The following is a 72,089-nucleotide window of genomic DNA, read 5'->3' as shown; positions in this document are numbered from 1 at the left end:
AGTAGGAAAGGTAAGTGTTAATATAGGGAATGAAGATTAATCCTATACTGCGCTTATAGTTAAGTTGTAACTCCTTGGAGGTTGGTGCTATTAATAGAAGTCACGTGATGGGATTTTTTCCATCACATGAGGGAGATATTACCATGTTTTTGTGTGCATTGTTAGGAGGTAACTTGTTAGAGAAGTGGCGCTATGACAAAAGGCACATGACGGGATGTCCTCCTGGTAAATGCCAAAGTGTAATTTCTGACATGCTACACCTATTTTGAGCCTATACCTCCTTCGCATATTAGAGTGGTGGAGTGATGGCATGATGACATGGAGGCTTTGTAGAAGGAAAAGAATAGATATTCCCTAGAAATATTTATAATGTGAATTCATGTATATATGTGGAGGATTGAGACCTGGTGGGACACCGACTTATTCTGAGGTGGAAAATGCCATGTATACCAGATTGACTATGTGGATGACATAAGGGTTGATGATGTGGATAGAATGTTGACTTTGCACCTACATGGCATGACTCATGGCAGATGGATTTAGCCTTGTTGGATAGTCAAGTGACTAGTTTTTGGGTGACACATGGCACTTTCAAAGGATGGCATGTGCCATGGTGACATCATTATGATGTCAGCAAGACAAGGTGAGCAAACTTGACCAAAACGTGTAACAAAGATCCTTTTGTTAGTTGATAAAGGTCGCACCCTCCATCTAATGCCCAACCTATTGTGCCCCTCCCTAATTTGGATGTGATGGTGTTGGTATGTTAACAAGGAAGATGGGTGTGCTATGATGTGGCATACAAAATGGTAGTGCCACGTATGCCACTTAGCGAGCCACGTGGATAGTTGGCTAATGTGCCAAGAGAGTTAAAAGGTGAATATTTAATCAACCATAACTTTTGTTCTAGGCATTAGATCATAATAAAAGTTATATTGTTGAAAATTTCTTAATGAATCAGTCGTGATGGTGGAATTTTTTATATGATTCAAGGAAGTAGGAAAATGACGATTTTTGTGACCCCATATTCATAATAGACCTTGGAGACTGGGTAAATTTAGATGTAACACCTTCCACTATCCATGAATAACCCAAGTGGTGGGAGGGTGTGTTATATTCATGCCATATCAAGAAGTGATAGACTTACAACCCAGTACCATAAACCATCTCAAACCAACTTCAACCCATAGTAGGGAACAATTTCAACTTTTGGATATCTAAGTTGTAGTCATAACTCTAGGATACGATGCCAAACTTGAAAAGAAAAGTATTCATATCTTCTTTACTCATGCCATGAAAATTTGGGAGGGTTGACAAAGGAATTTTATTCATTGGAGCTTGTCTTCAAAGGTTATCGATAAAGAATTTAAAACTGGTAATTGTATCATCTATCATCTGGTTTTTCCACAAAATTTGGGGGTTTTGCAAATCCACTTCAAGAACTTGTTGTATACCAACAAGTCTTCCTAGTTTCAAAGGGTCCCTTGATGGGTGTTTAGACTACTTTACAACACTCCTTGAGTCTGGAATAAAAATATCAAGGAGATTCTTATTTTTCAGACTTGGGTCTCAGTGTTCAAATTTTTGTTCATTTATATCCCCTTATCCTTCTAACAAATCCTAGTTTTAACCTTCTCTTGATGCACATGATTCAGAGATCCTTAGACTGGCCCATGGAATTTTGTCTCCCAAATGTTTGCTCCCAAGATAAATAAATAATGCTTGAAATTTTGTCCTCTCAAAGATTGTTTCAAAAGTGGATGCTTTATGAGCTCTTATTATCCATGAGTTTACTCTTGTGTTCAATAATTCTGCTTCTAATTTCGAAATTATTTCGTAGATAAATGTTAGTCATCCTAAGTCTTGATTTCTACTTCCTCCTTGTCCCCTTCTTCCTACATCATTGGTATTTGAGAGGTGTTATGTTCCTATACCAATAGGAGTCATAATTTTTGAATGGCTGAGGTAAAATCTGTAATATGTACATACCTTTGCTTTTTGCAAATGTTTTCCATATTCAAAAATCAAAAAAAAAAAAATTATTAAAAAATGTAAAGAGAGTATGTCCTAAAAGAAAAAAACAAAGGACAAAAAGAATGAAAAAGGTCAAAAAAGATGAAAAATGAACCCCAAGAAACAAAAAGACCATGAAAGTGTGCAAGTACAAATGCCACTACTATTTAATTTTCTGCATAAAATGATTGTGTGCAACTTGTTCTTCATGCCACAATCCATGGTAATCAAATAGTTTAATATTGGTTATTCCATGTTTTGAATTTCATGCTTAGAGATAGAGAATAAAATCAGACTAAACTGTTTAATCTTGGCAGATAAGTAGATAGGTAGAGTAAATAAAATGAGCTCAATAGTTTAATCTGATCCCTTGGATGTAATAAGGATAGACTTAGATAGATTTCTATTGTAAAAGAAAAGGAAAATGTTTTGATAAGGGTTTGCCAGCTTAAGTGCACCCTAATAAATAGTAGAAAAAATGGTAGGATGAGTAGATGGGTAAGTAGTTGCATAGTTGCAGAATTGTGATGATTGATTAGTAAAATCATATCATTTACTTTCATCATCAAGTTGCTAAAGTATGGATGATAATTGAGCATTTACACAAAGTCAAGTGATTACTTTCCCCATTCATTTTACCCTTAATTTTACTAATTTCACATAAGCAAAGTCAAAAGTACCTAAAAACCTTAAGTTAAAGGGGCTCAGAGCATTTCTCTAACTTCTGGAGGGACCAGACCCTTGACCCAATAACTTATAGGTCCTAAGTACTAAAATCCCCTCATAAAAATTCACCCCCCTTCAATTCATTCATTTTTCCTAAAAAATCCCTTTTCCTAAGGTAAAATCACCATTTTCTTAGGGAAAGTAATCACCCTCAAGCAAACCCCTTTTCACTCAAACAACTCGTAAAAACGATCTTACCCTAAGTATTTTGTGTATATGAATAAAGTGCCCCAATCATGTGTTATACATTAAACTTATGGTAAAAATCCTTTGCGCCCTTTTCATATTAATTTATTAACCTTATTATCTAAGTCCCTATAATACCCCTTTTCCCGTATATTTTATTAAACCCATATGTTAATATCCCGCCCCGAAGTTTGAAATATAAACTTTATTAATAAACTGATTAAAGGGTTAATTAAGTCGATCAGCGACTAATTAATAACCATGACCCACCGCCAAATAAAAGAGGTTAATTAATCAATCAGTGATTAATTAATAATCTGTCCCCGCCAATGAAATCATTCCTGACGTCATTAAACCTTCATAATCCGCAATTAATTAATCCCTCCAAGCATAAAACCCCGTTGGGCCCCTCTGTTAAACTTCGTATCAAATCATCACCCCGATCACCGTGCGATTTGACCCCTTTTGATCCAACGGTCGACGCTCATATAGGTTGGCCTCCGAAGGCCGATCTTTACCCACCCGATATGGGCAGTTTCACTATTCACCCACCACTATGTGGCGCCCGATGAATGGCATCGGGCGGCCTCACCCCAAAACCAATTTATCCCAAAAGCAGTGCGATATGATCCCGCTTACCGCCTCCCGCTAAATGACAAAATGTCACATCCCCCACTTAACGCCAAGTGTACTTTTCCCAGTGTACCACCAAAATCATTGACTTCGCGAATAAAACTAAAAACCCATTGTTTTTTGTTTTATCATGAAAAAGACCACTCAGACCTCCATACAAGCACCAGAGTACATGCAACCATCAACCCACGTCTAACTGCCAACCTACTGAAGTTGTTGAAACTCCAGACCACCTTTCAGTCATGTGTGCTTCCTGCAAATAGTACACAGTCGCCATTACTCTGTTCAAAAGCCGAAACCAGGTATTTACCCAAATTCACTGAGAAACCTTGTTTTATTCCCAAACCTGGACTCAATTGCTTCAAATTTAAGTAATTCAGTAAGAAAGTTGCCATGTGAACTCCAAAATACTCTGAATTAAACCATTTTTCCCAATTCATTGAAAACCCTTCGCCCCCGTCCTTGAATCCACAAGAATCAAGGATGTCTACCCCAATTGCATTGAATGTCATGCCCATTTATACTCCTCACATGGATTTAGACCATCTTCCACTAGCAGATAAAGATTTTCAAATTAAAGATACCTCTGTCCAAGAATCCCCTTTGAAACTATATTGCAGGTACAGAGACCAGTACCTGAACCATGCAGACTACATAGGACTTTGGGAATCAGGTTTACCCAAATACCAGTTCCCTAGAGTTCATATCTTCCTAGAGATTATCCACTACTGCCACATGAACTATAGCCCTAGTCAGAGAGCAGTGATGACCCCTGACCACTCTGTATTGTTTACCATCACTGCTAAGTCCATAAATGAAATGCTACAGTTACAACCAAGCCAAAACCTGACCCCTCTTTCTGTTGGATATTTACTTAATAGATTCCATACACTCACCTCAATCAAACTTGCTAGGTTTTTCCAGACCTTCATTAGGGAAGAACAATACATTCCGAAGGATCCTCCCCCTTACATGTGGACTATATTCTCTGATCTTGGCCGAGACATCATAGAAATGATATCTAGTGTGTTAGGCCAAACCACAAGTGAATTTGTTGATGAAATTATTGTAGCCTTTATGTCTATCTACTCTCCTGGGTAGCCCCCAGCCATCATGTTTGACTATGCTAAGTTCATTGTTGATAAGATGCATGATCAATTCATGAGGATGGATAATGAAAGAGTGTTTAAATATTCCTCAATTTTATATCATCTTTTCCTATATTATCAAGTTGAAAATTTCCCAATCACACTCCAGAAGCTTGATACCAAAGGTAACCCCAGATCAGTGGTCTTCTAGACTTCATTAATCCACCTATATGACTCAATATTCTTATACTGATTTCATAGATCTCTTTGTGCACCCAGTGGAAACTATGTTACTAGGAAGCCCTCCCCCCAGAATCAGTGCAAACATTAGGAGGGTCCTACAATTGTCCAAACAATATAGAGTGGTGGATTGGTACTTGTACCAAAAGCACACTGAAATCAGGATATATGGATGTGAGCTAGCTCCCTACAAACTACCCAGATACCTCCCTATGAGAATGTTTGCTCTGGAGGAGTACAAGAAAATAATCAACTCAGATGAGGTGCATTTTGTGAAGGCCAAGAAGAAAGCTCAAATTAGGATAAAAGATCAGCTTGGTCCCTTCATATGTAACAATAGGGAAGCAAGAAAGGTAGCAGAGGAAATCCTCCAAAGACTGATACTGAAACAAAGTTTTATTTGGAGATATGACCCTTTAGACTTCATTTGCCATAAGAGACAAAAGAAAAAATTATCTCCTTACATCCACCACAAAATTCCTAAAATTGAACAGTATGCTAATCAACTTGAATGGGTGGAAAACACTTTGGTAGACCGAGATAGCACAGAAGTTGTTGTCGATAATGTATTGATTGATTTAGAAAGAAAGCTTGATGAAGATTCATTTGTACAGGTGCCAGGAGAGTCCCAATCTCAAAGGGAATCACAGGGACACAGTGGGAAAATAGCAGAAGAAAGACCATCAGAGCATCCAGAAGCATTAGAGCAGCCAGAGGAATCAGAACAGCCAAAGATTTCAGAAGGACTTGCTCAGCCATAACATATCATGAGCAATCCTCCTATTTTACAGACTCCTCTAAATGAGAAGAGGAATCCTAAAAGAGATAGAGAGGAGGCCACTCCTTCTAGTAGACCTTTTGCCTAAACTTATATCAAGAGGCAAAGGTTGACTCCATTTTCAGAACAGGAGTTTACTGAAGAAACAGCAGGAACTACAGGTGCAGAAAGCAGGCATACCACTCCCTCAGGAGGTACACAAGAACCTTCCACCTCACATGCTCAGATGTTAGAGAGACAACAGAGCATGGAAGTTTCCTCCTTCAGAGCTCTAAGTGGCCAGAGCCAAGACATTAGAGAGAAATATAAGGAAATAAAGGCCAGGAATGAAAAATTGAAGGCCCAAAGCTATGCACATTACCTAAAGATGGCTCCTACTAATCAAACAAGGCTAATGTTAGCCTTTGATGTGAAAGAGGGAAAAATGAAAATGACTTTTATGAAGCCCACTATATAGCAACCCAGGTCAATTACAGATTATTTGAAAACAGACTTTGAAGTATTGGCAAAAGATATCCATCCTATTGACCAATTAGAATTACATACGCAGACTAGGGAAATGGTCTACTCCACCTTGACCAGTAAGGCAATTGCAGCTCACCAACTTCAAAATTCGTTGAATAATATATCATCGCAATTCCAATTAAAGAAGGCCTCTTCACGGGCCAAAGATACTAGAATAAAGTCCCTAGAGGACTTAGTCATAGAACTGGGCCATGATCCCAAAGATGTGAAAGCTATAGAAAAGCGTATTAAAAAGAAAAATGATGATATAGCTACACTGAAAAAGCAGCTCAGGATTCCTCTTTTGCATCATCCTCAGGCAGCTGAAGTATTGGAAACCCAGAAGGAGGAAGAGCTTATGGACTTAGTCCTTAAGCTAAATGAACAACTAAAAGAAACAGAGAAAGAACTAGATAATTTGATACAGTCTAAACAGAGTGAGTTGGCTAGCACTCCTCAAACTATAATTCCTACAGTTTCTATAGAAGTACCCTCCACTTTGGTTGTTGCATTAGCACCTACAGTTCCACCAGCTATTACTCTGCTAGTTACAGGTACATCAACAAGCGCAGGGACATCAACAGAAAAGATAGCTGAATTGGTAAAAGCCATGGAGGAGATGACCATCCAAGCTACTAAGCTCAAGAAACTTAGAGAACAAGTGTCAAGTTTGGAAACTAATTGCAAACTTGCACAAATTCAACAAAAAGAAGAAGCTCAAAAGAATCAAAGAATGGGAGAAAGAATAAAAGTCCTTGAAAAGGACTTGACATTGCAACAACCGCATGGAGACATGAAGGAAATTCTTTGGTCCAACATCATTGATTCCATCAATGATGTTTGGCCATCTATTCAAGTTATTTTTGAACAAACTGAACTAGTAAAAGTTGCTAAAGAAGCAATCCACAAGACAATGGAAGAATTGGGAGATAAACCTGAAGAAGCCAACCAATTGATAACATTCCTAAACAGCAGAAACAGGTATCAGCTTGATGAACTGGAAATAGAAGACAAAACAGGAACAATCATAGAAATAAAGAAGGTTCTCACCAAGAGAAACCTTGTGCTAAATCTTGAGAAAAAATGCTAGAGTATCCAAATAGACATTGATATATTGGTATTTTAAGAGAAAAAGGACTTCCCAGTCCTATGGTAATACATGACAAGCTGATGACTCAAGATGATTATATTAAAAGACTAAACAAGTTGGCCAGAAGCCAAGCTACTACTTCAGGGGTAAAATCTTTGCCCACTGGAAAGGTATTATATGATAGTCTTGAAAATCTTTTTTTCATAGAGCATGAGGTAAAGCACTTGTTTACCAGCGGGCCAAATTTTTCTAAGTATACAGAAGCTGATGAGATATACAGAAAAATGATAAGGATGAAATTACCTGACAGTGAATAGTGGATAAACTGACAAATTTACTATGAAGTTACTGCAGTAAATCTATATGATAAGACATGGCTGCCAAGTAAAACAGGTAAGACATAGTCAAAGCAGAACAGGTGAAGAGTATTAGTAGGTAGAAGACATAAAGTGAATCTAGCACATAAGTATCTAGCAACTAAAGGAGCCAAATCCAAATTACAACAGCTAGCACAGTCACAATAAAAGGGACAACAAGAAGACAATTCTCCATTTGTCTCTATCTTTGTGCTTGAAGATATTTTTGGTTTCCTAGAATAATTCTCATATTGTTATGAGGTATTTTGTAAAAAAATTTGTATAAATACTTCACAAAATTAAGTAATTAGGGTGGATTAAAATACATTTCTGTAGACATTTTATATTGAGCCAAGAAGCTTTTGTATTCAAGATTGGACTGGTTTTGCTGGATATGAAATAAAGCTAAGGACATTTCACTAGATTCTTGTGCATAGTTGGAACAAATAAGTATTATCTCTTCATGTTTAAATATTGTTTTCTCTTCATGTTATAAATATTCATATGTGTCTGTTATAAAATCTGAAAAGTAAACAAGGAATGATATCTCAGAATTAGCTTAAGGGCTCTCTATTTTAACTGTTTACTTTCTATATGTTTTCTACTAAAATATCTTGGTTTGGGAATTCTTAATTGCTCCCTTACTTCCGTAGTTTACCCCCCCTTGGTCCATAGTAAAGGATTCTTCATTTCCCTTTGCTACTGATCATCCTTCCTTTCTTCATCTTAATCCTGGTTAAGGATTATTCATTGCCCTTTGCCTTGGTTAGGACTATTTCATCCATTTGAACCTGCAGATTTGCTTTTGTTATGCTAGCCTGCCCTGTGGACTCCCATCTTAGTGATTGATCAGATCCAGTTAAGCCACTCTTGATTGACTCCATAGCCCAATGGCCTGAATACTTTCTCTGCCCATCTATTTTCTTAATTCCACCACCCAATCAAAACAAAACATCATGAGCACTAATAACTAGCCTAAAATCCTACCCAAAACAAAGTTAAATTATAAAGAGAGAGCCCTCTGTACTTAGGTTGGCTAGAACCTGAGTCTAAAAGATTAGGTTTGTGGTTACCTTAGACTATTCCTTCTTTGATAACTTCTAGGGAAAACATCTGAGTGATAACATAGTGGCAACCATACTGGGGACTCAAACCCCCAGTCTTAATAAACCTTTGAGAAATTCAAATTTTTATTTTTAAGAATCTTAAATGGTTTATTAGAAGTTATTTCAAAAATTCATAAAAAATAAAATAATTAGAAAAATCTCGAAATCTGGCTTCAGGGAGAACTCACTACACCAGGGCCAACCTTGATCCAAATCCTCCCCATGTATTTGACAATCCCAACCTTATTCTGAGAATAATCAGAAAACAAGAAAGTTCAGTAAGCCCAATACCTTTATTCAGATCCAATTCATGCCCTGTTGAGTGGTTGTTCCTAGAAGACCTCCCTTTTGATGAGTATTTTGACAATTCTCTATTTAGAACCAAGTCTAAGAGTGAACTTGAGGACACAGTTCTTGATCCAGACTTCACAGCTAAACTTGAAGTCCAAAGAGCAAACTTGTCAATTGATCAGTACCTTCTGAATTCCCCTTATTCATCCCTTACTTCTGATAGAATACGTAAACTTTTTGAAACTACCTCAACTTCTTTTAGCTCACCATCATTTACCCACACCTCTGAAGATCATCCCTCATCTCCATTTATACCTTCACTCCACCATCAGCCTATCACTACCCTTAAAATACCCATTACCCCTGCTACCCCAACTTCCCCTGTTGTCCCAAATCCCCCTATTACCCCAACTCCCCATGTTGTCCCAAATCCCCCTGTTACCCCAACTCCTGTTCTCAATCCTATCCAACTTAGAGATATGGAACTCAGATATGCCACCCTTTTGATGCCTGCTCCTCAAGGTGCCTTACCAGTAGATTATCATAGTAAAATTACCTTATTCGATGGCACTGGAACTTACACTACACAGCAGCACACAAAGAAAATGACAGATTATTTTGAACTGCATGAAATTGACATTGGAGATGTCCAAATGAAAATTTTTGCCCAAACTCTAACTAGAGATGTGAGAACATGGTTTAGATCTTTGCCTCCTAATAGTATAGATATTTTAGATGTTTTTTACCAGGAATTTTTAAATAGGTGGGAGAAGAAAAAGAACCCTCTTCAAATTCTTTCTGAATATGAAAACCTTAAGAGGGGACTAAACGAAATTGTTCAATACTACTAGACTAGATTCAACAATGTATATAACGCCATACCACTTGACCTTAGGCCTCCACCTGGCTTAGCCCTAATAAAGTTTCCAGATGGATTTGACACTGACATGGCTTTTCAACTTAGATAAAGGAATCCCCCTATGCTAGAAGATAAGCAAAGTGTAGCAGTTATTGTAGAAGCTAATTCGCTATCCAAAAGAGCTAGGGTTAGAAATGAAAGGAGAACACCCCTGAAAGATGAAACTTCACCCTTTGATCAAAAAATGGATGCTTCAGCTAAAGGAATGGAAAAATTGATGGACAGGATAGAAATCATTGAAATGAAACCTCACTGGGATAACCAACAGGCACCACTCGTAAGGAATCCGAACTTTAGGAAGAACTAGAACCAAAACACTGGTAAAAATGGGCTTGATCAGAACATTAGACCTCCTTTCCAAGAGAATTATGCTGAAACTTCCCACCAAGAAGATCCTGAGCTAGACACCCAAATCAACTTAATGGGGTTAGATGAAGAAGAAACTATTTTTCTGACTCAGGATGATCAGGAATTATATATGCTTCAACAGTTACAGACCCAAACTGGAGAATCTTTCGACTACAAGCAAGGGTATGATTCTGCTATCTTCGAAGTGCATAAATAGTACAATTTGAGGAGCAAAAAGAACACTGATGTTCCAAACAAAAATAATAACGCAGTACCTAATCAGCCTAAGAAAGTAAAAGCTGCAAATCAAAATCCTCCAGTTACAAAAACTCTGCAAATCCTTTCTAGACCAAATCAAAATCCTCCCGATCCTATCATTGAAGATGTAACCAACGACCAACCTTCTAATGAGAAACCTTCCACTTCAGTTCCCCTCAATTAAACAGTGGAACAATCTCCAGAAATTGTATTAGAAAATCTAATTAAAATTACTCCAAACAATGAAAAAGAAGAACAAACTACTTAGAACCCTGTTGCTAAGACTTCAAATGTTCAAACAGAAAAATCCCCTCTGCCTTTCAATTTGGGAGTAGAGGTAGCCAAACTTAAAATATCAGTTCCTTTAACAGAACTGGTTAAACATGAAACTTACAGATCTCAAATAAGCAAATCTTTAAACTTCGTAGAAAATGAAGACTCTGTTAACCTATTTGATGATCGACCTGAGTTAATTTTCGGACCTGATGTTAATGGAAAACCAGTGGAAGGAGGGATACCACCCTTCTACATTAGCCTTAACATCCATGATAAAATCCTACATAATGCCATGCTAGACTCTGGGGTTTCACACAACCTTATGCCTAAATCCGTTATGGAGAAGCTAAACTTGGATATCACTAGACCCTACAAAGACCTATTTTCCTTCGATTCAAGCCAAGTTAAGTTCTTAGAACTTATAAAAGACTTGTGTGTTTCCCTAGTGCAATACCCTGCTAAGACCATTCTAATGGACATAGTTGTTGCTAATATACCACCTAAGTATGGTATGTTGTTGTCTAGATCTTGGGGTGCCAAACTCCAGGGATCTCTACAACTTGACATGTCGTATGCTGCCATTTCAGTTTTTGGACGTCCTAAGAAACTGTATAGAGAGACTCTGATGAAGTATGTAGTGAGTACACAAGAGAGGCCTCAAAACTTTCCTATATATTCAATGCATTCTGATATTGATTCTTTCATTCTTTACAATGTTGAATCTATCTAAGAAAATACTATAGACAGCATCATGGCAGAACCAAAAGAAATTACAGTGACAGAAGAAAATCAAAGTGTCCAAATTTATGAGATTTTAGACAATAAAGATGACTTAGATACTTTAGTCAAAAAAGATTTTATTCCCCGAGATAGTGAGAATTATGAACATGAAATTATTTGGCATCTTGAATTCGATGGGTCAATAAACAAACTAGGTGCAAGAGCAGGAGCATGGATTTACAACTTAGAAAATGATCATTCAGAGGGTCATGCCTACAGATTGAACTTTAAATGTACAAACAATATGGCAGAATATGAAGCGCTTTTGTTAGGTCTGAAATTGGTCAAAAGGTTAGGAGCCATAAGAGTCTCTATTATGGGAGATTCTGAGTTGGTAATAAAACAAATTAACATTGTTTATATGACTAGGGATCATAGGTTAGGATTTTATAGAGGAACAATTGTAGAAATACTAAATACTTTTTTAGAAACCAAGCTTGTTCTTATTCCAAGAAAACACAATATGCAAGCTCACAGTTTAGAGATGTTTGCTAGTACTTGCAAGTTGCCATTTCAGCCCAACCATCAGTACACTGCTAAGGTTAGGCATAGACCTGCTATTCTTGACAACTTAAAGAACTGGCAAGTGTTCGATAATGATCAACAAATTAAAAATTTTCTAACTTTAGATGATGAATTTGTAAATAGTAACATAGACACAGACATAACATTAGATTTTGATTACACTGATGAAGTAGAAATTAACAAAGTAGAAGATGAAAAGATAGATAATTTCTATCCCACAAAGTTTACAAAATCTGATATTCAAAACCTAAAACAAATGGAAATTGATGAAGCAATTGATGAAGAGTCTGAAGTCATCAATCTTAAAGACAATTTTTTGCCCAAAGGATTAACTCATTTGGAGGACTTATTTGATTCAAACGATGTTCCTAAAAACCCTAAAATGCAACCCTTGAAATCAGACATTGAAGAATGTAACATAGGCTCTGAAGAAGATCCAAAAATGATAAAACTTTCAAAGTCCTTACCTCCCAATGAAAAAGTGAAATACATAGAACTGCTAAAGGAATTCCAACATGTTTTTTCCTGGAATTATGAGGACCTTAAATCCTATGATACCATCATAATACAACACACCATTCCATTAAAAGAAAACCAGAAGCATTTTAGACAGAAGCTTAGAAGGATTAACCTGTTCTGTTACCTTCTATCGAAAAGGAGATCAAAAGGATGTATGAAGATAAGATTATTGCACCAATTAAATTCTCAGACTGGGTTTCTAATTTGGTACCTATAAAAAGGAAAACTGGCGAAATTAGACTGTGTGTTGACCTTAGGAATTTAAATAAAGTTTCACTCAAGGATAACTACCCTCTTCCTAAAATGGACCACATATTACAAAGGGTAGTAGGTTCAACCAGAATCTCACTGCTAGATGGGTTTTCTGGTTATAATCAGATCCTAATCCACCCAGATGATCAGGCAAAAATTGCATTCACCACTCCATGGGGCACTTTCATGTATGTGAAAATGCCTTTTGGGTTAAAAAAAGCAGGGGCCACCTTTCAAAGAGCAATGGAAATAGCCTTTGCTAAGGAAATCAGTGATTTCCTGGTAATATACCTAGATGATATCACAGTATTCTCTAAATCAGATCAGCAACACTTGGATTATCTCAGGCAAGTCTTCACTAAGTGTAGGAAGTATGGAATTTCTCTGAATCCTAAAAAATCTTTATTTGGGCTGGAAGAGGGAAAATTACTAGGCCACATAATCTCCAAAGATGGTATCCGGATCGACCCAACCAGAATTGAAGCCATTTTGCAGATACCACATCTTAGGAACATCAAAGAACTACAAGCATTTTTAGGTCAAATAAACTTTTTGAGAAGATTTATATCTAACTTAGTTGAACTAATTAGCTTACTAAACAACATGTTAAAGAAAGATTCGACTATTAGATGGACTCTAGAGGCTAAAAGGTAATTTTAAGATATAAAGCTAGCCTTAACACAAACACCAGCCCTCATCAGTCCAATGTTTGATAGGGATTTCATCACTTTTTCTTTCGCCTCATAACATACAATTGTTGTAGTCCTACTGCAAAAGAATGATCAAGGTTTTAAACAACCAATAGCCTTCTTCAGTAAAGCCCTGAGAGATGCACCTTTAAAGTATAATATAATGGAAAAGCAAGCTTTTTCTCTAGTTAAAGCTATTAAAGATTTCAAAGTTTATATCTTGTACTCTCATATAGTAGCTTATGTTCCCAATGCTGTAGTCAAAGACATTCTAACACAGGATGGACCAGATGGAAAGAGAGGGAAGTGGATAGCTACCATATTAGAGTATGATTTAGAAATTAAACCTACAAAATTGATCAAAGGCCAAGGTTTAGCCAAGCTCATGGCTGAATCAAACTGTCAGGCCCTAGACATAAATTTCATTGCAGAATTGGATAATGAAGAGGAGATGGCGACTCCACAGATCATCCAGGCCTTTATAGACTCACCATGGTATGCTGACATTATATACGTTTTACAAAATCTTCAAGCTCCTCGTGAGTTGTCTAGAACTAAAAGTAGGTTCTTAAAAATGAAGTCTTTGAAGTTTTACATAATTGAAAATGCTTTATTTTGGAAAAATCATGAAGGCATCCTTCTTAATTGTTTGTTAAAGGAAGAATCTGACAAAATATTGCAAGAATTTCATGCAGGTGACTATGGGGGACATCTTTACTGGAAGACCATAGCTGATAAAATATTAAGAGCTGGTTTTTACTGGCCCACTCTGTTTTATGATGTGAAGAAATTTGTAACCTCATGCCACAAATGTCATATTTTTGAAGGAAAAAGAAAACTATTGCCATTACCTTTGAAACCTATATCTACTGAAACATCATTTCAACAGTGGGGTCTTGACTTCATTGGTGAAATTCACCCCCCTTCCTCTGCCCAACATAGATGGATCTTGATTGCCACATATTATTTTACAAAATGGATAGAGGCTATACCCTCAAGACAAGCCACTCATACTGTCATAATAGGTTTCCTTGAGGCCAACATTCTGTCCAGATTTGGTTGCCCCACTAAAATCATCACAGACAATGCAGCAGACTTTAAATCAAAGAGGATGATTGATTTCTGCAACAAATATCATATAAACCTGGGTCACTCCACTGCCTACTATCCCCAAGGAAATGGACTAGCAGAGTCTTCCAACAAAAGCTTAGTGAATATCATCAGTAAATTGTTGGAAGATAACAAGAAAAAATGGAATAAGAAGCTAGTAAATGCCTTGTGGATAGATAGGATGACCACTAAGAAATCCATTGGTACCAGTCCTTACCAGCTAGTCTATGGAATGGAGGCTGTTTTCCCATCTTCCTTGGGAATACCAGTAACGAAATTGCTCCAAGAAGCACAGGCTAAGCCAAATGACATTGAAAGGAGGATCAACCAGACAATTCACTTGTAGCAGACCAGGGAAGAAGTGTATATCAGATCCCAAATTGTGCAGGAGAGAATAAAAAAGGCTTTTGACAAAAGAACCAAGGCAGAAGATTTCTATCTAGGAGATAAAGTTTTGAAATGGGACTCAAGAAGGGAGGAAAAAGGTAAACATTGGAAGTTTGAATTCCTATGGAAAGGCCCTTACATTATTTATGCTTTCAGAGGTAATAATGCTTATTTTCTCAAAGAATTGGATGGTGCAGAAGTAGAAGGAGGACCAGTTAATGGTCGAATGCTAAAGCACTACATAGATCCCAGTCAATGATTTCACTAATCACTTGTACATATTATATCCTTCACAAAGTTTAGTGTTGATTGGATGGTAAATTTTGGAGTTGAAGCCCGAAGAGAAGGCCCTAAGCTTCAAAAGTTTCACTGTCATAAATATCAATAAAGCAGCAAAGTAAAAGGGAAAGTTGCAGAGTAAAATCACAGTAATTCAGAAGGCCATTGATCTACTAGTTCTTGACATTTCACCAAGAAATGCCATCCCCAAGTGGAGCCACTATTATGTTCCTATACCAATAGGAGTCATAATTTTTGAATGGTTGAGGTCAAATCTGTAATATGTACATACCTTTGCTTTCTGCAAATGTTTTCCATATTCAAAAAATCAAAAAAGAAAATTATTAAAAAATGAAAGAGGGTATGTCCTAAAAGAAAAATCAAAGGACAAAAAGAATGAAAAGGGTCAAAAAAGATGAAAGATGAACCCCAAGAAACAAAAAGACCATGAAAGTGTGCAAGTACAAATGCCACTACTATTTACTTTTCTGCATAAAAATGATTGTGTGCAACTCGTTATTCATGCCACAATCCATGGTAATCAAACAATTTAATCTTGGTTATTCCATGTTTTGAATTTCATGCTTAGAGATAGAAAATAAAATCTGACCAAACTGTTTAATCTTGGCAGATAAGTAGATAGGTAGAGTAAATAAAAGGAGCTCAACAGTTTAATCTAAGCCCTTGGATGTAATAAGGATAGACTTAGATAGATTTCTATTGTAAAAGAAAAGGAAAATGTTTTGAAAAGGGTTTTCCAACTTAAGTGCACCCTAATAAAGAGTAGAAACAATGGTAGGATGAGTAGATGGGTAAGTAGTTGCATAGTTGCAGAATTGTGATGATTGATTAGATAAAATCATATCATTTACTTTCATTATCAAGTTGCTAAAGTATGGATGATAATTGAGCATTTACACAAATTCAAGTGATTAATTTCCCCATTCATTTTATCCTTAATTTTACTAATTTCCCATAAGAAAAGTCAAAAGTACATAAAAACCTTAAGTTAAAGGGGCTCAGAGCATTTCTCTGACTTCTGGAGGGACCAGACCCTTGGCCCAATAACTTATAGGTCCTAAGTACTAAAATCCCCTCATGAAAATTCACCCCCCTTCAATTCATTCATTTTCCCCTAAAAAATCCCTTTTCCTAAGGTAAAATCACCATTTTCTTAGGGAAAGTAATCACCCCCAAGCAAACCCCTTTTCACTCAAACAACTCATAAAAACCATCTTACCCTAAGTATTTTGTGTATATGAATAAAGTGTGCCAATCATGTTTTATACATTAAACTTATGGTAAAAATCATTTCCACCCTTTTCATATTAATTTATTAACCTTATTATCTAAGTCCCTATAATACCCCTTTTCCCGTATATTTTATTAAACCCATATGTTAATATCCCGCCCCGAAGTTTGAAATATAAACTTTATTAATAAACTGATTAAAGGGTTAATTAAGTTGATTAGTGACTAATTAATAACCATGACCCACAGCCAAATAAAAGAGGTTAATTAATCAATCAGTGATTAATTATTAATCTGTCCCCACCAATGAAATCATTCTTGACGTCATTAAACCTTCATAATCCATAATTAATTAATCCCTCCACGCATTAAAGCCTCGTTGGGCCCCTCTGTTAAACTTCATATCAAATCATCACCCCGATCACCGTGTGATATGACCCCTTTTGATCGAACAGTCGACGCTCATATCGGGCGGCCTCCGAAGGCCAATCTTTACCCGCCCGATATGGGTGGTTTCACTATTCACCCCGCCGCTACATAGTGCCCGATGAATGGCATCGGGCAGCCTCACCCCAAAACCACTTTATCCCAAAAGTGGTACGATACGATCCTGCTTACCGCCTCCTGCTAAACGACAAAATGTCACATCCCCTGCTTAATGCCAAGTGTCATTTTCCTAGTGTACTTGCCATAATCATTGACTTCATGAATAAAACTAAAAACTCATTATTTTTTGTTTTATCGTGAAGAAGACCCCTCAAACCTCCATGCAAGCACCAGAGTACGTGCAACCGTCAAACCACGTCCAATTTCCAACTTACTAAAGTTGCTGAAACTCCAGACCACCTTTCAGTCACGTGCGCTTCCTGCAAATAGTGCACATTCGATATTACTGTGTTCAAAAGCCGAAACCAGGTATTTACCCAAATTCGTTGAGAAACCCTGTTTTATTCCCAAACCTAGACCCAATTGCTTCAAATTTAAGTAATTCAATAAGAAAGTTTCCTAGTGAACTCCAAAATACTCTGAGTTAGACCAGTTTTTCCCAATTTTCACTAAAAACCCTTCGCCCCCGTCCTTGAATCCACAAGAACCAAGGATGTCTACCCCAATTGCATAGAATGTCATGCCCATTTCTACTCCAGGGATTTAGACCATCTTCCACTAGTAGATAAAGATTTTTAGATTAAAGATACCTCTGTCCAAGAATCCCCTTTGAAACTATACTGCAGGTACAGAGACTAGTACCTGAACCATGCAGACTACATAGGACTTTGGGAATCAGGTTTACCCAAATACTAGTTCCCCAAAGCTCATATCTTCCTGGAAATTATCCACTACTGCCACATGAACTACAGCCCTAGTCAGAGAGCAGTGATGACCCCTGACCACTCTGTATTGTTTACCATCACTGCTGAGTCCATAAATGAAATGTTGCAGTTACAACCAAGCCAAAACCTGACCCCTCTTTCTGTTGGAGATTTACTTAATAGATTCCCTACACTCACCTCAATCAAACTTGCTAGGTTTTTCCAGACCTTCATTAGGGAAGAACAATACATTCCAAAGGATCCTCCCCCTTACATGTGGACTATATTCTTTGATCTTGGCCGAGACATCATAGAAATGATATCCAGTGTGTTAGGCCAAACCACAAGTGAATTTGTTGATGAAATTATTGTAGCCTTTATGTCTATCTACTCTCCTAGGCAGCCCCCAACCATCATGTTTGATTATGCTAAGTTCATTGCTGATAAGATGCATGATCAATTCATGAGGATGGATAATGAAAGAGTGTTTAAATATTCCTCAGTTTTATATCATCTTTTCTTGTATTATCAAGCTGACAAATTCCCAATCACACTCCAGAAGCTTGATACCAGAGGTAACCCTAGATCAGTGGTCTTCTGGACTTCATTAATCCACCTATATGACTCTCAATATTATTATACTGATTTCATAGATTTCTTTGTGCACCTAGTGGAAACTATGTTACTAGGAAGCCCTCCCCCCAGAATCAGTGCAAACATCAGGAGGGTCCAACAGTTGTCCAAACAATATAGAGTGGGGGATTGGTACTTGTACCAAAAGCACACTGAAATCAGGATATATGGATGTAAGCTAGCTCCCTACAAACTTCCCAGATACCTCCCTATGAGATTGTTTGCCCTGGAGTACTACAGGCAAATGATAAACTCAGATGAGGTGCATTTTGTGAAGGCCAAGAAGAAATCTTAACTTAGGATAAAAGATCAGCTTGGTCCCTTCATTTCTAACAGTAGGGAAGTAGGAAAGATAATAGAGAAAATCCTCCAAAGACTGAGACTGAAACAAATTTTTATCTGGAGATATGACCCTTTAGAATTCATTTGCAATATGAGACAAAAGAACAAATTATCTCCTTACATCCACCACAGAATTCCTGAAATTGAACAATATGATAATCAACTTGAATGGGTGGAAAACACTTTGGTAGACCGAGATAGCACAGAGGATGTTGTCGATAATGTATTGATTGATTTAGAAAGAAGGCTTGATGAAGATTCATTTGTACAGGTGCCAGGAGAGTCCCAATCTCAAAGGGAATCACAGGGATACAGTGGGAAAACAACAGAAGAAAGACCATCAGAGCAACCAAAAGCTTCAAAGTAGCCAAAAGAATTAGAGCAGCCAAAGGAATCAGAACAGCTAAGGATTTCAGAAGAACTTGCTCAGCCAGAACATATCATGAGCAATCCTCCTATTTTACAGACTCCTCTAAATGAGGAGAGGAATCCTAAAAGAGATAGAGAGGAGGCCACTACTTCTAGCAAACCTGTTGCCCAAACTTATGTCAAGAGGCAAAGGTTGAATCCATTTTTAGAGTAGGAGTTTACTGAAGAAACAGCAGGAACTACAGGTGCAGAAAGCTGGCATACCACTCCCTCAGGAGGTACACAAGAACCATCCACCTCACATGCTCAGATGTTAGAGAAACAACAAAGCATGGAAGTATCCTCCTTCAGAGCTCCAAGTGGCCAGAGCCAATACATTAGAGAGAAATATAAAGAAATAAAGTCCAGGAATGAAAGATTTAAGGCCCAAAGCTATGCACATTACCTAAACATGGCTCCTACTAATCAGGCGAGGCTAATGTCAGACTTTGATGTGAAAGAGGGCAAAAGGGAAAAATGCAGATGAATTTTATGAAGCCCACTACACAGCAGCCCAGGTCAATTGCAGATTATTTGAAAACAGACTTTGAAGTATTGGCAAAAGATATCCATCCTATTGACCAACTAGAATTACATAAGAAGACTAGGGAAATGGTCTACTCCACCTTGACCAGTAAGACAATTGCAGCTCACCAACTTCAAAATTCGCTAAATAATATATCATCACAATTCCAGTTAGAGAAGGCCTCTTCACTGGCCAAAGGTACCAGAATAAAGTCCTTAGAGGACGTAGCTATAAAATTGGGCCATGATCCCAAAGATGTGAAAGCTGCAGAAAAGCTTATTAAAAAGAAAAATGATGATATAGCTGCACTGAAAAGGCATCAAAAGATTCCTCTTTCGCATCATCCTCAAACAGCTGAAGTATTGGAAACCCAGAAGGAGGAAGAGCTTATGGACTTAGTCCTTAAGCTAAATGAACAACTAAAAGAAACAGAGAAAGAACTAGATAATTTGATACAGTCTAAACAGAGTGAGTTGGCTAGCACTCCTCAGACTGTAATTCCTACAGTTTCTACAGCAGTACCCTCCACTTTGGCTGCTTCATTAGCACCTACAGTTCCACCAGCTACTGCTCTACCAGTTACAGGTACATCAACAAGCGCAGGGACATCAACAGAAAAGACAGCTGAATTGGTAAAAGCCATGGAGGAGATGACCATCCAGGCTACTAAGCTCAAAAAACTTAGAGAACAAGTGTCAAGTTTGGAAACTAATTGCAAACTTGCACAAATTCACCAAAAAGAAGAAGCTCAAAAGAATCAAAGAATGGGAGAAAGAATAAAAGTACTTGAAAAGGACTTGACATTGCAACAACCACATGGAGACATGAAGGAAATTCTTCGGTCCAACATCATTGATTCCATCAATGATGTTTGGCCATCTATTCAAGTTATTTTTGAACAGATTGAACTAGTAAAAGTTGCTACAGAAGAAATCCACAAGACAATGGAAGAATTGGGAGATAAACCTGAAGAAGCCAACCAATTGATAACATTCCTGAACAGCAGAAACATGTATCAGCTTGATGAACTGGAAATAGAAGACAGAACAGGAACAATCATAGAAATAAAGAAGGTTCTCACCAAGAGAAACCTTATGCTAAATCTTGAGAAAAAATGCCAAAGTATCCAAACAGACATTGATATATTTATGAAAAAGTATGGTATTTTAAGAGAAAAAGGACTTCCCAGTCCTATGGTAATACATGACAAGCTAATGACTCAAGATGATTATATTGAAAGACTAAACAAGCTAGCCAGAAGCCAAGCTAGTACTTCAGGGGTAAAATCTTTGCCCACTGAAAAGGTATTATATGATAGTCTTGAAAATGTGTTTTTCATAGAGCATGAGGTAAAGCACTTGTTTACCAGCAGGCCAAATTTTGCTAAGTATACAGAAGCTGACGAGATATACAGAAAATTGATAAGGATGAAATTACCTGGCAGTGAATGGTGGAGAAAACTGACAGATTTACCATGAAGTTACTGCAGTGAATCTATATGGTAAAACATGGTTGCCTGGTAAAACAGGTAAGACGGAGTCAAAGTAGAATAGGTAAAGAGTATCAGTAGGTAGAAGACATAAAGTGAATCCAGCACATAAGTATCCAGCAACTAAAGAAGCCAAATCTGAATTACAACAACCAGCACAGTCACAATAAAAGGGACAGCAAGAAGACAATTCTCCATCTCTCTCTATCTTCGTGCTTGAAGATATTTTTGGTTTCCTAGAATAATTCTCATATTGTTATGAGATATTTTGTAACAATTTTTGTATAAATACTTCACAAAATGAAGTAATTAGGGTGGATTAAAATACATTTCTGTAGACATTTTATATTGAGCCAAGGAGCTTTTGTATTCGAGACTGGACTGGTTTTGCTAGATATGAAATAAAGCTAAGGACATTTCACTAGATTCTTGTGCATAGTTGGAACAAATAAGTATTATCTCTTCATGTTTAAATATTGTTTTCTCTTCATGTTACAAATATTCATATGTGTCTCTTATAAAATCTTAAAAGTAAACAAGGAATGATATCTCAGAATTAGCTTAAGGGATCTTTGCTTTAACTGTTTACTTTCTATATGTTTTCTACTAAACTATCTTGGTCTAGGAATTCTTAATTTCTCCCTTACTTCCATAGTTTACCCCCCCCCCCCCCCTTTGGTCCATAGTAAAGGATTCTTCATTGCCCTTTGCTACTGATCATCCTTCCTTTCTTCATCTTAATCCCAGTTAAGGATTCTTCATTTCCCTTTGCCCTGGTTAGGACTACCTCATCCATTTGAACCTGCAAATTTGCTTTTGTTGTGCTAGCCTGCCCTGTGGACTCCTACCTTAGTGATTGATCAGATCCAGTTAAGCCACTCTTGATTGACTCCATAGCCCAATGGCCTAAATACTTGCTCTGCCCATCTATTTTCTTAATTCCACCACCCAATCAAAACAAAACATCATGAGCACTAGTAACTAGCATGAAATCCTACCCAAAACAAAGTTAAATTATAAAGAGAGAGCCCTCTTTGGGCTTAGGTTGGCTAGAACCTGAGTTTAAAAGATTAGGTTTGTGGTTACCTTGAACTATTCCTTCTTTGATAACTTCTAGGGAAAACATCTGAGTGATAACAAGAGGGAGATACATTTCTCTTCTTTTTTATTCATGCATTCTACATATCTTAATTTGCATAAGAAAACGATGTTGGTTGCGTTTTTCTCCTTTAATAACCTCCTTGAAAACCAAAATGTTGGGGACTTTTATTTTCTTGTTAAAAATAATAAATCCACTTAACATGAATTATCGACTAGGGAAGGTATTTTTATTTCAAGACTATTTTGCGCAATATGTGTAGGAAATAATCATTAACTACCGTTAACTACTTCCTAATATACTATCTCCTATTATACTACAAGAACATAACCCTCAATCAAAGCCCATAAATTCTTTCACGCATGCAAGAATTAAAAGCACACTTCACTCAATTATGGAATTAAAACCTCATGGTTGAAAACTTCACTTGCATAAAAATGAAAGCATTCTACACTTTATTATGGAAATGCAAATCACTCTTTGAAGGAATGAAACAACATTTAATCACTCTTTACAAAAAATAAATAATACTTATTCATTCAACACAACCAAATATTCACTTGCATAAATAAAATATTTCAACACGTCAATCAATCATAAATCATTCACTAATTCCACTTAACCAATCTGAAGAATGAAAGGTTAAACTGTAACTGCATCAATAACATCAAGATGGAAAGAATAAAGGTCAACATTACTAAACTATATCAGCTACTAGTAACAACACTACATAATAGTAACCTATAATAGTAATTGGTAACAAGAATCAAGTAAAATTAAGAAATACTCATCAATTTGTAAGAAAACCCAATTAACACTCTATAAAGTAATAGACCATAACAATCTGTAACAACAAGAAGTAATAACAGAAACAATAGAAAGCAATAAAGACTTATAATGGATACAATTAAGTGACAGATACTTGGATTCAAGAACTCCTGAAAGTACCATGAGTAACAATTGTATGCTAAGCACACAAAGAATCAATAACACCAATTGGTTTCAATCCAAAAAATCTAACTCACAACCAACAATCTAATGAAACAAACAACTATGCTACTTTATACAATCACAACAATCCTTGTTAAAGAGGAGGTCCCTTTCTCCTTAGTAAGGACTTGGAGGAAAACTAATAGCCTACAAATTACACACTAATTCATAAAAATGAGCCATGAACTTTCTAAACCTTGCATTAATACTGATAAGTATTGATGCACAGTGTAAGAGAAAATAATGCCAACCCCCTTCTTGGGGTAGGGAGATCCCTTTTTATAGGTTTTCCCTTACATCAAATCCTGGCAATAAATTAAAACAAGAACAACCTTGAGAACATTTTGATTCTCAAGATGTCCAAGTAGAGTTAACTGAGACTTCTTTAGTGACCAATTACAACAAAGTAATTATAGATAAAGTGATTTCAAAAATAGTCACTCGATCATAAAATGACTAAAAAATCAGGGGATCATAACCACTATGGAAAATTGGACACATCATTTAGAAGAATCAGATATCCGCTGACACAACAAACCATATTTACTATGTTAGCTAACAATGTACATAACAACTACCCAAAATAAAATTAAGCCTTTGGCAGTGATGACAAGGTAGAATAACAGTGTCTAGATAGGTTGGAGTAACAATAAAGTGGAATCTTAGATTAACAACATCGTGTCAACCTGGAGTAACAACATCCTAAAGAAAGTGGAGTAACAACATCATGGACTAGCTTTAGATTAACAATATCGTGTCAACCTGGAGTAACAACATCCTAAAGAAAGTGGAGTAACAACATCATGGACTAGCTAGATCATCCTATAAACATTTCCCTCAGCATGTTATTAGTAATAACATGCAAAATAGTTATTCTCATTTCAAATGCAAGAAACAATCAGTGGATTGGAGTTACATAAAGATTTGGCATACCTAAATCAAAAGACAAGATATTAGGTATAAAAGAGGTGGCTATTTAAAGATGAAATAGGCAAAAGGATGAGGAAAAAGGTGATAAGCATAAGCCAACTCTTGAACTCAAAAATACCATAACAATATTTCCCTATAATTTAAAAGTCAATATTACCTCCAATTATTTTATTTAAGGCAAAAGGATGAGGAAAATGGTGATAAGCATAAGCCAATTCCTGAACTCAAAAATACCATAACAATATTTCCCTATAATTTAAAAGTCAATATTACCTCCAATTATTTTATTTACTTGTTAATAAAAAATAAATACCAGTTTCATTAGATTCAACATAAATTATTTCATAAGAAATATTGTCACAATATTTATAGTACAATTGTATAAACTAAGAAGCTGTATTAATGTATCCATTGTCAAACCATATAAACAAAGAAACATAAAAATCACATTAACAACATGGAAGATGATATGTAAGTTCGAAAACTCCTTTATAGTTACCATCAAGACATCACAATGATAAGATATATTTAACATGTTTGAGACAATTATTAAGATCTACACGGATGTTAAGATGCATTCAAAATTTGCACTATCTGAAGATGAATGATTTGAAGAGTATATATGTGGCCCATATTTCTCTCTATTATCAATAAATGAACTGCTTGAGTATTTGTATACACCCAATATTCCATATGTTAAAAGCCTTCTATATCTATAAAATTGTTGCATGAAACTTCCATCTTTCAACTATTACCTAAGCCATCAACCTCTTGATAATTTGTATAGCCCAAGAGTGAAGATTTTCTCCCTTTGTAAAATAGAATCATATCATGATGATATGCAGGTAGAGTTAATGATGAAATATAATGACGAAATGCAGGGCATATTGAAGGTTATAAACAAATATGTCAACATCTTATGCTTTAATATGTTAATGTAGTGTTCATTAATATTTTGATCCTCTTCTTTCCCTTTTTGTTGATCTATTTCTTGACTAGCATCTTAGCTTGTACATTCTACTAAATGGGTGTGTAGTCATTGCATACTAATGCACTTAAATTGCTATAATTTCTACTTTTTATTTATTGATCTTCATATCTTTTTCAATCTACAATGGATACAAACATTTCTTTAGTCAATAAAGCAACAATCATACAATCCTAAATATCTTACATTGAGCCCCTGTACAGGTATTTTGTGGCTTCACACTTTGCATATGATATGTTAGGCCTAATATACATTTATTTTTATTTTTGAAGGTTTTAAAAAATGACTTCCAACCAACAAAATTGAAAAAATAGAATTATTCATATATATATATATATATATAAAATGTCTTTGTGTATTGTGGATTTAAATGATTGATTTAAATAAAACTTTAACATATACATTTAATGACGAAGGATGAACTTCAAAATTCCAAACTTGATTAAGACCCCATTTGAGGCTAGTTGGCACCATATAAATGTTTTCCCATCAATATTTTGATACAAGATTGAATGGTTCACTAACCTTTTCAATATTGTCAACCTTTTATTTGGTGAGATCTTCCTCTTGAATTTCACCTTACTCAATCCACCTCTACATCTTGAATTGTTCCAAAGTCTTTAATCAATGCTCCCCAAGGTTGAATGAATAGTGAAGAATATGAAAGAAGAACGTGTTAATATAAAAACATTATGGATATTGTTATGTTAAGCTAATGTAAAATGGACAAAAACTTACAGAAGAATTATTAATCTCATGTATAAGAAACAAAAATAGTAAAGCACTATTTACTGAAAACATTTTAAAATTTTAGTCTACAAGTTATAAGATTATTTATGAGAGGTTGGATAGTCGTATCATCATTTATATATAGTTGGAGAAACCATGGGTATTATATATATAAGTTTTCATTTAAGAAGCACCAACATATCGTTCATCAAAATCTTATTTTACTACTAGTGAATGTTATGGAAATACCTCCAATGACAATAAATAGGTATGTTTCTTACTTAGTGAGTGGTTTGTTCACCTCACAAATAATGATATTGGGAATGCTAATGAGGAACTTTCTAGTTTTGAGGGCTTTCAAGGCACATGAACGGAAATATTATGATGATAATCCTTCTTCTCATTAGTTTAATAATAACATTAATTATTTGGACAATGACATCGAGGATATTTTAAATGTTGGGATGGAAACTTTCCTCTTAATGATTAAGGATGTTGACTTAAAGTAAATATTTTCAGAGGGAATATTGAAAGGTTTAAACTACAATTAGGCTGTGGAGAAATGGAAAACATATTTGTCGATGAATATAAATATACAAAATGCATATTTAGTGGGGTGCATGATCTAGTCTTCATTTATCAAGAATACAAACACAATTAGAAAAAAATCCTACATTTTATTTAGAAGTAATTCATTGAAGATAATGATCATTGATAAACATTGCAATTTCATGGATGCATGGATTCCTTTCCCTCCATGGAAAGTGCATGCAAGATAGAGACATGATGCATATTCTAAATAAATTCGCAAGGTGAAAAATCCACAACTTATATAAAGAATATTATGTTTAAGCTACTACAGGAAGGAAAGGAAGGAAATTTATTGCATATGGATATTTTATAAGATTATGGAAAAATAACTCCAACAATGTTCATCTTCCTATCTTCCTAAGAAGTTAAGTATGGGGATTTGTAGTATATATTCTTATGTAAAGGAAAGAAGGGATAAAACATAGGGCCTAAATAGAGTTATGTATTTACACAACTAATTTTAAAAATTGGATGGTTATAAATTATAAAAGCTTATTATCAATATTTATATTTTGTTTCTCCACAAATTCCATTATTAAATCATTTTAAAAACACCACAATAAATAATCAAATGAGTGATAGAAGTTGTACAAACATTGAAGAAGCATTATGATGCTCCAACTAAATATCTAGGATTCATAATTATTGATATGGATTGGAAAAAAACAGTTTTTCACATATTGTTCTTCCATTAAATATTTAGAAGAGAAAAATTATATTTAGCTTCACTTGGTTAGTTGTATGATTTTTAATGGTTAAATGTCTCCAAACATTTAATTCATGTCCAAATATTCACAATGATGCAAATATGACCATAACCATGATACATGTGCTTACTCAATATTTTGAGATTTTTAAAAAAGTGGTTGCATGTATATATGGACAATGGTAGTTGTGAAAACAAAAAATTTGTTGTGTTTGGAGATTTAGGGATGCTTGTTAAATAGTAAATGCTCAAAAGGTAGCAATTGGTTTTGTTCTTGTTGGGCACACACATGGACATATTGATCAAATGTTTAACCATTTTCCAATAAAGTAGAAAGAATGTTTGGAAATTGCTATTGTTAATTGAAACTATTAAGGAAAAATACTCTCCATAACATATTTTTCACAATTTGGAAGAAATGAGTATTTATTTTAGATAAAATATGTGTCCTTTAGCAACATGTACTCAGGGACTACATCTTCTATCATCTGATTTTGCCTTCTTATGAAAGAAATTGGTTTCAAACTCTTTTGGTGCACTGGAGAATTTTACAAAATTGACTACATATCAAAATGTATACAACTAACAAATGTGTCTAATATAAAGAAACAATTACAATAGTGCATTGATCATTTTGTGGTCTCCTTCAGAATTTGATTCAGATTTATACATTGGTTCACCTCTTACCCACTCCTTGAGCTAAGTTATTTTGCATTGTTTTGCAATATTTGAAGTTGCACTTACAAGGTCACAATCTATTGTCGTAGCACTTCCATCTCATCCATTTGTCTCATTTCCATTCCTTGAAGCCTTAGGAGTTTATCTAATATGTTTGAATAAATATCCACTTGTTTTTGTTTCCTCATTTCCATGGCTATTATATTATCATCATGCAGAGTACCAAATTGTTCTATCAATTGGTTGATTTTCTCTCTGCAGGTGCACCTATGTGGCCTTTCTCTGCCACTGACACTCCCAACAATTCCCTTGCTGCTCTTCATATTCCCGTGAACCTTCTTGGCGATTCCACCACCTATCTCCAAGGAATAAATAGTTCCCCACACTTTGTTGTTCATAGCCTTTCTCCCAAAATCCTTTGGCTCAACCCCTCCAAAAAGGTCGTCTAGCCAATATAAGCCTCGATAACCACTATCAATCTAATTTTCCTCCATACGCTAACCAAAGAAACTACATCACAAGCTCAATCATTGATCAGAAGGCATAATAGATGTGTAAATAGAGGATTCAAAATCTCAAGCATAGTCAAGGTTGGAAGAGAGGTATGACCATCCTATGATCCAGTAAATACAAATGTTTTAGGGAAGTGAGGGAATTCATCAAATGAGACCCCATAGTTTCATTGTGATCTACGTTCATCCTAAAAATTATGCACTAAAGGAAGTGAAGCAAAAGACCAGAATCCCCTAGTTGAAATGACCAAAATGCTTGTGAAGATAGTTGAGAGTAGAAAATTCCCTCCAACCATATGAACTAGGAGAGAAGAAAACAAAAATAAGGAAAATAAACTTACTTAATTGGCTCTGCATCCATGAATCCAACAAAATAATGAAGTTTTCCCCAAATTTTTTTGATGCAAAAACTTTCATGTCCATCGACCTACATATGTTATGTATTCCCTTAGTACTAGAGAGCATCTGATAATTCCTATATACGTGAGAAGTAATTGTGATTTTCTTGTTCGTAATGGAAGCCACGGTGTGGGTGATCATAAAAGAGATTGGGAGCCTCACTTCAGAACTGTGAGTTGTGTCCTATAGAAGTGGAGTGTACTAGCTCATGCTTGAATTATAATTGTTGATCATGCAAGCTTACATGATAGCAGTTGACGCTCCCTTTTTTAGTTGCATTTGGCCCTTTGGTTTAATCATATAAATAATATATTTTGAAGAATTGAGTTGGACCATTTGTTCTTATTGAAAATACAACAAGAAAATCCTAATTTAATTTTGTCCTTAAATTAAATTAGGAATAAAATTGTAATTCCACATCACATGACAACTTGTATTAGTTAACTAAGTTAATTTGACTTAGTTGGATCATTTAATTTGAGTTGAGGATCTAATCTGAGTCATGTAGAGTGTCTCCTACATTATAGGAGTCATGGTTGAGTTTATTTTGAGTTGTAATTAATTAATTCGGTTCAACTGAGTTAAAGTAAGTTAAGCTAGTTCCAATTGTTGGAAGAAATAGCGGGAGGTCTAGTAGTGTTGTGTTGCCTACAATGATTAACCAGTTAAATGATGATTCACTCATAAATAACTCATCCATGTTAGATGTGATATTTACTGAGTTGATATTGGAGTTCAGGCATAATGTACTATCAATTGTATAATCATCTGAATTGTGCAGTTGGTGTATGCAGTCAGAGGAAGGTTTATGATGGATTGAGTAATTCCTTTGAGGAATTTCCCTAATTAATAGGGGGCTAATTCCCAAGGAAATAGGGACTTGGGAAAGCGAGAAATTGGTTAAGTATTGGCCTGGTTTTTTTCTAGGAAGTTGTCAGACAAATAGAGACAGTGCAGAGGTTTCTCGAGCCTGAGCAAAGAAATGGAATCTTCTCATTTCTTACTAATGTAATATATAGATAGAAGGGGTTTTTAGCTATGGATTTCCCCAGCAAATCATTGTTTAATGTGTTGATTGAATTCTTTCTCTTGTATGCTTCATGATTTTGTGATCATTTAATCGTTTCCGTTGATGAGTAGAGTAGATTCAAATCTATTGTTTTAGTAAATTACAATTAGAATTTTGATTCTACATGGTATCAGAGTAGAAATCACTCTAGAATAGGAGAATACGAGTTTTTCTTTTACAGGTGAAATCGAATTTTCAGTATCATTCTTCAAAGTCAGCATGATGTCGTTCTATGGATTGAGACTCAAATATTCCCTTGAGGGTAGTTCGAACTATATTTCTTGGAAGGATAGGATGGAGGTAATGTTGGAAGACAACATGCTTAAGAAAATCATAGCTAAAGATATTCATAAGCCTCCAGCAACTGATGATCAAGATCTGGCAGAGTAGAGAAAATGTGTTGCAAAGGCGAGAAGGATTATCCTAGACGGAGTTCGAGATCATATTGTCTTGAACCTCCATGATAAGGAGACTCCATATGTAATGTGGAAGGCCTTGACAAAACTGTTTCAAAACAGTAGTGACCATAGGAAGCTGGCACTGAAGGACAAGCTCAAAAAAATCAAGATGGAGAAGGGCGACACAATACCAAAGTACTTGACTAAGTTCACCCAATGTCAGGATGATCTTGGAAGTGTTGGTGTTACATTAGCTGATGATGATTAGGTCAGCTTATCACTTTTGGGCATCCTAAGAGCTTGCACAACTACCAAGATTTGGTAAATGGGAAGGAGAAGCTACTAGAGTTGGAGTGTTTATGTTCTGAATTGGTGCAAGAAGAGATTTGGCGGAACACCAGAGATGGATCCTCATACAAGCATGATGATGAGGAGAACTGTGCCTTAGCTGGAAAGGAAAAGAAAGGGAAAGGGAATTCATCCCATTCCATATCATATTCCAGTTAGGGCAGCAAGAAGGACTTGTCAAAGATTAAATGTTTTCACTATCATGAGATGGGATACTAGTCCGCACAAGAAGGTTGACAACAAGGCCTCAGGAGGAGCAGCGCGTGAAGCTCTTGCTTCAAAATTTTGGTTGGATTTCACCCTCATCGCTTGCATGGTGACATCAGTGATGGGTATTGTGTGGTATCTAGATAATCGAGCCTCATTCCATATGATCGGCAACACATAGTTCTTCAATGACTTGGAGGAGAAGGATCTCCAAATGGACATCAAAATGGGGGATGAGGGAAGGTATAGCGTGACTGGAATCGATATTATTACTTTTTAGAGGGAGTATGGTTCTCCCCTTACATTAAAAGATGTCATGTATGTTCTGGGTCTGAAGAATAATTTGGTTTCAATGGCTATGTTGGAGGACCATGGCTATGATGTGGTATTTAGCAAAGGAAATGATTTCCTTCGTCACATAGCCTTAAGACAAGTGAATAAGATCATGTTTCGAGTGAAGAACCTCTTCAAATTGGATGTAGAATATTGTGTTGCTTTGAGCAAAAAAGTAGAGAAGGTGCAAAGTTGAGACATTAGTGAGTTGTTGCATAGAATATTGGGTCACTTGCACCACATAGCTTTAAATATCATGCAACATATTTCTACAGGACTTCCCAAGGGTGCACTAGAACAGAGAGATACATGCAAAGGATGTACATTGGGGAACTACACCAAAGACACCTTTCATGAGATGGACAGTTGAGAACAAGTGATCCTTGAAAGACTTCACTCACATGTGTGTGGACCGTTCTCGAAAGTCTCCACGTCTAAGCACAAATATTATGAAATATTTGTAGATGAATTCTCTCGTAAGTGTTGGATTTTCTTCATGCAAAATAAATATTAGATGTTCACTAAATTTTGTGAATTTAAAGCACTTGTTGAGAAATACATTTGTAAGAATTTGAAGGCTCTCAAGAGTGATAACGGTGGAGAATATGTGTTGAACTAATTCAAGAACTTATGTGCATCAGAAGGAATTTGACGGGAGTTAATAACACCCCATAACGCACAGCAAAATGGAGTGGTTGAAAGGAAGGACATATTTATTGTGGGAGATGCACAGGTGATGTTACATGATCAAGGCCTACCATTGCACTTGTGGTATGAAGCATGCAACACATTTGTATATGTGCAAAATAAGAGTCCTCATTAGATTCTTGGGATGAGTACAATAGAAGAATATTTTTCAGGTAAGAAACGAGATGTGGCACACTTCATGATCTTTGGTTCATCATTTTATTTTCATGTTACCAAGGATGCAATAAAAACTCTAGAAACAACATCTGAGTTGGGCATATTTGTGGGGTACACTGATACACCTCACAACTATCGGGTGTACCTTCCATCTCACAGGATGAAAGTGGTTTGTAGAGATGTGCAATTCGATAAAGATAAGGCCATGAGATGTACCCTTGAGAGGGAGATTCAGTTACATGTAGATGATGATATGTTAGCATCATAGGAAGAACCTCATGATGATGTGGAGCAACCACATGTAGAGGAGCACGGAGTGGAAGAACCCACTCATGCAGAGACTTCCAAATATGGAAGGAAGCACACCTAAGAGGCTAACATATTGATGCATGATTCTAGAGAGAATGTGGGAGCACCCACATCACAGCGTAGGTAGAGGAGGTCATTGGATCGGTACACTGGCTACATGGATTTGATGAGTGAGAGTGTAGAGATTGAGCCATCCTCATTTGAGGAAGCAGTGTAGCAACCAGTATGGGTTGATGCCATAGTAGAGGAGTGTGACTCCATTATCAGAAACATTGTTTGGGAAGTGGTCCCAAGACCAACATACAAATCAATGGTGAGTTCTAGATGGCTTTACAAGGTAAAGCAAGTAGAAGATGGGAGTGTGGAGAATCACAAGGCCAGATTTGTGGCAAGAGGTTTCTCTCAGGTGAAGGGAATTGATTACAATGAGAACCTTGCTCCAATAGAAAGGTACTCTTCAATCAGATCTATTCTAGCACTTTCAGCACAGATGGGATGGAAGATACAATAGATGTATGTGAAGACAACATTTCTCAATGGTTTCATTAAGGAATATGTGTACATTGAGCAGCCAGAAGAATTTGTGACCTTCGACAAAGATTTTCATGTGTGCAGACTCAAGCGAGCATTATTTGGATTGAAAGAAGCACCCTGTGATTGGTACCCCAGGATTGACAGCTAATTTCACCAAGATGGGCTTTTACCATATTGTGTTTGAAGGTAAATTGTTAATTATAGTATTATATGTCAATGATTTAATTATAACATGTGATGAGAAGCATGTAAAATCTTGCAAAGAGGATATTGCAAGAGAATTCAAGAGGAAGGATTTGGGCCTCATGTATTATTTCCTTGGTATGGAAGTATGGCAAGGAGATGGCGAACTATTTGTCTCTCAGGGAAAGTATTCCAATAAGATATTGAAGAAGTTCCACATGGAGAGCAACATACTGATGGAGATTCTTCTAGCAGGGGATTGGAGGAAGGAAGATTCTACTTCAAGTGAAGTAATGGAGGCTACTATTTATAGGAAGCTTGTGGGTTCACTTATGTATTTGGTGAACACATGACCAAAAATATGTTTTGCAGTTAACCATCTTAGTCAAGCAATGGTTAAGCCAACCAAACTCTATTGGAAGGTAACTAAACATGTGTTGAGATACCTCAGAGGCACCACTCAGTTGGGTCTTTAGTACATATGGATAGAGTAAGTGAAGCTGCAATGGTTCACAAATGTATATTGGGAAGGCAGTCCATCTGATAGGAAGAGCATATCAGGGGGAATCTTCAGTATTGGGCTAGCAACAATTTCTAGGTACAATAGGAAGCAGAGAATAGTTGCACTTAATTCGGTAGAAGCAGAGTACATGGCTACTAGTAAAGTGTCGTATGAAGCTATATTGATGAGGAAGATCTTTATTGGATTATTTTTTCATCAAATTGATCCTACACTGATTTACTGTGACAATCATAGTTGTATCAAACTCTTTGAGAATCTAGTTTTTCATGATCGGTCCAAGCATATCAACATCTGATATCACCATCTACGAGATTGTTTGCAGAGGAGAAAAATGTTGTTGGAATATATTCCTATAGAGGAACATGATGTAGATATTTTGGTAAAGGCATTCTCAAGATGAAAATTCAAGTTTCATAGAGGCAGGATTAGGGTAGCAGATAATCCCTTTCTTGTTGAGATAGAGTTTTTAAAATGCAATAAGAAAATCCTAATTTATTTTTTTCCTTGGATTAAATTAGGAATAAAATTGTAATTCCACATCACATGACAACTTGTATTAGTTAACTAAGTTAATTTAACTTAGTTGGCTTAGTTAATTCGATTTTAGGGTTTAACTTGAGTCATGCAGTGTATATCCTGCATTATAGGAGCCCTAGTTGAGTTTATTTTGAGTTGTAATTAATTACTTCAGTTTAACTGATTTAAAATTAGTTAAAATAGTACCAACTATTGGAGGAACGAGTGGGAGGTCTAGTAGTGTGGTGTTGCCTGTAGTGATCAACCAATTAATTGATGATTCACTCATAAATAATTTATGCATGTCAGATCTAAGAGTTACCCAATTGAGATTGGAGTTCAGGGGCAATGTATTGTCAGCTGTATAATCATCTGAATTGTATAAGTGATGCATTCAGAGGAAGGCCTATGATGGATTGCGCAATTCCTTTGAGTAATTTTCCTAATTAATAGGGGCTAAGTCCCAAGGAAACAAATCAAGGAAATAAGAACTTGGGTAACTGAGAAATTGGTTAAGTATTGGCTTGGGCTTGTCTAGGAAGATGTGAAACAACTAAAGATAGTGCAAAGGTTGCTCAAGCTTGAGAAAAGCATTGTAATCTTCTCATATTTTTTGACTAATGCAATATATAGATAGTTAGGGTTTTTAACTATGGATTTCCCCAGGAAATCAATGTGTAATGTGTTGATTGAATTCTTTCTCTTGTATTCTTCGTGATTTCATGATCGTTTAATTTTTCCCGCTGATCAGTTGAGTATATTCAAGTCTATTGTTTTAGTAAATTATAATTATCATTTTGAATCTACAAGGAATTTCTACAGTTCTATGGTAGATTACAATGGCCTGCAACACCACTGATTAATATTTTCCCTTTTTTCAGCTGACAAGCTTGGTTGGAAAGTTTACCTACTTCTACATTATGAGCTCGAAGAACATGGAAGTATTATATCTTTGGGATATATTCATGAGTCTTCTGATCATGTTCAATAAATTTCCCAGGTTCTTGTCTCTAGGTGAAGTATTTTTGAATAGATGTCGTATGATGATGATGCAGTCACTTAGTATTATGATGTTGGATACTTGAAGGGATCTAGCCAAAAATAAGCCTTGGAGTAAACCATGCAATTCTGCTTAATTGTTTTTCATTAATCCTAGACTCCAAGTATATGCATTTCCTAAGTTTCCTCCAGGGCTATGCAAGCCCTTGCCCATTTGTGCCACCCCTAAATGATTTTAAGAACTTAAGAATAGATTATGCATCAAAATATTGAAGGGAATATGTTTATATAAGGATAACTAGACTATAATTGGGGCATATGTCTTTGTGTATATTTGTTTTTTATTTCCTCTAAGCCTTCAAAATAATATACATATTTATTATTTCTTGGTATATAAGACTTGATAGAAACTACCCCTATGAAAATGGTTTTCCAATCTTAAAATAATTTAAAATTATCTCTTAATGGCTAATTACTATCAAATCTTATATAATCTTTAAAAAGGCTTGCTCGCTCCTTTTTATATTTATAAATATTTATTTAGTTCCTTTGTTGATGGCTGGAGTGTCCACTTGAAATGTTGGGTTATTTTAAAACTATAATCAAGTTCACTTCCAAAAATCTAAACATAGTTATGGATAACTATGGATACCTACCTACCTACCTATATAATTCATTTTAAAAAATATGTAGCTAAAAATGTAAAAGATAAAAATAAAAATTCAAAATAAAGCATTGTCACCCTCTCCTCCACCTTTCATATACACAAAGCATAGGAAATGGGGGGCAAGTACTAAAATTCCAAAGTGTAAAGGAAGAGACAAAAAAAAACAAAAACAAAAGAAGTAATAAGGCTAGAAAAAATAGATTTAAACCTTTGGCATCAAAAAAACAATTTGGTGTTCACATTGTCCCAATGATGTTTCCACTATTTTTCAAAAAAGAAGAAACACAAGAAACACAAATAAAGCATGCTTAAAGATGTTTCCATTCCTAATGATCATGAACATATTTTTTTTAATGTGAAACGAAATTAAATAATAAAAGGAGGATATATAATTATTTGATGATGTTAATGACGAAGCCAAGGTTAGCTCTGAATATAATAGTGAAAATTTTAGTCGTAGTGGGGAGACCATAGCATGAAGAGTTGATTTATATGATGGTGTCATAAAATCAACATAGAGTATCATTTGATATTGGTTGAGGAAGAACGCATTTGTTAACAAAGTTTATACATTTCAATTGAGTGTGAAGAAGATTTATAAACCAATAGAAGGCCAACATAAAAAACTTGAAGTTAAAAGGACATAACACATGCATATTCACAAGTAGAAAACATTGAATAGGTATATGCACATGTAGTTGACTACCTTGTTCTCATCAACCTAAGGGAGCTTCCTGCTAGGAATGCATTTGATTGACCAATATTATTTGATTGGGGAAAATAATTATGTAGAAACTAGAAGAGAATTGATGGAGGAGCATCTAGGAACTTATTTTTGAGACAACTAAGTGTTTTATTTATGATGGTTTAACATATAAAAAAGAAAAATTATTAGCATGGAGTCGTAACATGTATAGAGAGTATAGGATTTCCATGACACTCCTTCAAAGGATCAAATTTATCCATATTGAATTTAAAGAGGTGTTTAATGGGTATAGATGAAATGTTGATGGAGATTTTCAAAATCAATTTTATATGAAAATATGCTTTTCAATTGATGAAAAAAGTATAAAAATAAATGATGTCGTCATAGTTATTCAACCTTATTTTTAATTATAATTTAAAGCTTGAAAATTGTGGGATTTGATTAATTAGAGATTCATCTTGTGATAGAGTGAGGTTATAAAAAATAAGAGGATTAATAATTGTAATGCATATGTAGTAAACAATGGTAAGTTATATGGACTTATATAAGAACACAACATAATACAGATACAAATATAAATAATGAGATGCGGTAGAAATAAAACTTCATTCATTAATATCAAAGAACTGGAATATGCTTACATACAGAATGGAAATAAACTAACTCAGATGATGGTATCTTATCTCTAAGAAGAGATGTGGCAGCTACATGGCTTTGAATTATGTTACAATGAGGCTCAATGAGATTTTTATTATTGAACAACAGGGGAAAACTCTAAACAACCAAAACCCTGACCCCAGAAGATGGAACGTCAAGGGTTTGTGGGCCTTGTAGGGATTAGTGGGCATCCAACTTTCCGAGGTCATAACTTGGTCATATGATCTTCGTTTAGCATGCACAATACCTCGTTTTAAATATCTCTCCGTGTAATACATGATTTATCGAAAGTGGACCTCAAACAAATGTTGTTGAGAGGGTAAAAATAGCTCTGAAAGTTTAGGACAATAAAAAATTCTAACAATAGTAAATGCTGCTATAATCAAGGAAATAGATGAAACTGACTAGAGGTCTAGGTGGAGGGTGGCCACCAATATCCACTTGGAGAAATCCTCCCCCTTAGGAAGAAATGGTCCTGATTGCATGCAGAGCCCCCTTAAGGTGAGGAAATTTTTATTGAACCTGTTCCCTATTGAACTACTTGCCCTAATGAAGGAGTTGGCCTACTATGACAACTTGATATAGTTGGATCCTCTACTAGAAAGTGCTCTTGATCTGTGTGTCCATGATCCATGTTAGTTGTGGCATGTTAGATGTAGCTTGGGTTGAGCTATGTTGGTGTCAGTTGCTCATCAATGCTAGATGTGTCCAATAATGGGGGAATGTATGGTTGCTGCCAGTCCACATTGAATACTAGGTGTAGGCCAAGGAATGGTGAAATGTTGAGCTCGAAGGCATTGTCCCCTATAGCATTGGTGCTGGTGTATGACCCATATTAGAGCGGGCGAAGTTTACGGTGGGGCCCAACAAGGAACTTCTTCTATAAATGTAACCAAACTTTGTCACCCACCTAGAACTTGTGTGGCACCCGATGTTGATCATGACACTGCTTGTACTTAGCATTGGCTATGTTTACTATGTAATGGACCTACTAGCAGATGTGCAGAATGTGCTCAATGAAGTTGTTAGCCATTTCAGTTTTGGCTTCGACATGAGCCGAATCTACCTGAGTAGCTGCAAATGGTATGACCACATCAACAGGACATAGTGGTTGTAATCCCAATCCCACCTGAAAGGGGTTGTGGCCAGTTGAGATATGGAGAGCTCTGTTGTAACTGTGTTGGAAATAGGGGAGGCTTTCATCTCATGTGCTTGGATGCTTCAATTTGTACATGTGCATAATGTTCATGATCGTCTTGTTGACGACCTTTGTTTGGCCATTAGTTTGGGGGTGGATGGTCGTGGGTTTAGTGAGCTTGGTATCTAGCTTCAACCAGAGGCTTGACAAAAATTTACTCAAGAACTTTTTGTCCCGATCTAAGATAATGGACTTTGGGATCCCAAAGTGTACTCACACTTGTTCAAAGAAGAGCTTAGCAATAACTTCTATTATGATACTCTTCTTGCAAGCCGTCAGAATGTCCATCTTAGAGAATCTGTCGACGACCACAAAACACAGCCATTGTCATGCTTAGTAGAAGGAAGGCTTGACATGTAATCCATGGAGATGGATTCCCAAGGCCAACTAGGAGTAGGCAGAGGAGTATATAGGCCTTGCTTCTTGATGGTCGATTTGGCAATGGCACACGAAGTGTAGGATCTGATGTACCTCCCAACATCTTGTCGAAGGTTCAACCAATAAAAATAATTCTGCAGTACTGCTACTTTTTTCTCTACTCTGAAATGTCTAGGGACCCAACTTTAGTGCACCTCCCAAATCATCTTGGCAAGCACATTGGGCGGAACATAAAGGTGTCCCAGATGGCATAACAATGCACCCTGGAGGTGAAAATTAGGTACTTGCTTTCCTTCTAGGAGCATCTGGTATGTGTTGCTGAATTATGGATCGCTCTTGTAAAGATGCGGCCACCCCGTAGTCTTATGTCCACGAGAGTTGAGCACAGTGGTCAACACCATGACCGGCGGTTGATTGAGGAAGTCTGAAACATTATTGGTGCTTCCCTTCTTGTACTTAATGTTCAAATGGAAGTTTTGTAGGTATGTGGACCATTTCTGATGCCGATCATTATGAAACTTTTCTTGTGTTTGTATGAACTACAGGGATTGGTGGTCTATGTGGATGATCATTTCCTTCCCCATAATGTAATGCTTCCATTGTTGGCAGGCCTACATAATGGAATACATATCTTTGTCATATGTGGGATACTTTTAGACTATGTCTGAAAGTATCTCACTTTGATATGCCACTGGATGCCCTTGGTGAGTAAGAATTGCACCAATAGCATAGTTAGAGGCATCTCTCTCAATCTCAAATGGTTGTTGCAGGTCTGGTAATGACCTGAAATGTGAGAACTTCTTAGATCTAATACAAAGATTGATTGTAGTGGCATTTACTGGATATGTCACCTTTAATGAAAGGATGTGATCCTTTACATACTCTGTATATAGAAATAATAGAAGTTAACACTAATGATCTGAAATGAGGGGTTGAACAACTTGTCATGCTTGCAAGAACCTCCCACTCCAAAGATAAAACAAAAAAGGATATAGCTTGTGTTGACAATTGCGGAATTAGGTACTTGAAACAGGTGTATGTGTTGATTTATTTTCATCTGTTTAAGTGCTTTAACTTGATTTGTTTCAGCTGATATTAAACACATATATCAGAGTATGTAAAGCCATCGGAGAAGCTTCCAAAAAGTCTCATTAAAGACAACTCATATAATTTTTATATAGAATTTATTGAAAATATATTATTAAGATAAAATATAAAATAATTAATGAATATATTTTTGTATATATTTACATTGTAAGGTGTTTCTTTTTGAGAAGAACTCCCCGAGATCCCACTCTTCACCCTCAGATTCGTTGTTAGACAATTGGGATTTCTTCCACCATTAGATCCCACTAGGTTAACTGTCAACAAAATCTTGATATATGCAACCGTTCAACTTGTTCATATTTAAAATAAAAATAATTATAACCCATTAACATAATGCAGTCATGTACCTCAGTGTTCGGTGTTGTTCACGAATTTTTTCAAGACGTCAATGTATCGGATAAGTTATGTGAACTGAAAGAAATTATGCCTATTTAGATTAAGGAACCAATTCTTCTTTAAAATTTCGTGTAATCATGACCTGCAAATCTTTAAGAAATCAAGAATATTCTCGGGAGATGCAAACTGGGGTTGGGTTGGACAATGGATCTTATAAAGTTAGCCCACTTAACTGATGAGGTTAGACATCAATGATGATAGGAGACATCTTCAATACATTCCCTAAGCACAAGTACATAGTTGAGCCCGAAACGTATTGCACAATTACTATCCATTCCCCATTAGAGAACTTCCCATAGCGCAATTACCATAGTTCCACATATGACCCTGTTGGGGGGTGGTACAACAGATCACTCTCAAAAGATGTTATCCTAGGTAACTATTCATTGCACTGGATTTTCTTCGCAATCGTTACTATTTCCCTTTTTTTTTAACGACCTTAACTCAATTCCTTTCTTGGTTATAAAGGAATGCGACAATGTTGGAATTTGTTTTCAAGTTTCAGGAATCACCTCCAAAAGCAGCAAGGTAATAAGTTTTTCTGTCCTCCTTCCGAATTATTTTGGATATAATGTGATTCAAATCCTACCATAGTGTAAACTTCATAAATGAATCCCTTCCATTGGGAATTGGACAACGCATTTCAATATTTGGTGTCTCCCTTTGTTTCTTGTATGTTTGAAATAATGACCATAGGATTTAATTTAGGGTGCTAAGGGTTTGGAGCCCCATAACCTTGAGAGATTTTATTATCTTTTTACCAATGTTATGTCTCTATGGCTATGATACTGAAACTTATTCCTTTGATATGTTTAATGTTAGTTTTATGTTAGTGTTTAGGATGTTAATGTATCAGGTAAGATATGTGAATTGAGAGAAATTATGCCTATTTATATTAAGGAGCCAATCCTGCTTTAAAATTTGGTGTGATTATGGCCTGCAAATCTTTAAGAAATCAAGAATATTCTCGGGAGTTGCAAATTTATATAAAATTATTTTGTTCTTTATTGAATTACTTAAATAAGCCTTTCAAAGGAATCTTTGCGGTTGAATTTAGGTAAATTTGTTAAAAGTTAGACAATAATTTCTATATTTAGAACACTGGTTGAATTTAGGTAAATTTGTTAAAAGTTAGGCAATGATTTCTATATTTAGAACACTATTTAAATCCCAGAGGATTTTCCCTTAAATTTGAGCAAATTTGGTAAAATATTGAAAGAATTTTTTGATATACCAAAGATAACGTTGAGAATAGTAAATTAATTTTATAACAAGAGAAAATAAATTCTATCTTTGCACTTGAATTTAGGTAAATTTGTTAAAAGTTAGACATTAATTTCCATATTTAGAACAATATTTAAATCCTTGGAGGGTTTTCCCTTGAATTTGAGCAATTTGGTAAAATATTGAAAGAATTTTTTGATATACTGAAGATAACATTGGGAATAGTAAAATAATTTTATAACAATAGAAAATAAATTCTAATCAGTATAAGCAGTATAATTTTTTTTGCTTTACATATCATTACCTATCATGTTCCATTTTTTTAAAGAAAGAGACTTTCAATAAGGCACCCACCTTATATTAAATGCTACTCAATTTAAATAAGATATTTTCTTTGCTTCCTACCTACTCCCTGTTTCTACAAACCCTCACTAATATTTCAACAGAAATAATATTGGTTATGACACCATACTAATGTATATTTAATGATGGATACGAAATATTTCATGCATTGAAGTGGGAGTTCAGTGATAAAATATACTTTGACTAGAACAAGACATTTAATCACTTGTATGCAAACATAGTTGAAAATTGAATCAATCTACGTCAAATGTTGTTAGTTTTGTTTTGTATTTCACTAATGCATCTTCAACATGCCTTTGAATTAAAAGCTTATGTTAAATTTTTATCCAATTCCATTCTATTTCTAATGGGAAGTCACAAATTTCTCATATGGTTACTTATTCGTTTTAACATTCCTTAGTTTAAACTATAAACTATAGATGGTTATTTGATCTACCAGTCATGCAATCACATATGGGTCGGTTATAAGCCTAAAATCACATTGATTGTTGCACAGAAGAATCATCATACAAAGCTATGTTAGCAACCAGGCAAGTATTCTTTGTAAATTTTATCATTTGGATAAGTACAACTCTATTAGAATCAACCATCATGTAGGTATCTAGACCATTAGTGTGAATCATTATTTAGTGGAAATCTTTCCTTTTGTGTTATGTGCACAGATTATGTGTATAACTTTTATGTTTTGTGTTCAAAGCCATGCAGAGACCAAACATCCTCTGTAGAGAACTTCAACTTAACTTAACAATGGAATTATGAGAAATTATTGGATAGGCATTTGTGTGTGAAAATTGAGCAAGGTATAGGGAATGGGGCAATTGGGAAGAAGTGCAAATAGTAGTCCATAACATTTAACAATTTGGTTCAAGATGATATACTTTTATTGCTTTGGCATGGGGGTAAGCTTTAAAATGTGCATATGGTTGAAATAAAAGTTCACAAACTATTTAACAACATAATGGAATGGAACAAGATGATCCCATTATCATCCAAGAAAATTATAATTGAAGATTCATAAATATATTTGGATCCTTTGTAGTTTTGGTACATCCACAAGGGAATGTTTGACAAGAGAGGAACTAGAAGAAGGTATAAAATGGGTAGCTACCAGGAAAGCAAAGGATATCAAATGCCTCCAAGAAGAACACCTCAAATCAAGGTAGGAATATATTAGCCACGCTTATCAGCAATACTCAATGAAATGATTTGGGAATGCCATTCAAGAATCGGGGCAAGAATATATTAACCATGCTTATCAACAATACTCAATGAAATTATCTGGGAAGGCATTTCAAGTTCTAGCATACTAAACAACAAGTCTTGTTATATCAATATTCAAAGGAATGGAGAAGAAGAACCTAGGGAACTACAGAACAATAATGATCAACATGGTGTTTGTGAAACTAATGGAATGATTGATAGGAAGGAAATTTGGTAAATAGGTAAAAGATGAAGGGAAAAGGGCCTGAAGACAAGTTTGCTTCTGGCCCAAGAACTCTATTGTTGATCATTGCATCAACTTAAGACACATAATAGAGAAAATTTGAGACTGAAGATGAAGAATATTATTGCTACTTCACGGACATAGGATTCAACATATAACAGGAGACATTAATAGGAGAGAAAGTTCTTGCCCACATATTACATGATAGGAAGATCATAGTGCTTGCCCCACAAATGACTTGATAGGAAGATCATAGTGTTGTCAATCAAAGGAAACATGTTACTAATGGAAAAATCACATAGATAACCCTTCACTTCCATAGTCATTTAAGACAAACAAAATATGAAGTACAAAGATTGTCTATACACCAAGTCATTAATGATAACCTGAGACCATTTTCTTAGGACATTGATAATAAAGAACATAAGAGTGCTTATAAATTAACAAAAAAAGCAGGTCATGGAAACATCAACATTCATATTATTCTTCATGTCAAGAATTGCACCATGTAAAATCCATATATCTTTCAATCACTAGGAACATAGAAAGGTGAAGTAGAAGAAGAAAATTCTTCTATAATAATTTAAGGGTTGCACATTAAGCACATGTAAATATGTGGGATATTGTATCATACTTTAGAGCAAATGCACACCCATACAGACAAAATGGCCACAACAACCACACTGTTTGATGGGAAAAAATACACACTTATCAGGAATTGAACTCTGGTTGGGAGGATATCACCATCCCCACTTAAGCAACCAATCAAGACCTTGGTGTGATTTTAGTTAATATATATGACTAAAATAATTCACATTTAGAGTTGCAAGTTGAAACAACACCAGAAAAACCAAATTGAAGAATAATATAGAATACTTTGACTCTCTCCTCAGCTCTTCCCGCTTGTTTCAACAAATGGCATGAATACCCACAACTCACAAAAGATACCTAACAAATGAACCTTCTCTTATGAAATTTCCTTGAAAGGATTTTACATGAGACATAATACCCTAACTCTCTCCTCAACTCTTCCCGCTTGTTTCAACAAATGGCATGAACACCGAGAACTCACAAAAGGTACCTAACAAATGAGTCTTCACTTATGAAATTTCCTTTAAAGTATTTGACATCAGAAAAGATACATCAATTAAACATTTGTTATGACATTTCAAATTATCATGTTACTTTTCTCTTATAGAAAAAAATACTTAGTGTTTAGCAATTGCACAATAAAAATTAAAAATAAAAAAAGATGATACCATGTTTGATTCATATTAAAAAAAAACAATTTCCATAAAAATTGAAAAACATTCAAAAGCATTTTTAATTTTATTTCCTTTCTTCACTTTTCAATATCATCATCTTTTATTATTATTTCCCTCTAACCTCTAAAGCTTCTTCAACATCTTCATGTACTCAAATTTTTGCTGGCTCTCTTGATTTTCTTTTACACATTGAATTTATACTCACTACCTTATTACTTCTAACTTTTTCACTACCATAGGTAACAGGGTCAAATGTAGTCAAATCCCTCGAATTTAATAGCCATGCTTGTAGTTCAAGGTTTACATATACCTCAATCAAAATATTAGAAGAAAAAAGGGATGTAGTTTAAGTCATTTCCCAGAGTGTTTGAAATCATTATACAAAGGGTTATTGTTGGAGTGCTTCATGAATTATTTTGAAAAGTTCATTTAGAATATAGTCTATCTATTATAATGCATAACAAGAATTGGAAAATTTGATTGAATTATAGTGTAATGTTAGTCTCTCAGGAATTGAACTCTAGTCATGGAAACATCAACATTCATATTATTCTTCATGTCAAGAATTGCACCATGTCAAATCCATATATCTTTCAATCACTAGGAACATATAAAGGTGAAGTAGAAGAAGCAAATTCTTCTATAATAATTTAAGGGTTGCACATTAAGCGCATGTAAATATGTGGGATATTGTATCATACTTTAGAGCAAATGCACACCCATATAGACAAAATGGCCACAACAACCACACTGTTTGATGGGAAAAAATACACACTTATCAGGAATTGAACTCTGGTTGGGAGGATATCACCATCCCCACTTAAGCAACCAATCAAGACCTTGGTGTGATTTTAGTTAATATATATGACTAAAATAATTCACATTTAGAGTTGCAAGTTGCAACAACACCAGAAAAACCAAATTGAAGAATAATATAGAATACCTTGACTCTCTCCTCAACTCTTCCCCCTTGTTTCAACAAATGGCATGAACACCCACAACTCACAAAAGATACCTAACAAATGAACCGTCGCTTATGAAATTTACTTGAAAGGATTTTACATGAGACATGATACCCTAACTCTCTCCTCAACTCTTCCCGCTTGTTTCAACAAATGGCATGAACACTGATAACTCACAAAAGGTACCTAACAAATGAACCTTCACTTATGAAATTTCCTTTAAAGGATTTGACATCAGAAAAGATACATCAATTAAACATTCGTTATGACATTTCAAATTATCATGTTAGTTTTCTCTTATAGAAAAAAATACTTAGTGTTTAGCAATTGCACAATAAAAATTAAAAATAAAAAAAGATGATACCATGTTTGATTCATATTAAAAAAACAATTTCCATAAAAATTGAAAAACATTCAAAAGCATTTTTACTTTTATTTCCTTTCTTCACTACTCAATATCATCATCTTTTATTATTATTTCCCTCTAACCTCTAAAGCTTCTTCAACATCTTCATGTACTCAAATTTTTGCTCACTCTCTTGATTTTCTTTTACACATTGAATTTATACTCACTACCTTATTGCTTCTAACTTTTTCATTGCCATAGGTAACAGGGTCAAATGTATTCAAATCCCTCGAATTTAATAGCCATGCTTACAGTTGGATATTTACATATACCTCAATCAAAATATTAGAAGAAAAAAGGGATGTAGTTTAAGTCATTTCCCAGAGTGTGTGCAATCATTATACAAAGGGTTATTGTTGGAGTGCTTCATGAACTATTTTGAAGAGTTCATTTAGAATATAGTCTGTCTATTATAATGCATAACAAGAATTGGAAAATTTGATTGAATTATAGTGTAATGTTAGTCTCTCCCCAATGTAGTTTTACTTGTCTATCATTGATCATCTAAATAAAGTGAGAAACATCGCAATTCTTTTCTTTATGTGGAACCCTAGGACACATGGTATTGTTGAAATTTAGTTTTTTCGAAAAGTGAAGTGAAGAAATGCAGAAAAATGATTGCAAACATTAAGCAAAGTACAATGATGTAAAATATGTCTTTGTAGTTTTTGAAAGTATGCTAGTGTATGTGTGTATTATGCATGGTTGCTAGCATAAATGGGCCAATTTTATGAGAGAATACGAGAGATGAAATTAAAATGAAGGACAACCAATTATATGGGATCAAAACTTTGAAATATATGTATAAGACATGCCTAACATATTCACCCCCATTGATAATGCCCTCATTGTGCTTTATTTGATGCATGTACCTTTATCCTCATCTTGTAGATTTTGAGGCCTAGCAGTGCTCTCTTTGTAAATGTTTTACATTACCTTGTTATCTATTTGACAGTTAAATGTTAAAATTATGTTGCTTTTTCTTTGTGAAGAGCTACCCTCCTCAAAGAAACATTATTGAATTTAGTTGACCCAGTGCAACGTCATATAGAGAGGAAACATTTCAATCACAATTAAGACAATGAAATGAATTGTTTAAATTAATATTTGCAAGAAGTATACTCTCTTTACTAATGCTGGAAAAAATTGTTCATATTACATGATATAAACTTGATAAAAACAATAAAATAATCATGTACAAAATTTATACTTCATAATTAACCTTACATCAGTAGACAAAATTCAAATGCCCACACTCAATTAATTGTCTCTATTATTCATTGCGAATAGCCTTGTAGGGTTGACATTAACATATCTTCAGGACCTCCTCGAAAAATTGTGCCCTATTCCCTCTTGACTTATTATGTTGAGGTTCTATTTTGTTCTAGTGTTGAACTAGCAAAACTCAAGGCTCAAACATAACAGAGAATTGTTCTAAGTGATTTTCATAAATATGATCAATGAATCAATCATCAAGCTAATCTAGGTGGAAGTGTTCCGTTGTAACTTCCACCCAAACACTAAATATGTTAGAGGACTTGATATCTAACCATTGATGCTCAATCTGTTGATCACAGATGCCATGCACCAGAGATCTTAAGTCTCTAGCGAGTTTAAAAGGTTTCCTCACATGAGAAAACTCCCTCATATCAAGTTCTTTTAAGCTAGATAATTGCCCCAATTGATATGGGAATTGATTTAGGCAACCACATAATGAAATATCAAGGGAATGTAGTTGTCTAAGTTTACAAATTGAATACGATAGTTATTCTAAACTTGGACATGCGTACAATTTGAGCATTTTTAGTGAGTTGAGATATTCTATATCATTGGATAACTTTTGAAGATCATGGCAGTTTGTGACGAACACCTCTTGAAGGGAAGTCATATTATATATACTTTGAAGGCATTTCCTCCAAATTGCTACAATGATCAATAATGAACTCGAGAAGATTGGGGAACTTCAAAAGCAACCCTTTATATAATTTGGTCATATTTCCACAACCCTCACATAGAATGAACAATAACTTCTATAATTTTTTCTAGGATTGAAAGTATTTTTCAAGGGGAGGAAGAATTACTCTCTCTGACTGAACAACTTTTAGTCATGTTAATGAAGACAACACTGATAGTCCTTGTAGTGTGGCATGCTTAAAATTGTGATTGACAATTACCAACACCTTTAATTTATGCGTTGATTGCATAAAATGGTGGAAGAAAGTGTTCACTTGTAGAAAAGTTTAAAATAAAAGCCTTGGCATTTGGAAATTTCATATGACACCAATCCTTCATTAGACCTTGACATACAATAATGCAGAAATTTACACATTTAGAAACAAATTATGTGCAGGTAGAATGTAAGGGATTTGAAGATTTTGTTCAAGTGAGACAGTGAGACAGTTCAATATTGAAAAATGGTGAGAAATAACTAGAAGAGGAGAAAGAAATATGCACCAAACATGTGTGGAAGGAAACAATCTTAGCATCAAATGTACTACTTTTTATCTTTAATGATTTTTTTATATGTCACAATTATTCTCAAATGTATACCTTACGATGATTCCTTTGCAACATTTGGTGCAATTGCTAGATATGTTAATTTTGAATTTATTATATGTGGTTGTTTGAGGTCCATTTTTTTTTTTTAGATTTTTTTTTTTCACTTTGAGGAATTTGATTCTTAGTGCATGAAAAATTTGGAATTGAAATGGATTTAAGACTTTTCTTTTTTACACACACTATGTGTCAAAAGTTTAACTGATTAGAATCTGGATTAGGGGCAAAAATTTGCTCAAAAATCAAAGTGCTCAGAATTGCTCAAAATCTTGAACGATCGCATCTGTCTTGGCGATATGATCCCAACACAACTCGTTTCACTCAAAACGGAGCTCGTATGAGAAAGATAGAGACTTATGTCTGCTTTGTCAAACAGGGAAAATTATGGGTACAGGGTTGACTTGGATGCTGACTAGGCATTCGTACAACCCAATCAACAAAAAGAATATTCCAAGGAATATTCAAAGGAATATTCCTTGAAATATTCCCACAGGTGGCTCAATCGGGTTGTGACAAGTGTCGACATATTATTGGTCAAGGGCATTTGAGGTGGACCAATGAGAGGTTGACACGTGGAAAGCTCGGAGGCTGCCACGTGCCCTCTCAAAGGTTGGGTAAAATGTTATTTGGGAGGTTGGCAGAATCAAATCTGCAACCTCACGCACACAAACCCAAAGCCTTACCACTATGCCACGACAACGTTTCTTACCATACAATGGGTGCAATTTGTGTTTTAAGACATAATGTGTGGCGGATTGGGGGGAGAGGGCCAGCTCCCTCCGCATGTGACCAACAGCTCAAAACCAAAGGCCAATGCTTAATGCTAGCCATGTGCTTAATGCGCTAAGTGGAGTTTAACGGTAATTAAACCATGTTTATTCATTAATTAAGCACGGATTAATTTGGTGGCAATTTTGGCAAGTCCGACAACGCCGGCATTGCTCCATTTTTGGCGAGGTTAACTTGTAGTAACCTTTAAATCATGTGAACTACTTTTGTCCTTTCTTTCAGAAGTCTTAATGGCCTTGTTGTAAGTTTTTGAAAGGCCTTTTACTTACATTTTTGTCTAGTACATTTTTGTGAAAAATTATATTTTGTAAAGAATGTCGTGTTCACTAGTTTTTGGAACATTTTATCTTTAAATTTGAGCTAGTTAGAAGAATAATTGCAAAGTAATTAGTCTTTGGTTGAAGATTATGTATTGAACTTTGAAAAGCAATCTATAAAGTTGAGATTTAAAATTTGAAAATGGAAATAGTTTGTTTTTAAATCTAACTTGTTATTAAGTTTAGATAACTCTATAATTTACAATAAAAATAAGTAAATATTTTCATTTAAAAAAATAATTAAGAAAATTAATATGCAAAATAACACAAATGGAAAATATTTATTAATAACTTCATTAGAAAGAAATTAAAATAATAAAATAAAAACACAATCTAACTAATAGATGTTTTGTTTTTAGGTCTAAATCTTGTGATAGAATTTCTTCAAAAGATTGTGAATTTTCATTGTTTAAAATGAATTTTTGAATGCATATATGGATTTAACACTTTGAAAAAATTTTAGAACACTTGAATTCTAAAAGCAAAACTCAAACTTAGTTCAATCAAACTCTATCTAACAAAATTCTTGAAAAATTACCTTAATAATTTAAAATCTAAAACATACAATAAAAGTAAAAAATTATTTTCTTATAAACAACTATTTAATTATTTTAAAAAACATATTTTTTCCAAATTAAATAATAATTATAATTATTTATTAATAAACAAATTAAATTACAATTAATTTATCCAATAAACAGGTTGTTGGGCAGTTCCTAAAATGCCATGGATGGAAAGGCTCTGCCATATATGTGATAATTGGAACATCGAGGATGAAAACCACTTCCTCTTAGAGTGTCCCCCGTACAACCACATTAGATCTCAGTTTCACAATCTTTGTTACAAAACTGACCTTCCTAACCTTTTACAATGTCAAAATTATAGTGAGCTTGGGAGACTTCTCTCCAAGCTTTTTGAGCATAGGAGTAAAATCTTAAATCAAAATAAATAATTTGTTTCTTTAGGTTCGATAAACCAATGTTTAGTCTAACCAGACGTTAACCACCATCATCATCATCAATATTAAAACTTTTTTGTTTTAACATTGGCTTCAGAAAAATAAATCCATATTATTTCGATTTTATCTACGAAACATGGTTTGAATTTTTTTAAAATTTAAAATTCTCAGTGATTAAATTATAACCACCGATAAAAACAGAGAAGATGATACGAACTGTGTATGCGTGGCAGTTTGGTAGCTGTACGCCGTCGGGCACCAGCCTTGAAAACCTTTCCGTACTTGTTAGGAGGACACGTCTAAACTGCCCGACTATGAGTCAACAATATTATGGTGAGCCACGTGGAGTTATAAGGGTTTTTTACAAATTTTATAAATAATAAAACTATTTTTTATTTAACAAATCTAAGATAAAAATGGTCAAGTCAATGTTCTGCATCAAAAAATAAAAAAAATATATTTTTATTTATTTCAAAATTTTAATTTAATAAAAAAACATATTCTAGATTTAATAAAAATGAAAGTAATTTGACTTTTAACTTCTTCCATCACCGTATACTCATATTTTGCCGCGCCTCATCTCCAAGTGATGGTAACCCCCATCTCAATCAATATATGTCACGTCATCCTTTCCTTCACCATATGTCACCTCAAGATTTGTTTAATTGTAGTTGGAAGGGATAGCAATTTGTCTTATTCAATTAAACCCGCGACCTTAAATTGACCCTCAACCACACTCTGTTTGATTGCTGATGCATTGCTTATGTCATGTTTTTTAATCACATCTATAATTAGGTATTAATACATCTGTCACAAGTGAAATAAATAAGTTTATATAATATAGAAATTACTAAAATGAAATATAAAAATAATTAATGAATATTTTATTTGTATATATTTATTTTAATTTTGAATTTATTATAGATTGGAGGGAATAATTTTTCTTTTTTGAGCCCAAATGTTTTTAAAGTTTTTTTAGGTTTTTATTTTTCACTTTGATTAATTTGATTTTTTTGGTACAGGATAAATTTGGAATTGAAATGGATTTAAGATGTTGCTTTTTCACACATACTACGTGTCAAATTCTAAATTTAAGATACAAGGAATTACACATCCCATTGTGAGGGATTAAATATTTGGGTGTGTAAGAGGTGCAAACCTTTCCTCAAATTTTTTTAATCTAAAAAAATTTCGCCCTGTGATGACTTGATCCCTCTCCTCTAGAGTCATGACAGATCCAAATTTAAGATGGATTTATGTTCTCCCTCTCACATACAGGCTACATGTCAACTCCATATTCTAGATATATATTTGCTTTGAGTTTATATATATATATGAAATTGGATATTTAACTTAATATTTTATTTATGATCAATATTGAAATATCTTGTTATTATTAAAAAAAAATTTACATGCCATGTTCAATTTCATTTTTAATATGGAAAAATGATACATCTCTTTCATATTAAGTTGTAAAAAGCCCCTAAACCCAATAATTGTCTTTCAACTCAATAATTAATTAATGTTAAGTAAGTTTATATTATTTCAATATTTATATGAAATAAAATTGATTAATGTTTTAAAAATGGATACATTAGTAATGATACATAATGTTCAATATCCTTATTTTATAGGTCGGTGATTTTCTTTTTCTCAAAAATTCTAAAAAGTTATAAATTTACAATTAATATTCATAAACTGAAGAATATGAAATTTACCAGTAATATTCATAAACTTAAAAGTATGGTAAAATAATGTATCATCAAACTTTGTATATTGAAAAACTTTTAAAATGTTTAATCTAATAAATACTTAGGCATCAATTTCAATGGCTATTTATAGTGGAACTATAATATCAATTTATTGTGGTTTTGAAAATAATTATGTGTTGAAATTTAGGGTTATGTTTTTAAAACAAATGTGTGTTGAAATTTAGGGCTAACATAAATTTCTTGTGATCTTGAAAAAAATTGTATGTTGAAATTTAGGGTTACATTCTCGAAAAAAAAAATGTATGTTGAAATTTAGGGTTACGTTTTTTAAAACAAATGTATGTTGAAATTTAAGGCCAAGATAAAGAAAAAAATGATACTGTAAAAAAATTGACATAGATTTGAAAACATATATATGTTGACAATAAAGTTTATTTGGAAAACAAATATATATTAAAATTCAAGTTTAGAATAAGAAAAATATAGCTTTTTAGGGATTTACTTATCATATTTATGCAATCTAACTTTGATCTCTGGGCTTGCAACAATTTTTTTAAACATGAAATAAAATTTAAGCAAATCCAAAGATGTATTATAACTTATAATTTAAGCAATACTTCTTACCTCCTTTTCTTTATTAACTCATTTTCTTTATTGAGATTAAGTTTATTTTTATGAAAATGTTATAATTAAATGACAAAATTTTTGATAAATTAAGTATGATATTTTTAAAATTTAAACATCATAAAATTAATTTTATAACATAAATATTTCTCTATATATTTCTAATATAAATTCAAATTATTCAAATGGAATAAGGATAGGGTTTAATGTTGTTGTTTCTAACACTACACAATATAAAAAAAAAATCTCAATTATTGTAATATAAAACAAACACATCTTATTCCCTATAATTCAAGTGGAAAAATTAATTGCCTACTAAAGGACAAGGATTTGCATAAATTTTGATGGGTTGAATTTTTTCCAATTAAGAACTTACTCAATAGTTTCTTGCTGCTTTTATTGAAGCTTTTATTGAATGTCTGTTGTCCATGACGAACATCTATTGTGGATATTTTAGGCTAGCCCTGTTTTATCAAAGTTCTCTCTATTTTGTTAACTTTAACAACAACAAAAATTTAAGATCTAGGATATTGTAGAAATATCCAAACCCTTGGGATAACTTTTCTTAAATAAGATAACTTTAAATTTAGAGATAGTTGAGACCAAATTCAACACAAAATTTACATAGAAAAGCTAAATGAAATGAATGTAATTGATTCTACACTAACATAAGCATGGTCTATCAAGGTACATTGAATTTGCACAAATAGAAAACCTGAAGATTGGAAATAAAGAAATTGTACACGTTAACTTATGTAAAAATTCAATATGATGAATTGGTCAAACGACTTGATGCATTTGAAAGTCAATAACATCCAAATACCTTCCTTCTTTCAGATGGATACCTCCCTTCTTTCACGTCTCCATCATGGTGTAAGGAGCAACATAGTTGAATCTACACTCAACAACAAAAAATTGTCCTTCCAGCACTTATTTGTCTATTCAATCGTCACAATTTACAATATTACTAATTTTAATTGTTAAATGATTTATTCTAAATATTTACTATTCAATAGTATAAATATATTCATTTTTTTCTAATAAATGATTTTGTTGGTTACCTATAATTCCAAGTTTGTACACACAACAAGAAGCTATATAAAAACTATTTTTTATCTTGAAAATGTTTTGTTATCTGTGCAAAAAAAATTTAGAGTGAAAAATACAATGTGTTATTTTCATTATTTAAATTGTATTTTTGATTGCTAAATAGAATATATATAGGACCAAATAAAAAATTTAACCGTAAAAACTTATTTTTTTCTATATATAGATATATATGAAGTTGATATTGAAATAAATTAGTTAACATAGATCCTCAAATAGTTTATTTAAATCTCTTGTTGTAATATTCTTGAAAAGTATAAGATTTACACATCTTATTCACACATTTTTTATTTTACAGCGTATTCATTGTTTTTAATTATAGCCTATATTATTTTCTATTTATAACATATTTTTTATTTTTTATTTTTTATTTTATTTTAAAGGGGCACATACGGATGGACAAACTTACACATCCCTTTATACTAGGTTGTAGAATGAGCTTCCCAACTCAAAAATTAATCAATGCTTGCATTTTAACTATGGGTTTCAAACTTAAGAAAAAACTTCAAATACATCAATATAGGGAGCTCTCAAGTAGATGCATTTTTCTATGTCATATGGGGAGTCGACATTGCAACATTTTCTGTCTTACCAACCTCTATTCATACTCCCTTGTTTTTTTAACTTGATTAGATTTTTTTAGCATGTCTCCTCCCCTAACACAAGGCACAACCATCCTAAAGTTTAAAGGTCATCCTCAACTGGTCATGCTAATAAGACTTAACAAGATACCTAAATTATTAATATTAACAAAATTTATGTATTATTAAAATTAAATATGAAATTTAAATATTTAAAAAAAATAATAATAATAATAATTAATAAAAAAATAAAATAGTGTAAAATTATTATAATTTCATCTAATGAGTTAAAAAAAAATTTATAATATTATAAATTTAAAAAATAATTAAAATATTTTTAGGATATTATAAATAAAAATACAAAAATTAAAAATCAAGAGTAGTATCTATCATTTTCATCATTCAGTGAATTTGTAAATTAATCAAAAACAAAAATTATTATAAAATAAATAAAAATAAACATTATATTATATTATATTATAGATTTAAAATGTATAACTTATATAAATCATAATAATTGTTATTTATAATTTATTAAATTATAAAAATAATATTTTTTTTGGTAGGTAAGCATCCACAGGGGTTTTGAACTAGTGACTTATGGCAAAGAGTACACTCATTCACCATCAATCCAAAGCTCCATAGGCTTAAAAAAATAATATTTAAAATTTATTGAATTTATCCTTTATATTTATTTTAAAATAATAAATCTCTAATTAACTTACTTTCAATCATTTTCTTGATTATAAGATAAAATCTAAAATGTTTTCCATTTGATAATGACTCTTATCAATTGGATAATTAAAGATGTAACTCTGAACTCCCTCCCACCTTTCCTTGACCTCCATGAAATCATGTTATGAAACATATAATATTTTCGTTAGGAAGTGACTATGTATTTCGTCAAATGTCGTGGTTTTCAAATCTAACTCAATCTAGTGAGAAATCATGTTATTTTATAATATGTAAAATTACAATGATTATATATGTTTAAATTCAACAACAATATTATAAAATATTAAATTAATAATGAAATTTAATATGGCTCAATGGTTTACAGGGATGAAGGGTTTACATCACTGGATGTAGCGTTTACATTTCTTTTACCTCTTATGAGTAAATCAAGGTCAAGGAATACGTTACTCATTAAGTTATAATATAATGATAAAATTACACGTTTAAATTCAATAACAATATTATAAATAATAAAATTTAATAAAGCTGAATGGTTTATGTGGGTGAAGGGTTTACATCTCCTTTATCTTTCATTAATAGATATTGTCGAAGGCCAAGTACTATAGTAGTAAGCTACCCATTAATCTTTTATTATTTATTTTTGTCTTTATTTTTTATTATAATTAAATTTATTTATTTATTTTACATATGACTGATTTTGAAATCTTATTTTTATGTTGGTGATTCGGTGTTAAATAAATTTATAAGTATATTTGAATTTGTTTTTTTATAATGGCTAAAGTTGAATTACATTTTTGTAATTGTCATTGTTTTTTTCTAATTACCATTATTATGTTAGTGAATTTAATAGCTGCAATTATATGTGTATGTGGTGATTTTTCATTTTCTTTATTTTCTATTTTTATTTCCATTTTTCATTTTCTCTTGTATATTGAAAACTCCTTTTTACATAGTGGCATATCACACTTCAGACTAACTTTGTATCTTTTGATTTTTTTTAATGTTGAGCTATATGTAAGTATGTAATTCAAATCCTACAAATATATATTAATATTCAATGCATGAATTAGATAAAATGGTGAAATCTAATAACCATCTATTCTTGATATAAGTTAGCTATGTGAAATGTTTCTATTTGATAGTTAGAACTTAATGCCTTGAGCTACAATTGACTATAAACCTCTAGATACAAACTATAAACACATGTAATTCATTACTAGGAATTCTTATGCTTATTTATCATATTATAAATTTATTAATTGCAAGCATGGAACAATAGAAATTCAATGTTATCTAGAGTTCATATGTGTTAAGAAGCGTGATTCAAGCACTCTTTGATGTTTTTGCATCTACAATTTGCACAGTTATGTGTCCTTCAAACTTATGTTTATGCTAGCTAAATATTTTGAATCGCTTGCTTCCGCTTTATTTATATATTTAAATCCAAGACATACAAATGGTTGCAGATTGTCACAGTATATTTTAATCCATGATTTTGTTTTTTTATCATAGTATTTTTATTTTTTCACTTACTGGTTCACGGATACCCGGGTCAGTGGGTAGCCGCTACGTCCAGGGTTTTAAACACTGAGTGGACGCCACCCGAAGGGCATCAACACCCCTCGGCCTATTTACTGACCTAACCCCAAGAGCTTTCAGGATTCGACCCTGTGACCTCCCATTGGCGAGGCACTTGATTTGACCGATTGAGCTAACTCTTGGGGCTATTTTTTTTTTTTTTTTTATCATAGTATTAGTTGCATATAGTTATATATTTAAATCCAAGACATACAAATGGTTGCAGCTTGTCACGGTATATTTTAATTTATGATTGTTTTTTTTTAAATAGTTTGGTATTTTTCTACAGGTTTGGTATGAACATTGAGATTTTTTAGAATAGTAATTTGAGTATGGTAATATGTATAAAATTTAATCGAGATTTAGTAATTTTAGATTTTATTTTTTTTTGTTAAGCTTTGTAGGATTCTTATTTTCGATTTTACATGTACATTATTTACCCAGCAATGGGGGAGGGTAGTACAAGATTTGAACTCAAGATCTCAGGTTCAATGAGACTTCATTCCATAGACATCACCACTTGAGCTACCTGAGACGGATAGTAATTTGAGATTTTTAATTTGTATAATAAGAATGATTTAAAGATTTTTCGATGGGTTTGAATTATTTATGTATTTGGAAACTTATTTTAAACAACAAGAAATTAAAATCTCATCTAAAATTGTATCATTTGATTTCTACCAAAAAAAAACGTAAAATATCTATTAGTAACATTAAGCCAATTAAAACATGTGTTTTTAAACATCAAACTACACATATTATTTAAGGTAAACACTGATTTTATGATTATTTTATACTTTCAAAAATTTGTTTTGAGACTTTTTTCCACTTCTAAATAAATACCTAGTTATCTTTATGTTTTTGATAGAGTGGTAATGGGAATTGTTTTCACTGTCTTTATGTACTTAAATTAAATATAGTTTTGAGTTTCAACTGGAAGAGAACTTCATTCGAACTTTGTTGTCTAATTTCACAATAGACATGGTGGTTCATTCATTTGATCATTGACATTAGAAGTGTTAGATTGAGCCATGTTTTAACCATCACATTAGAAGTACTATATGGAGCCATGTTAATCATTATTGTTTATCATCTAGTTAATGATAACCATAGTGTTGTGGGAACAAAAATCATAGTAGTATCATGTTAGTTGACTTTATATGGATGGTAGTATTACTATGCTTGTGGTGAATTTATTGAGAGTTATTTAGTTGATGAACTCAACCTTGAGGTATTAGGAATGAACACATAATTGGAACCAAATCAAAGAATAAATGTTAGAAGAAACTAATCTTAGTTAGTAGATAAAATTTCAAGAAATCCAACTGAATTTTGATGAGTTGCACTATTTATTTTCATTGATGATAGAATTTGTCTATTGGTTTGTACATCAAGCATCAATGTTGATTTGGTTGGGAGTCCATATTAATACTATAGTCACAAAACTAAGAACTCGAAGAAAAACTAGACTATAAGTTTCTATATATGCTATGCCATGTCATTCATGCAAAGAGAATAGGAGCCTTGGAATCCATTATCAAGACAGATTTCTACATAATTCCTAAAATAGGCACAAAATTTAATTTTTGTATAAGATCCAAGTTGGTGAGGTGTGAGGGCCATAAGTACCATATTCACAAGTCATACCAATCAAAGTATTTGAATATTTGACCTTGACAAAGCTATTAGTACTCAAGGAGAAAGCAAAGTCAATGTGGAAGAGAGAGGGATAGGAAGATACAATGGCCATCAATGCAGAGATTAAAGAGGAGAATTGGCACTTGAAGGAGAAGGTGCATATGTTTGAACAAAAGTTAGCATAGCTATACAAGAAGTGAGACCTATGCATTTTTTTTTCTATTACTATAGAATCATTTTGTTGGATAACAATTCTCCCTCACCCCTATTCTAGTGGATTGGGACAAGAGTAGAGTCCATCTTATGAAATGTTGGGATGGGGTCCCTTGGGTTAGTTTTGGGGTAAAAACCCAAGTTTTGATGTAAAGTTTCATGAAAAGATGTAAAGTCTCCACGAATTGTGGATACAGAGCGTATAGTTAGTTAGGAGTCAAAAAGGGTTTTTACCCTCGTTTATGTAAAGTTGAGTCGGTTTTGAGATCTACCCATGGTTCGTGGACCATGGGATTGTATAAATAGGTGTGTCTTAGAGAGTCTAAGGCAGATCTATGTCTTTGTCTATGGGTATGACGAATGGAGTCTTAGAGAGATAGCGCAGAGAAGTAAGTCTTAGAGGAGGAAAAGGCTATGCAACTGAGTGCACAGAGCCCTAGAGTAGTGTCTGTAGCTGAGTGCGTAGACCCTTGCAGCTGAGTGCACAGGGAAGTTTTTGAGTCTGTAACCTGATACTGAAGATCAATAAAGAAGATTGTTGAAGAAATTCATGTGTTTTATCTGTTTACCTCTGTTGTTCATGTCTGCGATATATGTTGTTATGAAAGAATGTCTTTATGAATTAATAATATATTGATGCATGAATCTATTGGATGAATCTCTTTAATTTAACGCAATGCATGTTAAGTATTTACGCGAAGGTTATAATACTTTCTATTAAGTTTATTAAGAAATTAAGCAAATCTGTGTGGATTTCGATCTGAGGCTAGTCTATGATGCGCGTAAGTAGATAACCTATCAGTTAAAGGTCTGCAGAAGCCGATCGTATACCTTTGCAGAGGTCTAGGGGCCGTTTGAAGGAAATTACAACGCTAAGCCCTAAGGGCTTAGAGATCTGCACGAAGGCATATCTAGGACATAAAAAAGACATCACAATGATCTATGGATGCAAAAACTTGGTTCCAGCATCCCCCCATACTGCTTCGGGTGAGACTTCAGTCCGCGCTAAGCGGGTTGATGCCAAAAGGACTAGTAGTGTAGGGTTTTGTTTGGCGCAACTAACTCTGAACCTGGGTCGGGACTCACTAAGCCAACATGCAACTAAGAGACAAAATTATTCAATTGTATAATGGGAAAGAGGTGATACTTACTTAGATTATGGCTTAGCTATACCAAGAATTGGAAATGAAGGAGAATGCATTGTCCAAGATACATGTCATTTCCCAAGAGACCAAGGGAGCAAAGAAACCTTCCATCACTATTATATAAGTTAGCACCATGGCCAAGACACACATGGCAAGTTGAACTTCATAGAAATTACTTAAGAATACTGGTGGTCATCACTTAGTAGACTGGTTAGTGAGGCTAACAGAAGGGGAAATTTGAAGGGTGTTGCAATGGCAGGCGATATTTTTCTGACTCTTCTACTAATTGTAGATGAGGTCCTCATTTTTATTGATGGTTCTCGTAGGGATATTGTTGCGTTTAAACATGTGTTTAGTTTATTTTGCAAGGCCACAAGCATGGAGACTAATCATCACAAATCCATTATATTTGCGACAGGGTGTTCCAAGGATGAGATGACTTATGGTCTTGGCCAACTCCCCTTCCAATCAATAAATTTCGATGATGCGCTTAAGTATCTGGGTTTTCATCTGAACCTAAATGATTACAGAAAAGTTGACTGGATGTGGTTACTAGTAAAAATTGAAAAAATAATTAAAGTTTGGATTCACAGGTCATTATCTCGTGCATGAAGTTTAGTGCTTATAAAATCTGTTTATGAAGCCATCTATTTTTTTTGGATGTCTTTATCATGGATTCCTAAGGGTATTTTGAATCTTATCCAAAAAAAAAATTATGGTTACTTATGGTGGGGATCGAAAGAAGGAAGAACTTTTGCATGGGTTAGATGAGATCATATCACTCTAGCCAAAAAATGGGGAGGATGGGGCATTGAAAATTTATCTTGTTTTTTGCAATCCCTTGTAGCCAAAGTTGGATGGTGATTAACTACTATTGACATTATTTGGATAATGATGGTAACAATGAAATATATTTTCCCGCTCTCTGCAGAATATGGATCTCTTTGAAAAGCAAGGGAAGAGCAACTATATCAAAAATTTGGAAAGTTGTTTTAGACTCTTTCAATATCATTGGGTCTGGTCTTGCATGGAGAATTGGTTCGAGTGAGTGTCTATGCATAGGGATCGACCCGTGGTCTAGGTGTGGTGATATGCACATTCTTCCTCTTGATTTAGTGACATTTCTGGAAGAGATTGGTAATAAAACTCTTAATCAAGTGGTAGATTCAGAAAATTCTTCCATTTGGGGTCAATGTTGGTTATCAACTCAAAATTTAAACTTACCAACACATTGGCATCAGGATTGGAATGAATACACAAATGCCTTATCAAATTCACATGTCAGAATTTAGGATAGGGAGGATGAATTGCTATGGATTCACTCGAAAATGGGGATTTATACTCTAAAATAAGGTTACTTATATGCTTATGTGTCAAAGGAGTTAGAGGATCTATTATGGTGGTGGAAGCTCATATGGAAATTGAAGAGTCCATCAAAATCTAGATTATTATTATGGTGCTTACTCTCAAATAAAATTCCTATGGGAGATAATCTTAAAAGGAGATCATTTCAGGGTCCTTCATGGTGTGTATTATGTAACAAAGATGAGGAATCGGTTGATCACCTATTTATCTTGTTTCCTTCCACACAAATCTAAAATAGGATTTATCATACTATAAATATTCGTATTAGGTGGAAGGGTTAAAATTTTAATGAAGTGTTGAAGAATTGGTGGAATGAGGCCAACCCTAAAAAACTATGGAACATTCATGTGCTCATTTGGTGGGGCATATAGATTGGGAGAAATCAGAAAAATTTTCAGGAAATCAATTTCCTTCTAGAGCGGATAGGGGTTCAGGTGTTCGCGATTTATGATCTCCTTCCCATAGAGGAACAATGCTCCAGTGCCTGTATTATTTCCACAAAATCCATTGATCAGTCTAATCCATGGGTTTACTTTGATGGATTTTCTCAAAATGACAGGTGTGGTGGTGGTGCAATAATTTACTTTAGCAACTCTCACTTCTTCAAATCGATGTCCTGATTAGGTTTGGGCACAAAGACGTTTGAAAAACTTTTCAGCCTTCAGTTACTTCTTCTCTTTGCATTAGAAAAAGATTTTCAATAGCTAAAGGTTTTCAGTGAGTCCAAAGTGGTTATTGATTGGTTCAACCAGATTTATATTTGTCACACTCACACACTCAATAATTTATTGGATGAAATTATGATGTTAAAGGCACAATTTTATAATATTTCTTATCAAAGGAATTACAGGGAAAGGAACACACTTTCTGATCATCTTTCCAAAGAAGGTGCACAACAAGCACATGGGACTTGGCAGATAACTGAACACAATGGTCTGGAGAATTATGAATATTATCATCATCCTTTTATTGATCATCTACAAGAGAATGTAGACCTAGGCCTATAAATAATTATTATATAATAAGTTATGTATTTAAAAAAACATATATACTTCTTGAAGTACCATAAGAAAAGTTGGAGTAAGAAGCACGAGGTTCCTATGATGGAGTGGATGATGCAACATTTTGCAATGGCTAGTGTTTTTCTCTAGCTAGTTGCCTATTTTTCTTGTGCGATTTTTTTCGTAGATCCTCGTTGTGTGGTTTCCAAAACTCACTGATCAATGATGAACTATTGTGATTCAGTGAGGAAATAACTCTCTTGAAGGAATGGTAGTTCGTTCGGAAAATTGTTCCTCATAGGAAAAGTTGAAGCCACAGTTTCGTACAGTGCCTTGTTGAAATCCGAATTTGTTCTTCCAGTAGTTCAAGAAGCTCTTGCCTTTAATGTTCCTTTGGAAGAGGAAGCCGTTAGTTGTGTGTGTGTGTTTTTTTAGATCAAGGTTTGTTCTGCATATTTAATGGGTTTTCGCCGCATTTGATTGATCTCCACAAGTGGATTTTTTATTCATGGAAACCTCTCTTAACTGATGAACTGAATATTTACCCTCTACCTTTGTTTTTTTTTTTGTCGTCTTTTATAATATTGAGAATACGAATATTATTTGAGAATTTGGAGCCCTGGTCTCTTACCTTTGATCTAATTACAATGTCAATCTCCACTACTCTAGTTTGGGTCAAGCTCCTGATCCTCCCCCTGCATCTTTGGAATCTCCCATCATTAACTTTTATTGGAAATGTAATTGGGAAGTTTTATTGTCGCAACTCATAAATTGAAAATTTCTCTAAGACCACTTATGCTCGAGTATGTGTGGAGATGGATTTTAATAAGGGTTTTCCTGCCAAGATGTATAGGTTTAAAAGCTTAATTATGAAAAATGTTTCATTTCGATGTCAAGTGTGTTATGAAATAGGGCATGTAATAAAAAAATACCCTGAGTATTTGCAGAATAATAGAGTCCAGAAAAATAACTGGACGATAAAATGGTGGGAATGAGCTCAGAGTGAACATTATACGATATAAAAGAAGAGAAAGAAGAAAAAGAAAAACTTGGAAGAAGTTATTTTCAAATAAAATTCACTAAGGGAAACAAAAATCAATTAAGAAGAAGTGCATTTCAATGAAGACCCTCTAGATTTAGTGACAACGAAATCCCATAGATAGAAAACTCTTGTGAAAGTTGGATCCCCTTCTGAATCCTCAAGGAATAAAGATGGAAAAGAAATATCATGGGCATATGAGGCAGGTGAGGAAGAACTTAAAGACAACAATGCTCACTCACTGAAGAGTGGTCGACCCATCAGATTTAGCAGAAAGCACAGGTTGGACCCAAGTTGGGAAGAAGGGAAAAATGTTTCGCGAAGGAAAATAATAAGCTAGTCAAAATCAAATAAAAGTAGTGAAAAATGGATTGTAAATGTACTTGGATCTTGGGAGCATTCTGGAAAATTTATAGGTGGAAAGGGAACAATTTTTTTGTATCATGTGGAACTCGCATGATGATTTGGATTGAGCTTCGTGGGTTCCCGAAGTTCACATCTTTTAAATCAAAACTTACCTATATTCATCATTATGCCAACGAAACTATACCATTTTCTATGACAAACAGACCATAGATGCATGGTTATATAACACAATACTCAATCTCAAACCCACAAGGAAAATTGGTAGCTTTGATGAAATGTGACAGTTCTGGGATGGATCCCAACTTTATTTTTTAGTAAAACTCTCATATCCATTTCATTTATTTATACCCTATCACAAATCCATTTTGTATGCTTGACCACATACTTATATTTTTATTTATAAGGTCCTACTTAAGTCCAACTTGTCAAGTTGAAAGTTAAGGTTGATTTTTCCTCTTAAAAATACATTATAGTTAATGGTTTTGACCAAGATACTTGAAAACGTTTCAAGAATGGTCTAGCATAATTTGTAAAACCTTTGAAGTTACGTAAATAGTGACCATATATAATTGCACCAAATATTGGCTAGTTTGGCATTATGAATCTAGTTGAATATGTTTGATCATTTTAAAGTAATATCAAATGTATACAAATGTGATATTACTTAGTTGAAGTTTATTTTATGGTCAAGTCAAAATTAAAAAATACTAAAACAAAATACAAAACATATATCAACAAAAAATGTTTCTGCACCCACAATAAAAAAAATTAACAACAAATGAATAATACATGATATTAAAATCATATGTAAAAATAAAAATAAAATGTCATGTGAAGGGAATTTTTAAAAGGAAATTGTCATAAAAAAGTTACTAATGGGTAGGTGTCTGTCAATTTTATACCTTGGTTGCAAGAACTTGTTAGACAAGAATGAGATTGATAATTTTTTCACAAGTTCAAAATTGGATGGTGAAAAATGGAAGACAACCATTTAACATATTCCCACTATTCAATCTGAAAGCTCTTTTCCAGTTAAAAAATATATAGCTCTATTGGAATAATTATACCTATTTGTGACATAGTGTATGGTAATTAGTCCTCATTTAAATTTTTTTGATTTCAATTAACTTACACTATTTGGAAATTTTTATAAATTTTACCAAAATTTAAATTTCATTTTGGTATTGTTGGAAGCCATGTTGAAAATTATAATTACTTTATTTATTTTTTATGTTTTCTAAAAATATGTCATGGTCATTTAAGAATCCATCCCCAAATTGCCATGTAAGCATCCTTGCAATTTTCATGTGGATGTTTCTATTCCCACATGTTGCCATCATACAATTCCATTTCAACTTACCACATAAATGACAGGTGGCACTTTCCTTCCACATGTCATCACTATACAATGCCACGTCAAAAAATACTACACTATCATGTCACATCAACCTGCCATGTCAAAACCTTATTAGGTTTCAACAGTATTGAGAGGGAAGTACAATAAAGGAGGTCCCAACCTTCTGATACTCAACACCCTATACCTGAATTTCCCAACATTTAATATCCACTGGCCCAAAAACTAGATTTCTTAGTGGTCGATATACTATGGCTAGTTGCAAAAATTCTCATTAGTTAATAGGCATATCATGTTACGTTAGCAGCAAGGTTGGTTCGAAGTCCTACTCGTCTCTATCACCCAATACCCAACCTCCCCATCACTTGAATTTCGACACACCATCAACATATGATGGGGACTTCTCGATCAATCAATGGACATATTGGAATCTATTAGCATTGGAGGGTTTGTGTAAGGGTTACTCAATGGTGCAGAAGAATTTCCTAAAAGCCAAATATTGACATCTATAAAGTTGAATAAACCTTTACCAAAGGAAATGGGTTATCGTAATTTATATTAGAAGGTTAGGAATGTGTTTATTCAAACCATAATGTGAGCGTTGTTTAAATGTTGGTTTGGTATTTAAGATTACAAGCTAGGATCACTATAGAAGGTGAAGTCTTTGTAAGAAGATGAGATCCTCGTATGAGTATAAATAACATTTAGAAGATAAATTTGATCCATAAGAGGTTAGAGTTAAGAGTTATTAGAGTAATCAATTGTAGAGCTTATGGATTTGTTATAATATGGAAGATTCATATTCTAATTATTTATGTAAGACATCAGGAATGGATTGAAGTGTGTGGTTAGGACAAACAAAGGCCCAAACTATGTTGAATTATGTCAAGAGTGGTCAAGATAAACCAGTGAATTTAATCTCGAAAAGGACGAGGAGTAGATATTAATGGTAGACAAATATTACAGAGAAATTCTATGTACATATGTAATGATGTAGTGTATTTATGCCTTTGAGTAATGTATGCCCCACTTTGATTGATGTGTTTTTATTTGAGTTAATACATAGTATAATTCTGAGTGAGATCCTTTGTTCTTCACATGCTTTGATATTACAAGATTGGACTATCTCCCAACTCATGGTCACATGTGTATTTATTTCTCTGTAGATCGAATTCTAAGTAATTTATGCATTATTGTGTAATATTGAGGTCGATTTAAGAAACTAAGTAGAAGGAGCATTCTAGCATAGGTCATTGATTAGAAAAAGGTTTCCAGTGTTGCAAGGTTCTACAGATAAGATCAAATATAGGGTTGGGTCATTTGAATTGTGTTTAATGTTTAAATTTTAAAATTTGACAACTCAACACCCAACTCCCAAAATGTTAATTGACAAGTAATAGGTGTATTGCATAACGTTTTTGCTAGATTCAGGATAGAAACACATCAGTTATTTTAATTCAAAGTTGTTTTTCCTAGTCTCTTGAAACTCTGAAGCCCCGATCAATCGATACTTGAACACCCCATCACCAGATATCTCAATCTCTTGAAATTCCTATATTTCAAGGTTCCATTAGCAAGGTTCCACATATTAGATCAGGATGAGACTCTGTTAAGAGTAGTGCATTAAGAAATCCCTGATAATTAATACCCTGATCTCTCGACACTCGATATCCCGGTATCCCTTGGAACAAAATTTAGTTAAAGGGAATATTTTCTTTCTACCAGGATTTGAAATTGTCTGCCTACTGAGACAACTCATATTAGAAAATTTGTAATGTGTTTCATGAATGTGTTTAACCTCTAAATTTTTAATATGCCAAAATTCAATATTTGGTAATGTTAACTAATATAAAAGAGTATCTATCAAAGAAATTTTTGAGGTGCATGGATCTGTGATATTCCAATGAGCCAACATTCTGATATGTCCTATAATAGAGATGAAAGTAATTTCAAATGTTAGGAATTAGTTCCAGTGGGTTGATGAAAAACATTTTAGATGTCATGAAGCATGCTAAGGAGAAATAGATGATAGATAGTTGAAGGGCATGAGGAAAAATTACTAACAGCTACATCACTCGATAGATCTCATGACACGGGAGACCCGATCTCCTAATATCCCAATAGCATGGGTCACGATACTAAAATATATAATTATTTAGTGAATATTTTATCAATATATAATTATTTGACATATGTAACTACAAAATATAATAATATTGGGTTTCCAAGATATGAGTCATTCACTTCCATCTTCCATCATTGGTCCAATGGTTGCATCAACTTGTTTTATCTAAATAAATCATATGTAGGTATTATGGAACTATAATATTGATTAAGTATGTTTTTTTTAAGGGTGGTTCACAGACATTGAGTGACCACTACATCCATGGGAAAATCCAGGTAGATCAACCCGAAAGGATCTACCCATAGGCCAAACTAGCAAGGCCTAACCCCAAGGGCGTCGGGGAGATTTGACCCCGGGATCTCATAATAAGCAAAGTACTTAGTATTTATCACCAAATGGGAAGCGAGAGATGATAATGAATAACATTCAAATTTTGAATTTGAAACTAAACCAAACCCTCCCATCGCATTAATCATGCCCTTTCATCATTATCCGCCATCCACGAGTACGAAATGGACCCATGCATGCATACATCCAACAGACGAAGTGGCCATAACCGGAAAAGGGGAAGTCGGATTTCCTGGTTGGCCTGGCATATGTACTGTATGGTACTGTCTTAGAAGCATTAAATACCGAATAGCATAGGAAATGGAGTTGTCTATAATGCGACTTTTTGAGATTCCGGTGACGGAATCCGGCGGAAGAAATTGACATGAAATCATGATTTGTTGCAGTTAAAATGGTTTTTTAACTGCATATTCGGATTCAGCACCCTGAAAAACCCCTGGGACGGTTTCATTGTGCAGAAATTAGCTATCAAAATTGGATTCCAATAAATTACTGCCGGATTTTCACCGGAAAAAATCGCCGGAAAGGCTTTCAAAAAGTCACGTTAAAGACTACTCCGTAGGAAATATTGGTTGCCGATAAATACAAAGAAGATGATACGAACTGTGTATGCGTGGCAGTTTGGTAGCTGTACGCCGTTGGGGACCAGCCTTGAAAACCTTCCCGTACTTGGTAGGAGGACACGTTTAAATTGCCCGACTATGAGTCAGTAGAACGATATTATGGTAGGAAAACTATTTTTATTTGACAAATCTAAGATAAAAATGGTCAAGTCAATGTTTTGCATCGCCAAAAAAATAAAAAAAATATTTTTATTTATTTCGAAATTTTAATTTAATAAAAAAACATATTCTAGATTTAATAAAAATGAAAGTAATTTGACTTTTAACTTCTTCCATCACCGTATACTCATATTTTGCCGCGCCTCATCTCCAAGTGATGGTAACCCCCATCTCAATCAATATATGTCACGTCATCCATTCCTTCACCATATGTCACCTCAAGATTTGTTTAATTGTAGTCGGTAGGGATAGCAATTTGTCTTATTCAATTAAACCCGCGACCTTAAATTGACCCTCAACCACACTCTGTTTGATTGCTGATGCATTGCTTATGTCATGTTTTTTAATCACATCTATAATTAGGTATTAATACATATGTCACAAGTGAAATAAATAAGTTTATATAATATAGAAATTACTAAAATGAAATATAAAAATAATTAATGAATATTTTATTTGTATATATTTATTTTAATTTTGAATTTATTATAAATGGGAGGAATAATTTTTCTTTGTTGAGCCCAAATGTTTTTAAAGTTTTTTAGGTTTTTATTTTTCACTTTGATTAATTTGATTTTTTTGGTACATGATAAATTTGGAATTGAAATGGATTTAAGAGGTTGTTTTTTTACACACACTACGTGTCAAGTTCTAAATTTAAGATAGAAGGAATTACACATCCCATTGTGAGGGATCAAATATGTGGGTGTGTAAGAGGTGCAAACCTTTCCTCAATTTTTTTTAATCTAAAAAAATTTCGCCCTGTGATGACTTGATCCCTCTCCTCTAGAGTCATGACAGATCCAAATTTAAGATGGATTTATGTTCTCCCTCTCACATTCAGGGTACATGTCAACTCCATATTCTAGATATATATATTTGCTTTGAGTTTATATATATATATATATATATATATATATATATGAAATTGGATATTTAACTTAATATTTTATTTATGATCAATATTGAAATATCTTGTTGTTGAAATATTTACATGACATGTTCAATTTCATTTTTAATATGGAAAGAATGATACATCTCTTTCATATTAAGTTGTAAAAAGTGCCTAAACCCAATAATTGCCTTTCAATGCAATAATTAATTAATGTTAAATAAATATATATTATTTCAATATTTATATGAAATAAAATTGATTAATGTTTAAAAATGGATATGTTGGTAATGATACATAATGTTCAATATCCTTATTTTATAGGTCGGTGATTTTCTTTTTCTCAAAAATTCTAAAAACTATAAATTTACAATTAATATTCATAAACTTAAGAATATGAAATTTACCAGTAATATTCATAAACTTAAGAGTATGGTAAAATAATGTATCATCAAACTTTGTATATTTAAAAACTTTAAAAATGTTTAATCTAATAAATACTTAGGCATCGATTTCAATGGCTATTTATAGTAGAACTATAATATCAATTTATTGTGGTTTTGAAAATAATTATATGTTGAAATTTAGGGTTAGGTTTTTAAAACAAATGTGTGTTGAAATTTAGGGTCAACATAAATTTCTTGTTATCTTGAAAACAATTGTATGTTGAAATTTAGGGTTATGTTCTTGAAAACAAATATATGTTGAAATTTAGGGTTACGTTCTTGAAAACAAATGTATGTTAAAATTTAGGGTGAAGACAAAGAAAAAAAAGATACTATAAAAAATTGACATAGTTTTGAAAACAAATATATGTTGAAAATAAAGTCTAAGTGGAAAGCAAATATATATTAAAATTAAAATTAGAATAAGAAAAATATAGCTTTTTAGGGATTTACTTATCATATCTATGCAATATAACTTCGAACTCTGAGCTTGCAACAATTTTTTTAAACATGAAATAAAATTTAAGCAAATCCAAAGATATATTATAACTTATAATTTAAGCAATACTTCTTACCTCATTTTCTTTATTGAGATTAAATTTATTTTTATGAAAATGTTATAATTAAATATCAAAATTTTCGTTAAATTAAGTATGATATTTTTAAAATTTAAACATCATAAAATTAATTTTATAACATAAATATTTCTCTATATATTTCTAATATAGATTTAAATTATTCAAATTGAATAAGGATAGGGTTTAATGTTGTTGTTTCTAACACTACACAATATAAAAAAAAATCTCAATTATTGTAATATAAAACAAGCACATCCTATTCCCTATAATTCAAGTGGGAGAATTAATTGCCTACTAAAAGACAAGGATTTGCATAAATTTTGATGGGTTGAATTTTTCCCAATTAAGAACTTACTCAATAGTTTCTTGATGCTTTTATTGAATGTCTATTGTCCATGACCAACATCTATTGTGGATATTTTAGGCTAGCCCTGTATTATCAAAGTTCTATGTATTTTGTTAACTTTAACAACCACAAAAATTTAAGATTTAGGATATTGTAGAAATATCCAAACTCTTGGGATAACTTTTCTTAAATAAGATAACTTTAAATTTAGAGATAGTTGAGACCAAATTCAACACAAAATTTACATAGAAAAGCTAAATGAAATGAATGTAATTGATTCTACACTAACATAAACATCGTCTATCAAGGTACATTGAATTTGCACAAATAGAAAACCTGAAGATTGGAAATAAAGAAATTGTACACGTTAACTTATGTAAAAATTCAATATGATGAATTGGTCAAACAACTTGATGCATTTGAAAGTCAATAACATCCAGATACCTTCCTTCTTTCAGATCGATACCTCCCTTATTTCATGTCTCCATCATGGTGTAAGGAGCCACATAGTTGAATCTACACTCAACAACAAAAAATTGTCATTCCAGCACTTATTTGTCTATTCAATCGTCACAATTTATAGTATTTCTAATTTTAATTGTTAAATGATTTATTCTAAATATTTACTATTCAATAGTATAAATATATTCATTTTTTTCTAATAAATGATTTTGTTGATTAACTTTGCTTTTGTTATTGAAGAAAGCAATTCCAAGATAATTCCAAGTTTGTACACACAACAAGAAGCTATATAAAAAAACTATTTTTTATCTTGAAAATGTTTTGTTATCTATTCAAATGCTATATAAGCACTATATCAATTACTAAAATTCTACCTAGATAAGGACTAATAACAACCATTAGATTTGATGTCAAATCTAATCTAAATTATTGTAAGAAATTAAGGGTTCACCATCATTTAAAATAATATATTGAAAGAGCCAAGACTCTTTAGATTACATTTAAAAATCCATATACTTATATATTTTTAATAATAATATATAATATTGTAGTAATTTCAAATTTAGAAAATCAACAATAATTTAAAATCAAATAATATTTACCAAACTTTAAGAGTATATTTAGAGTGCTCATGTATATATGTCGTAAATCCTTCCATCTGTAAGTCTTAAAAAGTGTAGGCTTGGAGAGAAGTGCTAAATTTATTATTGAGTGACCTTTAAAACCAGCATAGATCCATCTTAAAAACGGATCTAACATGAGTCTAGAGAGATCCAATTTCTTCACATGCAAATTTTTTTATGAGCCAACATTGTTTAAATGTTTTGTATAGTTATTTAATTTATTTTTTAATTTTTATTTTTTTATTTAATTTAATTTAATTAATTATTATTATTATTTTTAATTTTGGCGGACATGAGCAAAATTTCAACTTTGATGACCTTACACATCATATGGGTTCTAGAATGAACCTCTCGGCTCAACAACTCTATTGTAAAACTTCCAAATAAATATTACACTTCATAAAAATGCCTAATACAAATAGAGGCTAGACACATCATACTAGGTTGTAGAATGAACC

Source organism: Pinus tabuliformis, chromosome 3_2 (genome assembly GCF_031772625.1).
Source record: "Pinus tabuliformis cultivar Carrire ecotype Pingquan chromosome 3_2, CPIR1, whole genome shotgun sequence".
Taxonomy (NCBI): domain Eukaryota; kingdom Viridiplantae; phylum Streptophyta; class Pinopsida; order Pinales; family Pinaceae; genus Pinus; species Pinus tabuliformis.
The sequence above is the reverse complement of the archived record's forward strand: the minus strand, read 5'-3'. Positions refer to the sequence as shown.